We start from the raw sequence: 72,089 nt of genomic DNA, 5'->3' as shown, positions 1-72,089 counted from the left end.
ACTCTTTAAAATTCAAGAGTCTATCCTAAATTGAGGTAAATTATATGGCCTTCCAAATACCGTTTCGATCCTTAACATCACTGAAGAGGCATTAATTGTCGAAATCCGGATATAGTGTTCAAAGTTTTGCACCTCATGTTTGTGGTATACAATCTTTTCCACAAGTTTAATGTTTTCTGTTTGGTATTAAATTAATGTTAAGATCCATTTTGTTAGATCTGGTGATCAATTTTTTTGGCAATCGCCAATGGCATTCAGCAGGGTTTAAGAACATCAGTTGTTCGACCTATCAGCCAAATGCGATTTGTTAAATTAGACTTTTTTAGTTTTTTTTTGTCTCTTGGAAATTGTTTTTTTTGTGCTGTATTTAGAACCCTCTACCAAAAAATTTGTTTTACATGCACATGTATAACAATTGCAGTTTTGATCCAACGCAATCATAGGTTTGAACGTTGTTTTCAATTTAGACTTTTTTTATATTTTTTCGGGCTTGTATTATATGTTCCTTTCGGTTTATATGATCCGTTCATCCTATTTCGACTCTTTAAAATTCAAGAGTCTATCCTAAATTGAGGTAAATTATATGGCCTTCCAAATACCGTTTCGATCCCTAACATCACTGAAGAGGCATTAATTGTCGAAATCCGGATATGGTGTTCAAAGTTTTGCACCTCATGTTTGTGGTATACAATCTTTTCCACAAGTTTAATGTTTTCTGTTTGGTATTAAATTAATATTAAAATCCATTTTGTTAGATCTGGTGATCAATCTATTTTGCAATCGCCAATGGCAGTCAGCAGGGTTTAAGAACATCAGTTGTTCGACCTATTAGTCAAATGCGTTTTGTTAAAATAGACTCTTTTACTTTTTTTTTAGTTTTTTGGAAATTGTTATTTGTGCTATATTTAGACCCTCCTACCAAGAAATTTGTTTAACATGCACACGTATAAAAATTGCGGGTTTCATCCAACGCAATCATAGGTTTGAACGTTGTTTTCAATTTAGTCTTTTATATATATTTAAATAACAGCCCAACAACAATGAAGAATGTTAGATCTGTAAATATATAAATATAAATTTAGATTTTGCTAGAAGATTTGCTACAGACCTGCCAGAGAAAGAACATTTTAGCATTTGATTTTACAATGTTGATGATGCTATTGGAATAAACGAGGAACGTAGGACGGCTTGTCAGCAAGCACAGACAGTATTGGAGATTATTTCTACGTTTACTGACAAAAACACAATGTACTACATAGGAAGCTCAATTGAAGGCACGTTTGTATCAGGTGATACCTTAATCAAGTACAATTCCCCTTGTTTACAAACGCATTTAACTGATCTGTCATATAAAATAAAAAAGACATTGAATAGTTGCCAATGAGACAACTAATTACAAGAGACCAAGTAGCATATATATTAACAACTTTTGGTCACCGTACGACCCTCAACAACGAAGAAAGCCCACACCGCATAGTCATCTAAAAAGGCCCCGAAATTACAAATGTTAAACAATTTCAACGAGAAAACTAACGACCTAATGTATGTACAAAAATATGATCGGAAAACAAATATGTAACACAGCAACGAACGACAACAACCGAATTACAGGTAGGTTCCTAACTTGGGACAGGCACAAACAGAATTCGGCGGGCCCAAACTAGTGTGTTGGTGACAACCCTCCTCTAACCTGGGATCTCGCACTTACAAGTCGTGTTGCTTAGTCGTTCGTTTTCTATGTTCTTTCATCTGTACTATTATTTGTCTGTTTGTCTTTTTATTTTTATCCATGGCGTTGTCAGTTTGTTTTCGATCTATGAGTTTGACTGTCCCTCTGGTATTTTTCGTCCCTTTTTTCTCAATTGTAATAAACATTCACTATCTAAACTAGCTTAATGTTATGTTACTCTTCTATTCTTTTGTTTCTGCTTCATGAATTTTAAATGTTGGTGTATTGATATCTTGGACTTTAAATCCACATTTCAAAATTAAGTATACAATAGACCACTTTCGAGTTTGTCCTTCACCGGAAAAAACTCATCAATTATGCGCGCCTTTATGACGTCATTTACAAGATAGAAGGGATCGTCTGTATCCCTGCATTAACTATTAACATTCATCAAACGTCTTAGTGATCGTCGTTGTGCAGGATAAACTAGAAATAATGTTTGTTCTGTAGGTACTTAAATCACTATTCCCTAATGACAGCAGTGCTGATTGTCAATTATGAAAATTCAATTTGACGAATAATTCGTGCAATATAGCATCATAGTATTCCAACCACTCGCTCAACATGGGAACGGAAGTGACGATGCCCCGAAATACACGAATGATATTCACTAAAACCAAAGTTGTTGACAGAAATGCATCGAACTCGAAAGTTGTCTATTACCAACGTATATCATTTAACATAGTTATACCATATGATAATTGCATCTGAAACGGTTACATGTTTATTCGTATTTTGAGTACTCCATTTAAATGAATCCTTTTTAATCTTGACAATCTTTTTTCCATTTAGAAAATGTTTTCAATAAAGCATTTAGTTTTAGATTTTGTGTGTTTGTTTGTGTGTTTTTTACAACACATATATTGAAAAACCCAACCTAATCAGATCCGCATACGTGGAGGATTTTATAATTTGCTGTCAAAATGATTTTATCGTGTATGTCATAATTTATAATAATACTTTAAAACATCAAATTTTAGAAATTGGAGTGTAAATTGCGTGATTTTGTATTAAAAATATATTACTGACGGATGCACGTCATTAATTTCCCTCTGTGAGCCTCTGACATACCTTAGTGCTCTGTATAGCTTTTGACTACGTCACATGGCAACAGGTGTTATTATGACATTTGTTAGGTTCCAATTAGGGATAAAAACGTTGTATATTCCCCGGCAGTTTCCTGAATATATACTGACATCTCTGTGATCTTATCAAATCACAAAACTCGACACATTTCTAATCCGCAATATATTCCCATAGAGATTTAACTTAAATACTTTAGATTTTCTGTTTACAATACATATGGTGAATTAGTTATGAATTATGTTCATTTCAGTTATAATTCTATTGATTTAATTGCTGTATTGTGTCAGTAGTTTTGAGTCAAGCAAATTAAACATAGAACATGTTTAAATTGACAGGTGATGAACATGATGATGATGTAATAAAATGCCCTGAGGATTATCTTGTCTTCGAAAAAATAGAAGGATCTGTATTTGACAGAAACTCCTATTTAATTATAAGTGAAATAGATACCCCAGCTGGATACTTCAAACTGCAGCTCTTAGTATATGGTACGCCATGCACGTCGTTGTACAATTCCGAAATGTTAGCTGAACAGAAATTTATTAGTCAATGTTGTAAAATTGACAAATGTGGAAGAATAGTTCTTCATGAAATAGTTCACATACCAGATGGTCATCCCTTGTATATAAAAAGAAATAACCCCGCTATGAAAACGAAAGACTATGGTATATCCTCAGATAATAACAAAGGTTGCCGATGCAAACAATGGCCTACATTTGCAGAGGAATGGATTTTCCGTGACCGATTATTTGGATGGCCGACAAATAGTATGGTTCACAGCTGTCTTCACTCGGATTCTTCATTGTCAAAAAAGGTCATCCTTTGTCAACAGAAACAGATTTATTATGAACAGCATCGTTTTCTTTGCAAAAACAGAAACTCGTGTTTAGTCTCACAGATATACAACACAAATGTTATACTGTACTCAGAATATTCAATCGAGAAATTATCAATTCGAACGTAATAACTGCATACCATTGGAAGACATGTCTATTTTATTGTATTGAACAAAATAGCGGAACGTTTTGGAAAAGGGAACATCTATGGGGATGTATTAAGCTTTGTATTGTTCTTATGTTAAGATGGGTTGACAGTGAGTGTTGTCCTAATTATTTTATTCCTCAAGACAATTTATTTGCTGGAACGCTTATTAAAAGTAAGAAATTACTTTAAAAACGCAAGTTGGAAAATCTTTTCAAAGACGGATTTGACTGTTTGCTTAACGTTAAAGCAGGCCAGATTTGTGACTATTATAGAAAACGAGAATCATTAGAAGAATTTCAAATACTTCTGTCACATTGTAAATATAAGTTAAAAAAAAGGACCTATACTCAAACTGGATATATTGATTCAGTGCTGCATTGGATCGTTTCAATAAGAGAATACTTGACCGTTATTATTATGATGCAAATGAAAAGTTAACGTTTTTATTTTCATTCAGAATCTTTGGAATATTACAGCGTATTATTGATACTGAAACTATTACTAAACATACAACAGAAGAAACAATAAAAAGTGCTATCTTCCTTGATACCTCATATCTACACGTGTTTAGCTAGTAACATTGCTGCGATAGCTATTCAAAATGTAAATCTCCAAGTTCGATATTTTCTTTTATTTGGATCGTTTGCACTCTTTAGGAAATGTTCTTTGCCTAGAAAACTGAAATTTATATCCGTACTATACTCTATCGGGTGGTATGATGCAGTTGAAAAGAATTTAGACCATCTAGATGAGGACTATATAAAAAATGCTCCATCTTTATGTTGTTGTAGATTCGATGCAAATGATGAACCAATACTAACAGAGTATATTATGATAAATACACAGTTCAACATATCAACATGTGTTTCATTTTTGCCATCAGAACTCCCAATAACCCCGGACGCGTTGAAATATGAGATGTTTAGATATGTTGGCATTTCTGTCACGACAGAAGAAAGAGCTCACACATTATTATAATGGCATTATAGGGCTGTTGTTGATTGCAATGTTTATTTTTTCTTTCTTAAATTCTTAATTCAAATAGAACGCGGAAGGTTAGACATGGTACATACGCCTACAGACCTTGGAAACAGTATAAGTTACCTGTTAGACGGACAACATGTTAGACATCGCGATGTAGCTCATAACATGATAGCTTGGCCTTTTGTCACCTTCGATTTTTATCCACCGATAGCACTGTTGCATTTAAAGTATTCATGGGACATAATGAATTCCTCGGATTCATCTCTCTTTATGTTTAAAAAGACAATGAACCGAGAACAATACCAATTCAATGCAGCGAAGTTGCATGCTTTGGTTGCTGTGAACAACACATGGTTTGCAAGAAAATCACTAATTCCAAATTTCTGTTTTCATTGTTTTGAGCCAATCCTAAAAGACTGCAAGATGCATGTATGCAGCAAATGCCAAATATCGACATATTGTTCTAAACAATGCCAAACAAATGACTGGAAGATTCATACGTCTGCTTGTATGATTGTAGACAGGTATCACAATATATAATTGTTTGAATAGAAATTAACAAACGAATATAGAAGCATTTTATCGTGTTTTTTCTTTTTATATTTCCCTGGAACTATCGACTAGAGATTATGTTATGCAAAAAGTAAAAAAAAAAAGAACAACAACAAAAACAACACATTTTGACAAAGCATCTCAGCTTACTCAAATGCGTCCAGTTGAAGGATTGTTACTACAAATACACACACATTGTTCTAGACGTAATTATTAGATCTTTCCACTTTTCTGTGGAAAGACCTATTGTATTTGTTCTAATTTTTATTATTATTAAATTATTTTTTTCTCTATCAGTTAAACCCTTTTCTTGCGGTATAAAGTTGTTTCGCAAGATGTCGCTTAGATATTTTGGATATTATATCGAACAGTTATTGCGCTTTTAATACTTATCTTGTTAAGGCGATGACTTGTTATTGTAAGAGTAATCTCCCCAAACACTGTTTTTCTTGTTAGTGTATCTCCTCTGTAACCAAAAAAGATATTTGCAAAAATTCTTTTTCATATTTGTTCATTACATCCTAAGGAATTTTTGGCTGATTTGGATCGAAGCGATCCGGTGAAATTTTAAAGAAGTTATCTACCTTTATCAAATAAATTTGTCGTAAAGTTTTTGTAACTCATAAACCGTAAGCCATATAAACCTATAGTCTTTTTATTTGAGGTCCTTGGATCCTAACTTAGAAATTGAGGTCAAGGTCAAAGGTCAGGGTCATGTTCTGAATTTTGACTTTTGCTTGTTTTTGCATTTTCTCTTATATTTGTAACGTTACACATAAAAGAACTAGTGCAACATGTTTGTTATATTGTGATGAAGATATGATACATTTGGTCTGAAACAATCTAGTGACATCTTATAGGAGTTATTGCCCCTGAAATCATCTATTTTAAGTTAAGTTGATTATTTCTTCAGATTGGTATATGATAAAGCCATCAGATATTGTGCAAAATGTTGGGTGAAATATGACCATATGAACTATTTCAACTAGAAGTGACCTTGAGTGAACAAGAAGGAGTCATTTTTGCACTTATTTCATGTAAAAGTACATAGAAACCATATATTTTTTGAATAGTCATACATTAACCTATTATTTGAAACTGGAAGTGACATTTTATAAATCGGAAGTAGCATATTATCTCCCTTATTACAACCATAAGTATAAACAAACTATATATTTTTGGAATCAGTGTGAATAAAGCTATCATATGAGACCGGAAGTGACTTTTCTAAACCGGAGGTAGCCAATTATCTTCCTTTTTACAGGCAAAAGTATATATAAACCATAAATTTTAGGAATCAGTGATAATAAATCATATCAGACCGGAAGTGAGATTTTCTTAACATGAAGTTGGCAATTATCTCCCTTATTTCAGGCAAAAGTCTAAAGAAACCATATGTTTATTGAATCAGCATGAAGAAACCTATGATTGGACGCCAATAGTAGCTTTGAATAAACGAGAAGTAGCTTCTTATCAATTATTTAAAAAATTGATGTGGAAAAACTAATCCTTTTTTTTCTTCCGCCAAACTTTTTTCTTGCCATAAATGTTTGTTTCGCAATATGTTGCTCAGATATTTTTTATATTGTATCGTACAGTGTATGCGCATTTAAATTTCACCCTGCTAAGCCAAGCAATTTTCTTTGTAAGAGTTATCTCCCTATTCACTGTTTATCTTGTGTGTGCATCTCCTTCGTAATAAAAAAAAAGATATCGACAAAATTCTTTTTCTGAATTGTTCGTTACATCCTCAGGAATTTTTGGCCTGTTTGGATTGAAGCGATCCGGTGACATTTTATAGTTATTTACCCGTCACTATTTATTATATCGGTATGTCAGTGTAACTCATTAAGCGTTAGCCGTAAATACCTAAGGACTTCTGATTTGAGATCCTTGAGTCATAACTTGGAAAATCAGGTCAAGGCCAAAGGTCAAGCTCATATTCTAAATTTTGCCCTTTCATAGTGTGTACACCTCCTCTCATACTATGAAAGCTAGATACAAAAGAACTGATGCAAAATGTTTGGGTTGTTGCGAGAAAGAAATGGTATATTCGGTTCAAAGCTATCTGATGATATCTTATAGGATGTTAAAATTTAAGGTATATCGAATATAACTTCATTCTGGTACATGATAAAGCCATAGTTTCTTTTGCCAAGGGATGGGTGACACATGATCTTGAAAATTATCAACCGGAAGTGACCCCATGCAAACCGGAAGCAGCTATTTTTGCACTAATTCAATGAAAAAATACTTATAAACTATATATATTTAAAATCAGCATACAATACCCTTTAAATGACACCGGAAGTTGAATTCTATAAACCGGAAGTAGCTAATAATCTCCCCTATTTAAATGAAAAGTATATAGAAACCATATATTTTCGGAATCAGTAGAATGTAAGCTATCTTATGAAACCGGAAATGACATTTTCTTAACCGGAAGTAGCACATTATTTCCATATTTAAGACAAAGTATAGAAAACCATATATTTTTGGAATAAGAATACCGTAAGCACTCATTTGGCACTGGAAATGACATTTTTCAACCGGATTTTAGTATTTTCATATCAAAATATATCGTTTTGGGTGGAAAGACATTTAATTGTTCTCTGAACAATTGGTTTTTATTTTAGTTTTAATTTTGTTCTTAAAAAGATAATTCGATTTCTGATGTTTTGTTTAACAATTGATTACATGCAACCTAATTCTATATAAAGATAACGAAGTTTCAATATGAAAATGTTAAATAAAGATGTTGTATGATGGCCAATGAGACAACTCTCTACAAATGACCAACTGACAAAATTAAACTCCGAATATATAAATCAAGTTAAAACCAAATATGCGGGATTTCATGAATTCTCCGAGGAGAAAAATGTGGTACGTCGACGAGACACAAATCGCTGCTCTGAATGTAATATCTTAAATGCAAATTAATACTCGGTCACACCTCATTTAATAAATACATGTATGGGACAATATCGGTCAATTTTGATCTGATATTGGATGACAAGGATATATATAAAAAAAGGTAATAGAATAGAAACAAATGATAACAAGTTGCAAAATGGTCATAACGCCGCCGATTGGCATACCATTAATATACGGTTGGTTTTAAACAACATTTATCAAAAAAAAGGTTCGCAAAAATACTGTTCAACCGACCCACATTGTTAAGAAGTAATTAAAAAAAACAAAACTCAGAAATGATAATCTTTATCTAAATGTAATTGGAATAGATGCCGTCAACATTTTTGCAAAGTTTAAAATATGTTAGTGAAGTTCATTTTCTAAAATGAAGATGTTAGTTTTTCAAACAACGATCTTTTAGATATTCCATTCAAAATCATTCTAATAACAATTAAAAAGATACATACACTTATGTTTTAAAATACACTCACTTGAAATTTTGTTGATTTTCGAATGCAATTAGTTGGATGTTAAATTATTTGAATATATTACGAATAACAAATGCAAGCTATATTTAGAAAGCGAGCTATCGTAACATTGAACTTGAGATAAAGAATACAACAGATATAGTTTAGTCTTCGTCATGTCATGACTTACATCTTAAAATTTACAATGAGGGTTGGTTGAAAATAAAACTTTACGACAAAGGAGATGATTTTAGCTTTCCAATGAAATTTCCATTTCTATGTAGCAACATTCCAGCAGCGCTTGCATACGGAGTATATATCTCCCATTGACACTCTTACCACATCTTCTTATATCTTTTGGTACATGAACGTAGACGAAATTTAGCATGTACATGATATAATAGGTATATTGTTATAAAATGACAACGACATCAAATGCTGTCACAAAATTAACACTGTTCAAGGTTAATCCCTTCTATAAAAGATAATTTAATTATCTCGCCTTGACGGAGTCAAAAAACGAGACATAAGTATGCTGTTTCCGGCGACGGCGGCGGCAGCGGCGTCAACAATGTATTAGTTTGTGATTAGGTCTAGTTTATAGTGAACCACTAGTGGTAGGTCAATGATATTTGGTATGCAGTTGTATTAGCATTGGCACATTTCATTTCCATGGAGATTATTTGGCCCTGCCCCCTCAGTCAAGGTCTATTGACTCTGAAACTTTTGCTTAGTTTACATGTATTAGTTTGTGATTAGGTCAGTTTATGTAGAACCACTAGTGGTAGGTGAATGAAATTTGATGTGATGTTGTATAAGTATTGGCATATCTTATTTCCATGGAGATTAGTTGGCTCCGCCCCGTCAGTCGTGGTCTATTGACTTTATTTTACATGTATTAGTTTGTGATTAGGTCAGTTCAAGGGGAACCATTAGTGGAAGGCCAATGTTAATTGGTATGCAGTTGTATAATCATTGGCACATCTCATTTCCAAGGAGAATATTTGGCCCTGCCCCCTCAGTCATGGTCAATTGACTTTGAAACTTTTGCTTAGTTTACATGTATTAGTTTGTGATGAGGTCAGTTTAAGATGAACTGCTAATGTTAAGTCAATGATATTTGGTTTGCAAATTTTTTGGCATTTGCAAGTCTCATTTCCATAGAGATTAGATAGGCCCACCCCCTCATTATTGAAACTTTTACAAAGTTTACAAGTTTATGTTTGTGTTTAGGTCTTTTTAAAGGGAACGACTTATGATAAGTCAATGGTATTTGGTATGCAGTTGTATCATCATTTTCACATCTCATTTCCATGGAGATTGTTCCGCGATGTACCTTCATTCATGGTTCATTGACTTTGAATATTTGCATAACTTGCATGTTAAAGTATTGCTATTTTTATTTCAACATTTACATTATCAAAATTACAAAAAGTCGAAAAATATCTCTGTGTTAACAGTTTATTATCTTACAGACAATTACATTAGAAATAGTAATGGTAGTTGCTATATAACATGTAATGAATTATCCTTTTCAAATTTCCATATTCCTACCCTTTAACACTTTTTTAGTGTTGTTACATTAAATAAAAAGTGTATCTCTCAACCGTTTTATGGGCATGGAAGTGCAAGGAGTGGCGTCCTGTATTTATGTTACCAATGTATTTTCAGTATTTAAACATCCCTGGGAATATTAATTGGAACTTTTGTCATATAGTACTGATAAAGATTGTTCATTTACGTATCATTAAGGCAAACAAGTTGTATAAGTTATTCGAATAAATTTAGTTGATATGACTTAAAGATGCAGAATTATACTGCTAAAAGGAAATTTGAAAAAAAACAACAACCAAACGAAAGGATAGAAAACCGCTTAAAGCAATCGATACATTTTCAACGCATCAATAAATTTCCCTCATCTGTAGGCGGGCTTCAGCTGGCCCAATAACTACAATGTAAACAGTTCAGCAAAATAGATACCACACTTATTTCAAAAACAATCAAATGAACCCAATCACAAAGATAGCTTCGCTTGAATAATCTAAATCATGTTGTTTTAAGGATACATGTACTTCCATTTGAATGAACACTTCCCCCTCAACCCCTCCAAATATAGAAAATCAGTACTTCGTGAATAATAAGGAATAAATTGTATTTCACTAACTAATTTGAAAGATATACTATAGAAGTTACAACTCACTCAGGTAGTTCATTTTGTGATTTTACTTCTTGCATTATATAATTGTTGGCTTTTTATATACCCTTTTCAAATACAAGTAGCTTTTAACTTTTGGTAATATTTCCCTGTTTTTTTTCAGCCTTCTTCATGAAGTTAAATCAAGAAGCATGCTTCGGACGAACATATATTAACAGTGTTATTCTCATTGATAAATATTCTAGCATTTCAATCATTATTGGTTTTACCGGTAGGGGTGAATTAATTTGACCAGAATTGTTCGTGTTATCGTTTGCTATCGGGTTTGTGTCTATTCCACTGCAGCACGACATTAAGTGTAAATGCCTGCTTCAGCCACCTAAACTGCAAAATAGTGCTGATGGCTTCATTCTTGAAAATATTTTGTTCTCCATAATGTAATTACGTTCCCATGTTGAAATAATATTGTTCACAGAAACGGTCTCACATTTCAGTTGTCCTAATTTAAGCGTGTGTTTTTCTCTGAATAAAAGTTTTTAAATCTTAAAAAATTGAACCTTTTTAATTTGCTTGATATGAAATGTTTTAGAAGGAAAAAGAAATAATGCAGTAAATTACACAACTGTTATGCATCTGGCTAGGATGGTATGCTTTTTCGATTTCCTGTCATTAAAGACCGCGATATCTGAATAATATTTTTATACGACTGTCATACAAGTGGGAGGTTTAGCTAGCTATAAAACCAGGTTTAATCCACCATTTCCTACATAAGAAAATGTCTGTACCAAGTCAGGAATATGACAGTTGTTGTCCATTCGTTTGATGTGTTTGAACTTTTTATTTTGCCATTTGATTAAGGACTTTCAGTTTTGAATTTTCCTCGGAGTTCAGTATTTTTGTGATTTAATTTTTACATATTTCAATTCATCAGTGTACTAGTAATAGGAATTTATGTGAGCATATACAATACACATTCATGTTAGATTGAAGGATGGCAAGGTGTCATATCAGAAGATTGAATGCTTCAACTACTTTCAGTTACTGCATATATTCTTAACATTATTGTAAGTGTTGTACCTGTATGCTATGTATGATATTAATTTCAAAACTAAAATGAATATAGGTAAATGCCTCTTGTAACCTGTTTTGTCTTTTATTGATAATCATCATCATGACTTAATAAAGTGTTAAGCTCATTTAATATTCAATATATTTAAAACCATACTACATCATACCAGATCTTCTTTTTTTATAGATACTGAAAGTCCTACACGGAAAAATTACAATGTAAAGATTGACTAATTTCCTGTTTCCATCAAAATTATCAGATTACTCCTCATATGAATTGCTGCCGTTATCTTATGATTCTTGTCAAATTATCAAGTATTTGCTTATTACCTCAAAATTTACAATCGATAGTCGGAAACTGTCAAGGTGTCAGCAATTCAAATGCTGCAACAATGTCGATATGAATGAAACCATTGGACGATTGTTTGTGTAGGATTATATTTTTTAGATGACGTTTTACTAATTTTTGTTTCTTTTTGCATACTGTCCCGGAAACTACGATAGGTCGATACAAAGTGTTTACATAAAAAATGATCGGAAATTCAAGATAATTATTGACAGGTGAGCACTTTAAGGAGCTCTTGTTCACTTTATCCCTTTCAAAACGGGTTGGAATGTTTCACCTGTAGACATTGCCTTTTCTAAGTAAGTAGTGTTATCATTGTGTATTTGTTGTGACCTGAAAACATTTTAGTCTTTCTTTTTTTGCACATGTCATTTGTTTGAACAGATGATGATTTGTGTATGTTTAGAATACAGATTTTTCTATAATAATTACAATTTGTGTCTCTCTTTGCAAAAGTGTCAGTCATGTGTCTTCTTCAATCCATTCCCTTTTCACGAATGTGACCTACCGATTCAAAATATTTGCCGGGTTTGTAATAACACGAGCAACACGACGGGTGCCACATGTGGAGCAGGATCTGCTATCCCTTCCGGTGCACATGAGATCAACCCCATTTTTTGATGGTGTTCGTGTAGACGTTAGATACCATAACGTAAACAAAAATGGGACAAGAAAACAAAGAATAGTTCATCAAATATTACACTTTACATCAGAATGTTATTACACAAACAATGCTAATAACTAGATAACAGCTATGATACTTCTATTTGACACCAATGCTGAATCCGATGAGATATTTCTCATCAAATGGAGACAAAGAAGATATAACATTTGTCAAAATCGAAGAGTTATACTTGCATATATAAATAAAAACAATATGCAATGTATGGCGTGCGTATGACACGCTTTTCTGGATATATTGTATGTTTTGAACGCTCTAAAATAAACATTTAAAATCCGAAGGTGTTTAAACACCTAAAACGTAAGGAGACAAATTGAATATTACATACTATTACGGATTGTTAGTACAGGGAGTGCATTGTGTGAAAGCAAGACATCATACTTCAACAAATTGTTCATAAAAGTTGAGCTGTTCTGTACAGATCCTAGTTTCCTGTTTACAAAAGTACGAACTTTTCGAAATACTAAGGATTTTCTTATCCAAGGCGTATATTACCTTAGCCGTATTTGGCACAACTTTTTGGAATTTTGGGTCCTCAATGCTCTTCAACTTTGTACTTGCTTGACTTTATAACTATTTTGATCTGAGCGTCACTGATGAGTCTAATGTAGACGAAACGCGCGTCTGACGTATTAGATTATAAGCCTGGTACCTTTGATAACTATTTGGATCTTAGTCAACTTTGTGTCCGCCAAAGATCTTCTCTTCCAAACTATTGAATATATAACTAATACTCTTGACTTGGTTTATTATCACGGTTTCGAAATTTTATGTTGGTCCATCGGCAAATTTGGCAACATGAATAAAAAGATACATAAACAAAAAGCAAGTCATTGACTTATAAAGTCGGTTACTGGTAAACATCTATCTGCTTTCCTTTTATTCTAAATTATAAGAATATGTTTAGACGAGTAATTGCTCCTAAATGACAATTTTTTGATACATGTTTGGCGTATTTAAAAAACGATTATACCTACAAAAAATACTATAAAAAGCATATAAAACAATATATGAGTTATGATTGCAACCATCTCCTTATAGGAAATTTTACACGGCACTGATAATTTTTAGCAATGTAAGCAATTTGATCTATCATTAAAAAAGCTATTGAAGATATAAAACTGTTAATAAAACAGTCAGCAATACAAGATCTTTCAAAATACAAATATGAATTACAAGTATCAATTTCCTTCATTTATTTTCTTATGATCCGGATATTTCTACTTATTATGCGCATTCATGTTTAAAATATTTTACATCGGAAGTAGATGTGGGGTTTGAATGTTACATCAATTAAACAAATACAACACATAAATGTATAAGACATCCAATGGGCAACAAACAGTCAACATACAGACAATATGCCAAGCGATCATTTCGAGTCTCAAAAAAGTGACGGAATGTACCAAAGATAATAAAATCTCATTTATCAAAGAGAGATCTACAAGACCATAGTAAAAATTATAAACGATGAATAGACAAACAAAAGTACAAAACACTACATAAATAACTAAAAGCTTAGCAACTAAAAACCCAACCACTAAAGTATCCAATCATGGCGATACAACCACGGACGAGATTCTCACTTGGAAAGGTTATGTGATTATGTGATGGGGTTTACTACATTTGTTTAAAGATCTTAATCCTTCGTTTTTTTATCTATATCAATTAGTTAGCAACAGGTTCAGATGTAAGTACAATACACTAGCATTACTTAAAGCCGAGTACAAACACAAACACAGTTGACCCTATAGGTATTAAGCAAAAGTTTTGACCAATGTTTGAAGTCTATATCGTTGTTCACTTTTCTTTAGTAATTACAATATAAGGTTGATTTTAATTTGGGACGTCCCTGCAAAGACTCTCATATCGAAAACATAAATGCTAAAGTACACTGAACAAGGAAACATCGACATTAAGGACAGGGAAACAAATAGCAAAGGAAAAGTAGTCCCGTTTTTTCATACATTTTGTTATAAAGACTACAATAGGAAATGCTTATTCGCATAATAGTATAAAAAAAAACATCAGTCACTGTCAATGTAGAAGTAAGTAAGAATTGATTGAGAGAGATAGAACTCATGTTTATTTTTAAAAAAAGTGTAATTGCCAAAAGAGAATATCTCATCTAAATATATATATATATATGCGGTTATTGTTAAAAATATTAGATAGGTGTTTTGTAGGGTCTTTCCGAAGACGTATTATCATAAACTGTGATTCATTACTGTGAATGATTAACCCAACAATACAGGGAGAATAGACAGCCACATTCGGAATATCAACTATTTGGCGCCGTATTATTCTCAAATATAAACATAAACACGACTCTTCAGTATGTATTTGCATGTCTCGTTGGTGTGTTATTAGTTCCATAGTGTGCTAGTGACCTAATACGATAAATATGGGGCCAGTAAATTCCATGTGGAAGTTACTGACTCCTTATATATATATATATCGTATTAGGTCACTAGCACACTATGTAACGAATTCATCTTACCGACTATCTTAGCATGTGGCATTTAGCCTAGTGGCCTTTCAAAGCGATCAAGTCTTCAATATTAAGAACCTACCTACATTGGTCTATACTAAAACAAATGCCAACAATAACAACTTGTTAGCTTTTAATGTGTTTTATGCATTTATTTCAATCGATCATCATCAATTTCTTCGTCTGTTGAAAATTTTCAGATTTTTCTCAACACCGTGTTGTTTTTACAAAAGGATGTACCACCACTACTAACTGTGTAATGCAATAAACCACGCCTACTAACCCCATATGAAATATACACGGTCTCCACGCGGTTGCTTTTAACCGATGATATTCCTGGAAATGTAAAGGAGGTGAGATAATTGTACATACAAATATACTGCAGCAGATCAAATTATAGTAACATCCCGTTTCATCAAAAAAATATTGTGGTTAAATAGGAATATTTCTCTTAGATAAAATTGTGTATATATTCTACAGACTCGAGGAGTCATAACTGTTAACAAACTTCTAAAAAGTTTTTCACACTACAAAAAAAAGTTAATACCGCTTTAATCTTAAACTCCGTCACAATATTTCAACACACAAAAGGAGTCCACAACTATCCACAAAATACAAAATGAAAGGGATGCGAGCAATAACAGGTAAGCACACGGCCTTCAAAAACGAGCAAATCTAAGACACTGAAGTAAACTACTGTAAATTCAAAAATTATTGTCAGGTTTTTTATCAATGCGAATAATGCGACTACTTGAGTATTGCAATAATAAAAACTCGCATTCTTATATCTGATAAATATAACTATATGCAGACTTTTCTGAAATCACAATAATTAATCTCGCATTTTAGTATATTCTACAAAATTCGCAATAATAAGTGCACGCAATAATTTCTGAATTTAACGTATAAATCAAGGGGATGACCTACTGTGATCAAATTAAAATGAGAAAACCAACAGCCTAATTAATAGTAAATCAATAATTACAGACTATAATCAACTGCATTCACTGGAGAAAAGGTTCCTGGCTTGGGACAGACACATACAAATGTATCGGGATTGAATATGGCTGTGAACTCAACAGATAACATAATGTAGAAGAACAAAAATAATACCATCACTATTCATTAATGGATTTTTGTTTTTTAAATTATTGACGATTTAAATATGAACGGTTTGGAATATTATCTTAATAAAAGGAGAAGAGAAAAACTTTAAACATCGAAATCGTTGAAAAAGAAAACTTAGATCTTAAAATCAATTCTATGGTCGGTACTATTTTTTGATGACTGTTCGGGAAGGGATAAATTTTCTAAGGAAGGTTAGAATCGCATATAACTAATGGTTTTACTCGAATCGTATATATCAATACGACACATTTTGTCAGATGACTGATTCAAGGAAATAAGAATATCCAATAAACTCACCAGTCATTACAGTTTGCCGCCAGCGATTTTCAGATGCATCCTCTATTTTAACCAAGTAAGAACCTTTCCGTATGCAATCAGCCTTAAAAAAAAGCCCAATTCAAATATGTGTGGTATTTGCTTATTTCTATTGCAACAGTAACGTTAGCATGTGCGCTTTATTTTTTCGTGGTACACAGGTGATCTTCCTAAAACAGTAGTTGAAAACGCAAACGTAACTTAAGTTACCAGCATCATAAGATTGAAGACACTTAGATGAAAAATATATCAAAACGTTGTATATCTAGGTATAATTCTATTTGAAAACCCCTATATGTTAGACAAAGCTTGATCCCTATAACGAACAAATCTGGCCATAAAACAGCAAAAACACGTGTAGCTGAAATATTATGATAATGGGAAAAAATTTGTACTAATTGTACGGATGCCACTAACTGTTTGAATATGCTCGTAGCTTTATCAAGTGCCAAATATTTCATGAATATTCAAGATGAGAATAAGTGAACAATATATCAAATGCTGTTTGTCATTTCTATTGCCCCGGAGAAGCGTGTATTGCTATAGAAACATATAGGGAAAATTGATAAGTTGAAGGTATTTTGATATCATTCAATACAAATTAGAGACGTGATATGAATGTCAATGAGACAACGAGACAAAATTGATTGATTGTTGGTTGCTTAACGTCCAGTGGCAAACATTTCATGCATGTGCAGGATGGGAACAAATTAACAAAACATTAAATAGGTAGGTCATGTGATATAGGCCATCCGGGATGAAGGTCGGGGATATTTAAACTGCCACTGGAAAACGAGGGTATATTTGATAGGGATAGATATTTTGTCTCGTAGCAGGCCACCTACGGACCTCTCAAAGGTTTGTTACAAGGGTTCTTAACGTGCATATAGCGTGGCACTATCTCCACGAGGCATCGTATTTAAAGGTTCATAACTTAGGTTCCGCTTTCCGCTTTCCGCAGTGAACATAAGGGTTTCAATGAAATAACATTAGCTAACCTATTTTCGCATGATCGGAACCGAACTGAACCGAACTGTTTTATATTTTATTGTGATAACATACACAGCCCTGATCGAACGAGCTCACTTCATATGGATTAATAGTAAGTTTTGCGTTCGGTCATAATAAATGAATAGTTTAGTTGCAAATTTCGTAATTGACTCTGTAATTGGAAATTAATTTGTAAGAGTTTGTAGGAGGAACATACATTTTCATTAATGATGAAGATGGAGCAGAAAAAGATAATGTTTCAGTGCATAATGTGTGAACTCTATAAGTTTTTCAAATCTTTTCTTTCCATTAAATATTTTGTGAAGCTAAACAATATTTTTTGACATCATTAGATATTTGTCATTAAAAATGTTTAAAACTATAAATCAATGTCCCCTTATTATGCTTTGCATGTCTAGCAGTCCATTTGTACGGTCGAGAACAAGTCGGAGAAAGCCAAAGGAAAGCAATTTATGCTTAAGGTGTAAAATAACAGAATTAAATCGGTAATTGGTTATTAAAAATAATCTATTAAAAAAACTAATTTTCAATTCGCCGTGGGTTGAAAGAAATTCTGATAATTTATATAAAACTATTTAAACTGGTCAAGACAACATAAAAAGAGTAGTAACACCCCATAATTAAAAAAAATTAAAAAAATGCCAGTACTGCAAGTTTGAAATTTCTCCATTTGTACGTGCTGTTATCGACCTGTTGATAAGTCATCGATTTAAAACGTAGTATATATGTATGTAACAACATTACAATAATCAATCTGTTTGATTTCAAAGAAATCATTTCGTAAGATACTATAAAATTGTTTTATCTATTTATCAACGTTATATTGTATGATTGTAACCTCCTTAAACACTTACGGCTACCTACAATTAAATATTGTTACTCATTTTATTATAGCACTGCCTGCCGTATTCCACTTACCTTAGAATCGTCCCACGTTTTTTCATCAGGTCCGATGTAATAACAGTGGTCACCGAATTTTATCCATCCTTTCTCACATGACTTTTCTGAGAAAAAAACCCCATATTATACAACATATCAACCTTATGGACTTTCTAGTTACATAATTATAACAAGTTTATCATGTTTATTACAGATCAGATCATTCAAATTTTCCCCTCAGAATACATGAATCATATTCTACACATCATAGGTATTTACTTGTCAAATACAAAGTGTGTTGATAGTTTTGAATATACAAGACAGGAGCATATAAATTAATGCAATTATATATCCAGCTTTAAACGATCTGGAGATCGACATATTGGATCTACGATTTCCTATTACACGTGGTATCGTCCATGACCGGCACATATAAACCAATGCAAACATACAATTGGCTTGAAATGGTCTGGAGGTTGACCTATTGGATCCAAGATTTCCTATAGCATGTGGCATCGTAGTACTCTTTTGTTAAAGATGGGAACATATAAACAAATGCAATTATATATCCAGCTTGAAACGATCTGGCGATCGTCCTTTTGGATCAATGATAATACTTTTTTTAATGACCAAACAATATCATCTATATCATAGATGCTTGTGGATTTGACAATTTGTTTTACCATTTACGTTTTAATCAAAATCTGTTAATATTTTTTTGTCCTTTTAATTTAGAATATTCAGTGTTTTTCTGTGTCAGACATATGTATATACTACAAAAAACATTTGTTTACTATTTACTTTCATTTGCTAGTTAACATCCAAAGTGGTCTCTATGTTTATTTTCAGTCACCGCCGTGGATAAAAAACATATCTGTAAGTTGGATGAAATGTTTGGCCATAACGGTAAATATTTTTTAGGGTAATATGATTTAGATGTGATATGGTTGACCGAATCTGTAGATAATAAAATAAATGTGGTTAAATGATTAGTTTTATTATTAAGGCAGTCATACATATTGATACCTATTAACCCATATGATTGAATCGGGAACAGAAATATGGTAATACCTTGGTCTTCTTACGACCGTTAGTAAACCCTTACCATAGTGGGGTGATAGGATTTGGATGTGAGGGATGTAGACATTCGCAGTCAGTCACATCCAGTTAAATTGGGGACATTAACTCTAAAGACTTGTGTGGAGAGAGTGCCAGGCATTCTTCACGTTAAGATTCCATGCAACTATTCCTTAATGAGTCCGTAGGAGACGGGCGGTTGAAAACTGAATTTCTGTCCAATATGCTCTCATTTTCAAGTAGCATTATATATTTGTTGTCATTCATATCTGTTGACAAAATGGGATTTTTTTTTATTCATCTACCAGCCTCAATCTATTTTGTCCATTTTGTTCTGTAACGATTCTACTGTTTCTTGATATTTGGTATATAATGATATCATAGACAGATAATGATCATGTTTGAAATAGGGTTTGGTTTTGTAACTATTGTCAAAGTTTTGTCCATTGGAAATTGGAAATTGCTAGAAATCTGACTTTTTTTAAATCTTTTACTCTTCTATCTAATTGTAAAAATAATATCAAAATAAGTTACAGATACAGTTTAAGTTTCGTTCTGGTTTGAATATGTTGCTGGCTTAAAGAAATTTAAAATTGCTTGGAGATCTATCATAAAAGCACTCTTAATGTAATGCCTGGCGAAATTGATTCGATATTTGTTTTACCGTCATACCATAAGTTGTAACAGAGAAAAGGGGTCCTGTTAAGTGATTTGTGAAAAAAGGTGTGTCAACCTGTGAACAGCATACAGTTTTTGTATACAGGTTAATATGTAGTAAGTAGAAGAACTTGATGCTATACATGCTATATACAGATGTCTTACATAACATGTTCTTAAGTATTCGTGAGTCCAATGTCCTTGATCGGATTTCCAATTTTCAGTGACTGCTTAAAACAATTGTTTTTGTCTTATGAATATCTATCTCATAATTATTAGATAGACAAGTTATTTGGTATACGAGGTACTTGCATGATTCATATTTCTGTCGGAAGTTAATCATATGACTCAGGATCGAGGTTAACTTTGTGTACTCAATAAAGGACATACAGTGCTGATAATACTGCTCTCTATTTTTGTTGTTGTAAAAAAAATCAAATATTCATGTATTTGTTCATCTGTATATTGGTTAAAGTAATTATTTGTTCACACATTCACTTAGTACGATCAAACTATCCCGAAATATCTCATTTCATTCGCAAATTTGAATGATCTTGCTATCTATCAACTATTTAGTGTGTTATTATCATCTGGATAATATCTTGTAAATCATCATCACAAAATATTATCTTTAGTGACAATGTTATGATTGATAACCAAAATAAAAAAATGATATTAATATAACATAACCATTGCTATGAATGGAAAATTATTAAAGAGTTATTGATTATTATCACATTCACTCCCCCCTTCTCCCCCTCCCCCCCCCCCCCCCCCCCCCCCCCCCCATTTAAAAAAGTTCGCACAGAGGCTAACACAACTTATAAAATTTATGAAAAACCAAGTTCCATCAGCTACATGTAGAGAAGTAAGTGTGTTAAATACTTTCAGTTGATTAAGAAGAATAAATGTACACAGAATATGATATTATGAATTGATAGGACAGGAAAATGTCAGAAAATACCCTAGGGTAAAATTTAAGAAACACAGCGGTTTGATTGATTCTATTCGTCTTGTCAATAATTAGACAATCTTTGCAACGAACACTGAACTGACGCAATTGTCAAAAATCTCAATGCCTTACCACAAATAAACATAGATTTCCATATTCCTGTTTTGCGACAGACAGCAAAAGGTTTTCCACTCAATTTTAGCCCGTCTGCACACTTATACATCATGCCGTTTCCAAGGTCTCTTGAAAGTCCAAATGGTTCATTCAGTAAAGCATTGGCAACACTTGGTCTTCCAATACAATCTAAGAATATATAACAATGTTTCATTATACATTGTTTAATCATTTTATGTATTAAACAAAGGATGAGATGTGGATTTAAATTTCTGAAACTATTTTCTTTTGTATTAACGCTTCATTCAAAATTCAAAAATTATACGTTCGATTTAAAAGCAACAGATTAAAGAATTTTATATTTCTATCCCCCACAATATATTTTTAGTACCATGGCAATTTTAACTAGGTAGTGTAGCAACTACTTTAGAAATGTTTTCTAATATTTTGTCCATATCAAATGATTATGTGACATTTCTTTAAACAGTTATTACGATGTACGAGCTAATAAATCAAAATTAAAAGTAAAACCTTTTTAAAGAAGGTCCAAAAGCAACTATTGGTTCACAACGTAAAGTATCTCTGTTATTTGATACTTACACGCGAGTTCACATGTAATACCACTTCCTTGCAAAGCACATTTGTATCCTTCTATACAACTATGATTAGCACATTTGCCTACTAGTGCCTGCAAGACAAATTTAGAAATGATACGAAATTGAAAGACTGTGAAAAGCACAAGCCTTATCAGAAAATAATTCGAAAAGGTAGAAATCATGCAGGAAATTCCTTTGTGAGATACTCAAGGTAAAGCTGCTGTTTGTCTTGGTTTTTTTTTTACTTTAACTAGAATACATTGACTGTATACCTAAAAATGTGTACTAATTAATTTTAGATGCAGGTACCTTAATCCACATCTTTGTGAAAAATTCAACTTTTAGGATCGCTGGTCATTTTGGCGCCTTTTTATGGACATGCATCCACATATCTTTAAAACTACAGTGAATATTTTCAATATCGTGTTCTCACTCATTAATGTGTGTAATTAAGGATAGAACAGTAAAATTATTCCTTTAGAAATATAACACTACAAACCCTCAGCCAAGCTTTGTCTAACAGAAAAAGAATTAACCACGTGAGGTTAAATGAACTGATTTAGATATACACTAAAACAAGGGATAAAAAAAACTCAAGATATCATAGGTCTCGAGGCAATCGCATTAACCGCAACCAACGAAATAAACATTGTTCTACTTTCACACGTTTTCTTATCTATATATATATAAACAATGGTAGACATCAACTATTATGCACACTGGGTCAAGTCTCAATTAGTAAGTTACATGCTATTTGTAACGAGTTTGAAACAATATCGTATTATGCACAAGGATTATTATTTCATTTGCACAACTCATTCGCTCTGCTCGTGTCTGTTGTGACGTTTTGGATGTCAATAAACGTAATCTATATGCTAACAGTAAATTATTAAGTCAGGTATTCCGTTACCACACATTACTTAAAACCTTTACTAAATTCTTCCATAGATACGCAGATTTTGTTTGCAAGTTTGGCTGCACTTTAGTTCATGTCTGTCATATTTATTTTTCATAAATTGTTTTTTATATGAATTAGGCAGTTAGTTCTCTCTATTGAATTGTTTAAATTATTTTTTTATTTTTGGGCGTTCCATAGCCGACTACACGGTATAGGTTTTTTCTCTTTTTGAAGGAACTACGGTTGCCAATAGTTTCTAACATCCACTTCATTTGAACTCTGATGTATAGCTGTCTCATTGGCGATCATTCCACATCTTCTCAAATTTGTATCAATGGTACAAGTTGTACATTTGATTGGAAACTGGGTTTTACAGAACTAAGTTAAAAGAATCTCATTATATAGATATAAGAAGATATACCTTGAATAACAAAAGACAACATGTGATTACCAATGTTCGAAACTTTTGAAACCACAAAGAAGACACAAATCAAGGTAAACAATAAAAACTGAGAGAAACAATGAACTTCAAAAGCTTGGAGTCCGGATGTGTCGAAACGGTAAAGTGTCCTTATGTGCATGTATCAGTTGCAACGCGAAGCTACATCCAGTGAAAATGTCACAATCGGCAATAGAACACAATCGGCAATAGAACACAATCGGCAATAGAACACAATCGGCAATAGAACACAATAGATAAATATTCATAAAAGACAACTTTTGTAGTATCGATAGATCCAATACACCGAACACCTGCCGCTGGCAAGGTAAGACACAGATATGTAGTATAGGGCCGCCGATTCGTGATGGTATCTATACATCTTCTGTGGTGTCGATTTCGGGTTGTCAGAAGGACACATCTCTGTTCATGAATTACGTATAGTGTAAACTTGCTTAACAGAAACAAATAAATGCAGATATGTATATATCATATGGGGGTTTATCACTCCTGAGAAACATAGTGATTTGCAACGATACAAATAGTAGTTTTTTTAAGTACTGACAATTAGATCTTTTTTAATCTTGTCTTGGCAGCTAGATGATTTATATGTTATGTATTTCTTTGAGATATTTTAACGACTATTAATCTGTTCACATGTTAGCCTGGTAGTAGCTCCAATGGTCTTTATTCTTTTACAGAAAATATAAAAATGAGGAGATGTTGTATGATGGCCAATGAAACACCAATCCACCAAAGTTCAATTGTAGGAGATGTGAGCAATTATAGGCAACCGTACGGCCTTCAACAATGAGAAAAACCCATTAACGATAGTCGGCTATAAAAGGCTCCGACATGAAAAATATGACGTAATTCAATTGAGAAAACTAACAGCCTAATTTATAACAAAAACAAAACAAAACCAAACAGACATGAACCAACGACAACCACTTAACTACAGGCTCCTGACTTGGGCCTGGCACATAAAGAATGGGGCGGGGTTTAACATGTTTGTGAGGGCTCAACCCACCCCTAACCTGCCTGATGTTTCTGTCTATGCATGTAATGCTAATTACAAATAACGTTTTTTTGCTGGAAATGTAGGATCTATTCTCTCAGGGGATTTTATGTATTTCATCTGGTTGTGTTAAAATTGACAATACATCTGTTATTGACTTTATCATTTATTCGTGGATACTGTTTCTAAAAGAAATCACGGTGATTTATTGGAAATGTTATCTTCACATTTGAAAACTCAGAGTGAACTGACTGTTCTTCCCATAAGTCGAGACCCTGTAATTCAGTGGTTATCGTTTGTTGTTGTATATTATATTTGCATGTTTTTCGTTCATTGTGTTGTAAGTAAAACTGGCCGTTTGTTTTCTTGTATGAATTGTTCTATGTTTGTCTGTTAGGGCCTTTTTAAAGCTTATGCGGTATTGATTTTGATCATTGTTGAAGACCGTTCCTTGACCCATAAATTCTTACGTAATTTGGTATCTGGTGAAGAGTTGTTGCGTTAACAATTATACAACATCTCCTAATTTTTATATTGACCCTAACTAATGACTTAACCAGAAAAAAAATTCTGACTACAGATTATAAATTTATCAAGCTTATTCTTAGTTAAGTTATTCTTTTCAAACGTAAAGTTTAAAATCTTAATACATTCTTTGTAATGAATGTGAAACAAATATCAATAGAAAGATTACGAAATATGCCTCCATTTTTTTGCATTAGTGAGCTAAGCAATTTAAAACACACAATTTAAGTGATGAGACATTTACAACTAAGTATAGTTCTTATAAAACAATGTTGACTGCTGTACCCCTATTTTACATTTTCACCTATTATGTGTGTTTGTTTTGTTCTCACATTGTAACTAATATAATGGAATTGTATGCGATTTCATACAAAAGAGAGGTTTAGCTACATGTAGTTATAAAACCAGGTTTAATCTACCATTGTCTGCGTAAGGAAATGCCTGTACCAAGTCAAGAATATGACAGTTATTTTCCATTCGTTTGATGTGTTTGAGCTTTTCATTTTCCCATTTGATAATAGACTTTCCGTTTTGAATTTTCCTTTGAGTTTAATATTTTTGCTATTAATTTTTTTTAAAACAATATATGAGAGAAAACATTGAGTTGATAAAAATAAATTGAATGATAATATTTCGACAGCATCTATATTAAGCTATTATGCTTGTTATGTTTGCCTTTCTACATGTAATAATTGCTAGTATAACGAGCAAACATCAAATTATTGTTTCGTTCAAAGTGACAAGCAATATTTCACTGTTTCTACCAGAGAAACGACTAACTGTGCATTGATTACAAGAACATGCATATAAATGGCATGAAGCAGGTGAAGAATAGCAAACATCTCAGAGCAAATACAATTTAGAGATTCAAATGTTGAAGTGGGACTTCTTTCATACAGATTGAATATTTAAGACTTGAAGAAAAAATACAACAGAACAGCTAAAAAAATTTAATGTCAACTGAGAAAGTCTCGACCGTAGTTTTAGTAATATGTCGATCTCATTATATTTTTGAAATTTGCTGGTACAGATAAATTCGTATCCTGTGGGGCCAAAAAGTGGTTTGATTTTCGTGTAGACGAAACACGCGTCTGCCGTACCAAATCATAAGCTTGATGTCATTTTAGAGATAGTTTTTAAATAGAAACGAACAGAATGCCTTTATAATTAGAACAGTCTATAATGTTACAGAAACACCGACATAGCTAGATAATACAATTAATTATCTAATTACTACCACAATTTGATATTAATAAGTATTGTAATTTTCATTGTTATTAATAAATGTAATGGTAGTATTACAAATCTAATCTTGAATCAATCCTAATCCTATCTTATTTTTTGGAAATATTTTTACAAATTCAAATGTGACGTCACTTTGTGTGGTTTTTTTTAGAATTTCAAATGTGACGTCACTTTGTGCGTTGAGGCTTTGGCTAACTCGGCTGTGTATTTTTATATGTTGGATTAAGTTGTTTTATGTAAATTATTCTAATTAATAAGGATGTTCTTGTCCCAGGCAGAAAACCCTGGCCGTTTTAGGCGCAACTTTTTGGAAGTTTTGGTCCTCGGTGCTCTTCAGCTTTGTACTTGTTTTGGCTTTCAAACTTTTTTTCATCTGAGCGTCACTGGTTGGTCTTGTGTGGACGAGACGCACGTCTGGAGTGTTGAATTTTAAGCCTAATACCTTCTGCTAGCTATTATTCGTGTGTTTCTTTGTCCTATATGTTCTCCCATTTATTTGTATTGTGGTCCTGTCATGTGATGTTGTCGTTTTGGTGTTGTGTTTGACGTTGCCATAAAAGCGGGAGGTTTGGCATGTCACAAAATCAGGTTCATCCCACCATTTTTTTCATAACATGACCTGTACCAAGTCAGAAAAATGGCCATTGTTATATTATAGTTCGTTTCTGTGTGTGTGTTACATTTTAATGTTGTGTTTTTGTTGTGTCGTTGTTCTCCTCTTATATTTTATGCGTTTCCCTCAGTTTTAGTTTGTAACCCGGATTTGTTTTTATCTCTATCGATTTATGAGTTTCGAACAGCGGTATACTACTGTTGCCTTTATTTACAGGGCATGATTATTCATAGCTAATAAAAATTCAGTCACACCAAACAGTCAACTATTAAAAACAGCGATCAGCTTTAAGCACAGCCAATTTTTAAAGTTGATATTTGATTTCTATACATAGATTAAGGCAAATATAATGAGGTGTCAGTTTCAATTTTAAATGTCTTGAATGAGATATATTTAACTGTTTTGTTAAACATAAGGGTGTAGAATAATAAATATGTTTGTTTTCCGAAATACTCATATTTAGTTAGATACAGACAAAATACCTATACAACCTATCGGAAGTTGCCTTCCAAGCAAGCGGAAAGTGTATCTATTATTACAAATAAAAGGCTCATTCAAAATATATTTGGAACTGTGATGTGTATTGTAAAACTATAACTATATAAACTATATAGTGAATGAAAAGGCACGTTCTTCTGTTCAACCAAATCAAAATGTCTAGCAGACGTATAGCAATATGCCATACCAGAATCAACAATTTCAACAAACAGTTCTTCAACACCATCCCACTCCGTATAACATGATTCCGCAATACCCTACAGTTAATTATGCTAACGTGCCACAACAACCTCAACCACAGCACTTATTTGACCAGTATACAGTATCCATGAAGCCTTCGTATAATCCTATATATCCAAATACTTCGATGTCGCGTAATCCTTCTTTCAATTTCAATCAAATGCATCTCCAAGTTATACCACTACAGTCACCTTACATCTCTTACTCCACACCCGCAGACAATGTTTACAACAGTAGTACCGACGAGGACACACAAGAGGACAAGTCTAAGCCACCCAAGATATGGTCACCCGTTGGACTGTGACATTTTAAGTTATATACCCATTATAATGTGATTTTTATAAACTTACTTGTTAATATTGTCATAGTCACATGTTTTTCATTTTGTTAATGTGTTACTTTGCTGACCAGATCATGGCATATGAAAACTCAATATTGGTGAAAAGAATACGTTTGCCCGTTGTATACTTATATCTTTATGCCAAGGTCGATATATAAAATATTATATTTCAGTTTGTTGCATTATTATTCAAAGTCGTATATAACAATAAGGAGAAATGGTATTTGTCGGATGAAAATTATTTTACAACCACGCAAGACTTTTAATTTTCACAATGTTGCCCCCCCCCCCCCCTAAAGTAGTCGTCCCCCAACACACCTATTCAAAATAAAGCTGTTAACTGCAACTATAGGTAATCGTTAGACCTTCAACTTTACTAGCAATCCCGATACCGTTTTAGTCAGCTATAGAATGCCCCGACGTGACAAAATGTGAATCAATTCAAACGAAAAAATCAACGCGAAACAAACATGCCTTTTGAGTTACATGTGATCCATTAGCAAACTAGATTAGGCAACAAAGAGTAATCAAGTAATCGAAGAGCTTTAAACACTAAACAAACTAATTATTTGGTATTCGAAGCGTTACTAAATAGTTTTCTAAAGAATTTAATGGGATACAAAGGACAATAATAGACAATCAAGTAGTCGAGCAGACTACAAACAAGGCTAGTAGTGAGACTTGCCAAGGTTATTGTAAATTGGGTGTTATGTTACAAATCAGTTGTGGTTAAGTGTACTCAATTTCTCCTTAATACTCTATTATTTCAATGTTACATAGTTTTCAATTATCACTTGTGATCAATCTTTGTTTTTTTTTTGCTGTTGCCAAATCTGTATAATGGAACTGGGCACACATATTTTAGCACAACGTGATTGGTTAGAAAGCAGTAATTATACAAGTGTTTAATCAAGGAAAGACAGTTCTTCGTGAACATCAGAATCTTTTTAAAGGCTTTCTTGCATCATGAACAAGACATTTCCATGATATAACAGTAGGTGTACTTCTCATTCTTAAACAAAGATCCTAACATATAATTTTTACTGAGGAACGAGACCCTGGTGAAAACTATGTAACATTCAAAGAATGTAGTAATAAGGAGAAATTGACTTCACTTAACCACAACTGATTTGTAACATTAATGATTGAACCGAACAGTTGATGTAAAAAGTAAAGTCTGCAAGAATGGTACCGTAGTTGTGATTTTACATACTTTCTTTACAATTCTGCAAGAATGCATGCATTCTGGCGATACATGATGTCTTCTAATGGAATGCGATGTTAGCTTAAAGAGTTAACTCAAAGTCACAATTTAAAGAGTCCCTTGATTATATATCTTATGTACATGTTCTCGTTTTTTATATAGATTAGACCTTTGGTTTTCCCGTTTGAATGGTTTTACACTAGTAATTTTTTGGGGCCCTTTATAGCTTACTGTTCGGTGTGAGCCAATGCTCCGTGTTGAAGACCGTACTGTGACCTATAATGGTTTACTTTTATAAATTTTGACTTGGATGGAGAGTTGTCTCATTGGCACTCATACCACATCTTCTTATATCTATGTATATATAAGTTTGGTGATACATTCAGTGCAACGGAATTAATGTCAGATGAATGTGGTTAAGAGTTTGAACTACATAACCTCTGTACATAAACTCAATGTATACTCATGAAAGGTCAAACAGATAGTCTTAATTTGTAAGGGTAAACCATTATCATAATTATAGGTCAAAGCACCGTCTTCAACTCGGATCATTGGCTCACACCAATCACTTAAAAAAACATAGAACACATTTCTTGGATGTAAACCTTTGATATATTATATACTCTGTACATTTAATGTCTTTATATATCGTGCAACCTGCAAAAACTCAGAAGAAAACAGAGAGGATTTAAACCTTAGATGCATAATAAGTATTTAGAATAGGTCTTTCATGCAAACTTTCAAAACGCATAGAGGATTGAAAGGTCAAACAGATAGTCTTAATTTGTAAGGGTAAACCATTATCATAATTATAGGTCAAAGCACCGTCTTCAACTCGGATCATTGGCTCACACCAATCACTTAAAAAAACATAGAACACATTTCTTGGATGTAAACCTTTGATATATTATATACTCTGTACATTTAATGTTTTTATATATCGTGCAACCTGCAAAAACTCAGAAGAAAACAGAGAGGATTTAAACCTTAGATGCATAATAAGTATTTAGAATAGGTCTTTCATGCAAACTTTCAAAACGCATAGAGGATATAAACCTTGAACATGTTAGATGTACTGTATATGCAGTAAAACTTCATGCTCTTTCATGTCTTTGTGACAAGGCCACATACGAAAACTTCGAACACATATTTTGGGTGTTAACCTTTGATATATTTACATAAACAATTTATACAGTTAATGTCTTTATGAAATGTGCCACTTGCAAAAACTGAGTAGAAAACAGAGAGGATTTAATTAGTTATCAAAGGTACCAGGATTATAATTTAGCACTCCAGACGCGCGTTTCGTCTACATAAGACTCATCAGTGACGCTCAGATCAAAAGATATAAAGCCAAACAAGTACAAATTTAAACCTTAGATGCATAATAAGTATTTAGAATAAGTCTTTCAGGCAAACTTTCAGAACACATAGAGGATATAAACCTTGAACATGTTGGATGTACTGTGTATGCAGTAAAACTCTTCATGCTCTTTAAGACTTGGTCACATACAAAAACTAAGAACACATATCTTGGATGTAAACCTTTGATATACAATGTATGGAGTAAATGTCTTTATGAACTGTGTCACTTGCAAACACTCAGTAGAAAACAGAGAGGATTTACACCTTAGATGTATTATAAGTATGTAGTATAGGTCTTTCAGGCAGACTTTCAGAAAACACAGAGATGATTTATTAGAATTATACAACAGTTCTTTGTGATCTAGGCCACTCACGAGAGAACAAAGAGAATATGATACTTAGATATGTTATATATATATAATACAGTTAATAAGCTTATAGATAGAAGATGTGATTTGAGTGGAAATGAGACAACTCCCCATTCAAGTCTTAATTTGTAAGGGTAAACCATTATCATAATTATAGGTCAAAGCACCGTCTTCAACTCGGATCATTGTCTCACACCAATCAGCAAGCTATAAAAGGCCCAAAACATGATTATTGTAAAACCACTGAACGGGAAAAACTAACGGTCTTATCAACATAAAAAACGAGAATCGTAAACACGTATGAACCACATCAACATACGACAACCACTGAACATCTATCCAACAGAGACCACTTTAAAAGACATGGATTTTAGCTTTTAAAGTCGACGTAAACCAGGGTCAGATCCAGTTATTTATAAAAAAAGGAGGGTTCCAATCAGGTAAAGGGAGTCCCAACCATATGTCGTCACAAAAAGTGGGTCCGGACACCCCCTCCCCAAACCCATTCGGAATCTCCAATAACAACCTTCAATATTGAGCAATTTCTGGCACTTTTTAAAAAGTACTGTTATTTGATGAATTCCGAAATGTTGAAAAAATTAAGAAATAATTGATGCAAGCTATACTTTATTGTAGTTTTAACATGGGTAGGCATTATATTCGTGATTATTTTAGCCCGAGCGATAGTGAGGGCTAAAATAACACGAATATGATGCCTACCCATGTTAAAACTACAATAAAGTATAGCTTGCATCAATTATTTCGATTCTGATTAGGACAATTAAGGTAATTTCTATGTCCGATGCGTATAAATGTAGAGTGTTTGTGAAGGCTCTTCCATGAACCGCCAGCATGAACGGTTGTCGTATCTAAGTCAAATATGTCAATTTCCAAATGCAACACATTACAGTCATAATAAATGAATTAGTTACAACATGTGCATCATTTAAGAGTTTGGAAGTGTTTTAAGTTAATGAAACATATTAAATGCATGCCAATTTGATAAAATTCATTATTCTGCAGTTGTCATTATACACATGTGCAAACAAATTTTATTGGATTTAGAGCATGGATTTGTTCACAAAGCGAAAGAAGCACGTCATATTAGAATAAACAATACACTATAGACAGATGCTTTGAGGATAAATCTAAAGCAAATTATTTACTAGTATACAATTGATTTATCAATGCTGTACAATGAATTTATTCTTTTCTTCTACTTTGCTCGCGTTTTGTTTTATCAGTTCTTCAATGTTTGTTTTAATGGTGTTTTTCTTTTAAATTTGGCTTCGAGCATCACTGAATTATTGATGCAGCAAAACTTACTACCGTTAATATACTATTCTAACAGATTGGTTATACTAATTTCGTGGGAAGAACATTGCAAGAATACGAGCATAGTATAATAAAAGAAAAACAACACTAACACTAACGTGGTTGAACTGATAAAACGAAACGTGGGAAAAGTAAATCAAAACCAGACAACGAATCATAGCCGAGGTATATCATTTATATAGGAGAAATGAATAAATTCATTTTACAGCATCGACAAATCAATTGTCGAAATAATTTTCTCTAGCTTTAGACTTAAAGTATTTGTTTTTAGTATATTGTTTATTTTTTTCAACATATAGGATTCATTCCTGAATACATCAAATACTAGTATCAGTACTATTAAAAAGTGCCAGATATTGCTTATTGTTGAAGGTTGTCAGTGGCGGTTCCAAATAGGTTGGTGAGGGTGTCCGGAGTTGGAACCCCCTTTCATGACTATATATGGCTGGGACCCGCTGTATCCTCGATTGGATCCCTTCTTTTTATAAATAACTGAATCTGCCCCTAGTTGTTAAGTGACTTATAACTACTTACATCCACGTCTTTTAATTTGGATGTTCAGTGGTTGTCGTTTGTTGGTGTGGTTCATACGTGTTTCCGATTCTCGTTTTTTATACCGTTGGTTTTCACGTTTGAATGGTTTTACAATAGTAATTTTTAGGGCCCTTTATAGCTTGCTGCTCGGTGTGAGCCAAAACTCCGTGTTGAAGACGGTTATTTGATCTATTATCATGATAATGGTTTAATTACTTTAACAAATTGTGACTTTGATGAAGAGTTGTCTCGTTGGCACTCATATTACATCTTCTTTTATCTATAAGCTTGTTTACTGTATTGTATAATATATCTAAGTATCATATCCTCTTTGTTCTCTTGTGAGTGGCCTAGATCCCAATGACCTGTTCTTAACTTCTAATAAATTCTCTCTGTGTTTTTCTGAAAGACCTATTCTAAATACTAGTATCTATAATACATCTAAAGTGTAAATCCTATCTGTTTTCTACTGAGTGTTTGCGAGTGGCACAATTCATGAATACATTTACTGTTCATTGCATATTGTAATCTCCGAAAACTATAAAACTGGATCACAAAACCACAAATTTAAGGTTTATGAATTTATTGTATATTCGAATTCATATATTCACAATATTATACATATATCGAAAATAGTCACATTAATTTGCAACGCTGAATAGTTCAATATTTGTGGAAAAATGGTAAAACACAAAACATCATAAGTCATACATTCAATCAAATTTATCTTGGAATAAAGATTGCTTCTCAATCAAGTATATAATAAGAGAAAGTCTTCATAAAACCAACATTTGTTCCTCGATAATCAATCAGACATTTCAAAAATTAACTAAACATAATCATAATATCAATCATGGGCACATAATTACTACACGGGTAGTAGCCTCGTCATATCAAGAAGCGTTTAGTACAGTGGTTTTGTCATAGCTTGGTTAAGATAAATATGGTTGTGTTATGTGTTTTTAATGACAAACAGTGCCAAAATATAAACATTCAAATATTTTGTTAAATGAACTATTATAAATGGGAACTAATTCAAGCTGGTCAGTATCTTTGTGTATAGCTAATATGTTAGTAAATCAAAATTTGTATTATATAGTTATTAATTTGACATAAATAATGCATGCTTGCGTATGTCAAAATTTAAAAATTGGGATTCGTTTCTAATACACAAAGGAGAATTGTTTTCTTAATATCTGCTACATCTCATATATTGTTATCGTACAAAACTGCCGTCAACTTTCCCGAAAAACAGCCCCTACTGCACACAATTTGTGATTATAGAAAATTCGGTGTCATGGTTTGGTTCATTTGTGTCATGGTTTATTTCATGTTGAACATTGTTCAGTTATGTGATTCTAATCGTGAATGAAGGAAAAGTAACGATCAAAATAAACCTACATTTTACAACAATTGAAATACTCTTTTTTTAAACGTTTTATTTGGAATACAAAAGCACATATATTCCCACATTCAATGTAGTATTATATATATTAAGCACATGCTGTCTGATTGCCAGTGAGTATTCTGCAAAGACTGGTTCAAAATAAATCAATGAAAAACAAATTTACGTATTTTCTAGCTGATACGTTTTACAATTTTAAGAAGACGTTTTTACCTATTTTACAAGTGATACCGCTCATGAATTTGATTTCCCCGATAAAGTCCATCATAGACATACGGAAAATAATATATGTGAAACAGAAGCAGCGCTTTCTGTTTTTCTAATTATTATCTCAAAGGACAGTTTAAAAGAGCAGTGACTATTAAAATTATAAAAACAAAATTACAAAAATACGGGACTTCAAGGACAATTCTAAACGGAAAATCACTAATCAAAGACTATGTAAACATTGTAATGTACTAGATGACGAGCTTCTTTCTTTTCTAAATGTAAAATAAATATAATATATTGTAATAACTTCAAGAATATAGATAAATTAAAAACTATCATCAATCCTGAAACAAAACAAGACACCAACAAATTAGGCTCCTTTTTAAAAAAAAAATACACTAAGACTGAGGGCAGGTAGTCCTTGATTTTATTTGAATCTCTTAATATGTAAAGAGAGACAATGATTATAGTAGAAAGTGTCTGCATTGTTTATTTTCGCTGTTTATATGTAAACTGTATATCATGTATAATGTGTTCAGCCATTGTCCCATATGGGCTTAAAGTGCTTTTCCAATAAAGTATTACTTGTCAACAAAAGCCCGTGTGAAAATCATATCATTTTAATTATCTCCATTTCAAGAGATCATTGTCAATTGCGAGAAAAAACACTGATAAATGTCAAATAGGCTTTCCATACATTTTTCAATCTAACAAAGAACTAAGGTGCACTAGACTCGCCATTTTATATACAATTAATTATTATCCGCGGACGAGAGAACATAGACATTGTGATATCAAAATGTAATCCATATAAAAACTTACAATGTGGTAGAATAGTCAACGTAAAATGTCACGCGTCTAAAAACAAAATTCAAAGGGAGATAATAAAGATATACCTATGGAAAGCACTATTGCCAACATCGAAATACTGTAAACAGAACTGTTTTGATCCTTATAAAAAGCCCGGTTTAAAAGGTCAGAATCAAAACTCGTACATTTGAAGGGTGTAAATTTAGTTTCTTTACGTCCTCGTCAATATCTATATATATGTAGCCAGGTGTTAGGTAAGGCTGATAGAGGTGACATAGTTGATGATTGATCTTTATTTTACTAAATAACAAAAGGTGGCAGGTATTCCTGCAAATACAAAAAAGAAGGTTTGTAATACAATTGTCTACTTGTTGAATACAACTTCAGTTATAATGTACACTTTAATGTAAATGACATCAGCAAAATACCTAATTACAATAATTTGCTTGTCTTAGCTAATAATTACCCAGTATTATAACCAACAACACTTGTATACATTTAATATGACATAGTATGGTTTATATGCGAGTAAATATTGCTTAAATCATTCCATTACTTCTTGTTCGCATTTTACTTCAGTTTACTTAATCAAAACACTCATTTAAATTGAACTACAAAATATTGTTAAACCTGCGTTCCATAACATGACACATTAATAATAAACAGGCTTTCCATACTTTTTATAGCAATAAGCTCTCATGTTTGTGTACAAAATAAATGTTATGTTCTAATTCGCCAGACTTAAACGAACATAAATTATTTATGCAATAAAACTCAACACATGTATCAGAAATGAGCTCTCCTTGTGAGGGTAGCATACTTTTTATTAACCATTGTATAATATAAATCAAACAGTACGTTTCAAAGTTCATTTTAAGCACATTACGGCTTAATCTCAGTCGTTATTAATTAGGTATAAAAACAGTCATACAGGCTCGATCACAGTCAGCCAACCATTAATACATAAAAATATACACCAATCTACAAAACAAGAAATACAACTTAAATAAATCATTATAAGTAAAACATTACTTTCCACATAAAAACAATAGATGGTCTTTATGATGGTGGGGGGTGAGGGGGGGGGGGGGCTTAATACAGGCAAGGCAGTAGTACGGCGTATGCTACTCAGCGTAAGGCAGAACTTCGAATAATAACATTATAAATTACATTTAATTTATATCAAACAGCAAGCACGAGAAACACGAGCCAAAATCATACGATACATAGAATACCTGTTTTAAATTCGCAATGCGACGAATTTCATCCAATGGAATACATTGTAAACATTACAGGTATTCTAAAAACATGTGTTGATGTAAACAAACACACGTGTTTTACCAAAACATATACATGTGCTTCCGTACTATTATTAAATATATTTATGTTCTAATTCGCCAGACTTAAACGAACATAAATTATTTATGCAATAAAACTCAACACATGTATCAACTAATTGCATAGTAAGCTCCTTCAACTATAGATGCGGATTTGTGTTTTTTACATAAATGAATCAGGTATAACGAAACATCATAGTCTGATGCTGGTAAAGAATTAAGATTAAATGAATTACACCATCTACAAAAATTGTTAAAGGCGTACCTGTACTTCTTCCGAGTGCTTTCAGCTCTAGAGTGAAGACAAAATTCTGGAAGACACTTTGCTAAATTTTGTAATGGCTGGTGTGGTGAAAGAATTTCTGATGACCACCTACCAACGCTGAAAATATCTGTAAAATGTAAAAATTCAAACAGATAGTAAATTAAAAAAAAAAGTATATAATACATGACAAATGCGTTTAATATATAATCATTACTGACCTTGCTCCGTACTATAGCCTTGTCAGATTTCTAAAAAAAAACCTCGCTATCATTTCTATAGCCTTGTAAACATGTGTCATGTCTATGTCACAGTAATACAAAAACAGTTATCTACATTGTTCTTAGCCTAACAGCTAAAATATCAGAATTAAAATTCTTAGAGCCAAAAATGGAATTCTTGTTGTTCCCTTGAAGAAATATGCGTTGTTCACTGGAAAATTCAATTACTTCCAATACATAATGACGAAATTCCATGTTTCTTCTAAATAATAAAGTCCAAAACGATGAAGACGGCCATTTTGGTACTATCAGGGTACCTTCGGCTTTACAGAGTACTAAATGATTTATACTTTTAGTAACTAAATCAATTGGAGGGACTATCCAATTATTTTCATTTTTCCAATTTTGTGTAAAAGCATCAATAGCTTCACTCCCGGGATTCCAAAATTTTGAATTAAATCGCTTCAATTTTGTATTAGCAAAATTGGCAAATCTATCAACAGTATAAGGACCCCATAAATTATCCATGAATTCAAAAAACTCCGGAGATGTTTGCCAGTCATCTATATCTATCATTTTAGACAAAAAATCAGCTCTACAATTTTCTGATCTAGGTACCCATATTGGATGTACAATGACTCCTTCCTTCAAACAAAATTTAAAAATGTCATATGCAAAACACTGTAAATGCATCTTGGTGCTACCTCTATTGATTATTTTTACACAGTTTTGATTATCGGTGTGCCATTTGACAGTACTGTTTTTTAAAACAGTTTTAAATGAATACAAAGCTAATTGAATAGCCCTTAATTCTCGCCAGGTCGAACTCATGTTTTTCTCATATTCGCTCCATGTGGAATGAAAAACTTTTTCATTCAACTCTACAGTAAAAGCACCTGCGGCTACATTACTAGCATCTGAATACACCACTATGTTTGGTAAGGATTCATTCACAAAATTCTTCTGATTAAGATTTGTCAAACTGTCTGACCAAAATCTCAACTCTGCTAATACACACTCAGTGTAAGCAATATTTAAATTACCATCCCATGATTTTCTGTTCTCAATTGCAAAATATAAATGCCTTGTCATTAGGCTTGTGACATTGCCCATAACTGGAGACATAGAAATAATTCTACCTGTGAATTGTGCTAACTGACGAGCACTTATAATGGGAAATTTATTCAAAATATTGTCAAGCGATTCTTTTGCATCATTTAATCTACGTTCAGACACTGCTAAAATAAAGCTTTTCGAATCCCATATTAATCCTAGCCATTCCAAGCGTTGAACTGGATCAAAAACAGATTTTTGTTCATTTATCAAAAATCCAGCTAATTCCAATGAGGACTTTACGAATTCAGATATATTTTGACATTCTAAATACCCTTCTGACATACCTAAACCATCATCTAGATAAAGCACTATATCTACACCGTTTTCACGCCAGTATCTAACCATAGGTCGTAAACATTTTGTAAAAATGTAAGGCGCTGAACTCAAACCAAAAGCTAAAACTGAAAAGCAATAAAACTTTCCGTTCCAAGAGAACCCTAAATATGTATGTTGCTCTTTGCAGATGTCTAAATGAAAATATCCAGATTTTAAATCAAATTTAATTAGGTATAGATCTTTCTTAAAAAATTGTTGAGCAACTTTCCAATCTTCGAATTTTATTTTATTTTTCAAAACGTATAAATTCAATTCAGATAGATCTAATATCAATCTCTTTTTCCCGGACTTTTGAATGGCAACACTTAATGGATTTACTACAAAAGGCTGAAATGGTACTTCGTGTACGCATCCGTTTTTCGAAAGTTCGAGAACAGCTTCGTTTACAAAATCAGTATTATCAACTGCAGATTTATTATTGCGGAATTTCATAGGAGGTGGTAAACTCACAAAAGGAATCATATAACCTGATTTTATAGTATTAATTATAAATTTGCTTGCTCCAATGTGCTCCCAAAAAGCTACATTTTTAGATAAACTACTTTTGACGCCTTTGGCGAATTTGGAAAAATCAACTTTATCAAAATACTTAACATGTTCGAAAAGTATATTCATGTGCCCATGCAACAAATATTCATCTACTAAATTAAGAAACTTATCTTTTATCTTATGTTGCTGGGTTGTTCCTTGGTGTAAATTGCTTGCTGCTTCTATTGGGACAGTTTGTCCTCCAGTGTCCAAATTGGTGGCATTCATAACACATGTCATATGAAGTCGCCTCTCGGCGACTGTTCCTCCGAAAGGGCGGCTGGTTGTACTGTTGAAGAGGCATATCTGCAGTATTAGTAGGAGGTCTGGAAACAGTAGCTGAAGGCTTAGCGTAAGGTTTAGTACGACTTTTCTTCTCCTTGATGGTTTTGAGAGCTCTGCTTTCAGCTTGTCGGAGTCTTTTCTCGTCATCTGAATCTGATGCTATTTCGTCACTCTCGTACTCGCGAACTGTGGTCCAACCAGCAGGAGATTTATCGGCTATTCTGATGAGCTTATTTCTTTTGTTCAACTTTAAGATAAGTCCAGAAATTAAATTTATAGAAACAAAATCTTCCTTCGAAAAACGTTTTTGCAGCTTATGTAGGTCAGCAAGGACTTCGGAATTGAAAGAAAATTGGATTTGATTACCTTCACTCTTTAGTTTCACGGACGCTTCCTTTTTCAACTTAGTGGCTAAGGAGTCGTTGCCCGACACTAACTCGTTCTTCAATGCAGATATTTTAGAATCGAAGTACGACGTAAACAGTTGAAAAGTGCTGTCACTTATTTGTTGCTGTGGCGCTGTTTGCTGGGTTGCTGTCGACGGTACTGGTATAGGCAAACTAGGAAATGCAGCTTCTCTGTTAAGAACGACAGGAGTTGTAGACTCGTGTAGTAGTAATTCGTCTTCGTCTTCGGAACGGTGGTCTGTCATGGTTAATACAGGCAAGGCAGTAGTACGGCGTATGCTACTCAGCGTAAGGCAGAACTTCGAATAATAACATTATAAATTACATTTAATTTTTTATCAAACAGCAAGCACGAGAAACACGAGCCAAAATCATACGATACATAGAATACCTGTTTTAAATTCGCAATGCGACGAATTTCATCCAATGGAATACATTGTAAACATTACATGTATTCTAAAAACATGTGTTGATGTAAACAAACACACGTGTTTTACCAAAACATATACATGTGCTTCCGTACTATTATTAAATATATTTAATTGAACTTTACAGAAGTGAACAGGGATGGTTATCGTTCCATCACTATAGATGCATGTGATTAATATACCAAAACAGTTATTTAACAATAAAAAATACAATGCTTATGCAACAAAAACATCTAGCCTAAATTATAATATTCTACGTGATGTGTCACATAATTACAGAAGATATAAAATACGATGTGTTTGTCATTGTTATTAATTCATAGTGCTTCTGTGCACTCAGATAATGATACAAAAATAGGAACATACAACGGCATTGGTTCATCGTGTGAATATTGTTGTTTTGATGTGTTTTATATATGTGTTGAAGACTTTACAGAAACAATAAATGCAATTGGCAATAATGTGAAGGCCAGGGAATAATTATTACAATGATAGTTTACCTGTAGATGATATAAAAAGGGCTTAGGTACAACAATTTATATGGGGACGAAGTCCCCAATAACAGTAGAAAAATCAATAAAAAAAAAAGTCGGGAAAATTTCCCGAAATTTTTCATTGTACTAATGAACTCAAAATCGTTAACTTTTTTTTTGTCGCTTTTTTTAATTTCCGGATCTGCGCAGATATCATTTCCGGTAGTGTAGCATTTGCCCCTGGCGGACGCTGCAATGCAAGTCATACGATTTCCCGCAAATTCATATGTATGACTACCAAAGAGAATAAGGACGACAACACCATTACAATAAAATGTGTATCCTTTTCATGTCAAAAATTACGATTTTAATATGATAAAAAACCTTTATATATTAATACCTGATGAAAGCGTTTGTTTACATTGCAAATAACGAAATGACGTCACAACTTAATTTCTAAACAGTTGAACCAACATCGGAAACGTTGCATTATTTCCGTTTCTCTTTCAAAAGATTATGTATAGTTAAATAATTTATTCCTTGAGTTCTCTTGGGAAACTCGCCGCTCGTCGGTTTTGTTTAAACTAGTGCATGATCTCACTTTGTTTGGTTTTAAAGACTAATTGTGAATAACGGGCGAGATGTGCAGAATAGATGACACAAACATTAGAATTGATAAAAAATATGACAAATGAAAAAGTAAAATAAATGATGATAACAGCTAGGGCACTGAAAGATACAATGAAAATGGGGCATTCAAATACAAAAAAATGGGGCTCTCAAATATAAAGAATGGAAAATAACGCAGACTCAAACATAACGAATAGAGACCTTTTTATTCTCATATATATATATATATATATTAATTAACTCACAGAACAACTTTCAATGAGAATAAGAAATCAGTGTTGTATGACATAAAAAACAATTGCAGAAAATAAGCAAAAAAATAAATAAATAAAAATTCCATTGTTATAAACAATCATTGTTTTAAATCATACCTCAAAAATAAAATTAAAAAAAACGAACTCACACGCACATACCAACTTTTCTTTATCATATATTTCAATAATTTTATTAGTTACAAAACTTACTGGCTAAAGAAAAAGAAGTGAATCTTTCCTATCATGTTTCCTTGATAGAGTTTTGCTGCTCACAAGTTAGCTATTAAACCAAGAGTTCCAAATGGTAAAGTTGAAGTCACCAAGCTATCACAAGTTGCTTGACCGATATTGAATAACTGTTTCACAGAAGTAAATGATATGTTCCTTATGTCGTAAATACAATCCCCTTCCCAATCACAGATGTGACCTACTAAATGAGACTATTTACTGGGTTTGTAATGAAATGAGCAACAAGATTGGTGCCACATGTGAAGCAGAATCCGCTTACCCTTCTGGAGCAACTAAGATCACCCCCAGTTTTTGGTGGGGTGCGTGTTGCTTAGTCTTTATTTAGCTTTCTATGTTGTGTCTTGTGTGCTATTATTTATCTGCTTGTCTTTTAATTTTTTTGCCATGGCGTCGTCAGTTTATTTTCTGCGATTTACGAGTTTGACTGTCCCTCTGGAATCTGTTGCCCCTCTTTTAAACTAAGTCGGAATTTTAATAATAACGTACTACTGAGATATATTTTTCTTATTCAAAATTATAAAAATCTTTCTACATGTACATGCATGTTATTTACATCTACATATCTTCATATATAATGAACATACAAGCTACAGGTATTAAGCAAATGTATCACAACTTTTGTTTTCTACAATAACATGTAAGGCTGTAGCCTAGGTATCACAAAAGATTAAAAAAAAAAAAAATGATGCAATGAGATGTTAAAAGGGAATTCAACTATACGTCATCAATTCTTATAGTAAGAAGTGAAAAAGTGTGTTGTACCGTGATGCAGTGAACATGGTGAAGAAACAATGAATATCATGTATATATATATATCGATAAGTTTAAGTAAGCCCTTTTCAATAAAGTGACTTTAAATGGGGGTTTTCGTACCACATTATGCATGTTCTTGTTTTAAATTGAAGCCCTTAATTTTTCGGTTATTGTTTTTTGCTGTAGTGTATATCATAATTGTTTTTTTTTCAAATTGATTTGTACTGAAATTATGCTGATACTTTTTCTTGTTTGAATTGTTCTTGTTAATACATTGTATTCATTAAAGACCAAAAATATTTACTGCAGGAGCAGAGTGTGTTACATGCAGACTACATGTATAATAAGCACATGTCTGTTCAAGTTTTAACTAATTGCACTCCGCTAGCTTCAATTGTGTTATTGTCTATTGTATTGGTATGTCAGTCATGTCTGGCATCAAGGTTTAAAAGTACCGCATATCACCTTCCACATTACACAACTTTAGTCTACTATATCAGTGGTTCTAGAAATATCAGTTGTAACCATGCAGTTTGGGAATTTACCCTTTAGGTTGACTTTGCAAGTGTTAGTGCGAATAACATAACTCATAACTGTACACGTATGTCATAAGGTAACTGATGCCCAGTAATCTGCACAAAAGTTACATACATGTCGTAAGGCAGGTATCATTTTATTGCCTTGTGTTACATTCAGTTCTTCTCCAGGCAGTGCTTATCATTGTGTGCAGGTACATGATTTAGTCAGTAATTCTGACACAACAAGGTCTTTGTGTAACCCTTTCCGTTTTGTGTTTTTTAACCATTTAAATCTATTGGTCAAAATATAATACCTCTATAAATGAGAATGTGTTATATGATCTTATATCTTCTAAAAGTTAAGCTAAATCAAGGACATATAACTAACATCTAATATGCGCCCTTGTTAATTCATGAAAATGCAGACACATATATTTTGTACATGTGCATAAAATGTCTTACTTTTACTGAGACATCCTAAGTCATTTGAAAGATATTAACAAATGTATAATGACTAATACAGTTTTACTTCTACACGAATAATCATGATAAAAAAGCATATGGGTTCTCTAATTTAATTTTAACATGTCACCAATTAACTATTTTACCTTACTATAGGGGACCACTCCAGCAATGCTACAGTGATTCCATATAATGATCAACCCAATTTTTCAAACAAAAGTACCCTCCCCCCCCCCCCCCCCCCCCCTGGATCCGCCTATGCCAGCTATGGTATGAACAAATTCTATATTTTTTTTTTAATTTATACTCCCATACCATGATACCACGGGATAAAGTAAAGTATTCTTAAGGATTTCTAACTTCGTCCCCATTCACAGGAAACACCTGCCTCATATTAGTTTTTCTTTCATTTTAGCGTTATCATAATACGTCATCAATTTTTGTACCTAAGCCCTTTTTATATCATCTACAGGTAAACTATCAACAATATTCACACGATGAACCAATGCCGTTGTATGTTCCTATTTTTGTATCATTATCTGTGTGCACAGAAGCACTATAAAAAGGGCTTAGGTACAACAATTTATAGTTTTTCTTTCATTTCAGCGTTATCATAATACGTCATCAAAACGGTGTTTCCGGTCACAATAAAAATAGAAAATTGCCGGTTATACATGAATAAACTCCGGAATCATAAGTGACTTGCTCACATATATTTGCTCAAATAATACTTAACTGTTTTTCTTGGGTTATTGGCGAATTCACTAACTTGAGTTCATTGCTCATGTTGCTATGCATGATGAACTACTCTACTTGTTTACAATTCTAGGAGTAGTGCACGTATTGTTTACTTACATACACACCGTGTATCATCAGTACAGCGGATATAGGTACTAACCAAGCGGGCTTGATCGATTTTGAACTGACAAGGTAACGAAAATCTTTGTTTTGTTTTATCTACATTCAGTGTACATTTCTCAACATCTGAAATTCCTGCTCCCAAATAATTTTCGCATCGATTTCTTCCAATTTATAAGACAACTTTGATATTCTGATAAGAACAATTAACTTGTAAATGCGCAAATAGTTGTGAATGTCAACACCAACTTTCAATTTCGATACAGTTGTCGAAACATTTACATGTTTTATCTGAAAGAAAACTAATACAGGGCAAAAGTAATAGTTACCAATCATAAACCTACCTGTGATTACTCATTCCTTGAAATTTTTTGGGTAATAAACGAGTATGAAAATAGAGTTTTTGTGTACGGTGTACAGCAACTTAACTATGCACCGTACAGAAAGATTTATGTAGTCAGCTAAACACCGTTCACAACGCTTCTTTTCGGAATAAAATATCGAAAAATAACATATGTATGGAAGATTTCAATGCCAATTATTGAAACAGCTATACTTATTACACACACACAGTACCCTTGTATCAGAAAAAGAGTTGCAATGAATATAGAATTATATCGAATGAGACGAGCGCAAACTTCTTTGACAAGTATTTGCACATGTTTTTAGTAATCGTCCTTGTTTTGGGAAAATAATGAGACATCTCTAATCATCAACCTCCGACCAAATCATTTCTTAAAACAAAAATTATGTTTAGATTGAAGTACACATTGATATTATGTGAACAAAACAAAGATTGTCGTTACCGTGTAAGGTCAAAATCGCTCACGCCCGCTTGGTTAGTACCTATATCCACTGTACTGATGATACACGGTGATACAACGCATTTTCTTCACAGATTGGCAGACAGGTAAACATTTCGTTATGGATTAACTTAATAAAATTTCAGAAATTTTCTCACGAGATAAAAATGTAACTAAACGGTACAAAAATAAGAAAAAAATAAATGTTTTGACCATGTTGACAAGGTATTCATATTTCCAAAACTAGAGGTTCCTGCATCTTTTTTTGTTATTTTGTAAGGAATGGAAAGCGAATATTTCATGTTTCTCATATATGCACGAAACTTGATTAGGATTTGACCAAAATTTGAAAAGGTACGTAAAAACAAATCGCCATTATACATGTTATATCTAGGGTCTACCAACGATTTTGACAAAATCGAATTTATTTTTGAAGATCTCGTTTTGCTGCATATTTTTTTGTTATTTACAATGTCTAGCTATCTTTAAATATTTTCCAATAAACATTAGCACATACTTACAACTTCTCGTCCAATCATATTGCTTGAATTTACCTTCTAATTTTCATAGTACATACTTTTTTTATGTACTAAGTAACTACGCATGAATGACCACAAGGGTACGATTTCATTGTATCGTAATCAAGAAATTAGAACAAAAATTGGCTATTTTGAAGTAAAATTTTGTCTTCCAAATTAAATTAAATAATTGGTAATTAGTTTTCACATTGATTCTTAAATATCCTGCTTTAAAATCTTTGGATCTGAAAAATGTTTTTGACAATTAACAGTTTTTTTCATTTAAAAAGAGTAACAAATATGGTTCTTTATACCTTGATTAGAGTACAGCGCCATCTTAAAATTGTTATAGTTTATCATTCATGCAATTACTTTGTACACATAAAAAGTGAGTGCTATGAATTATTGTGAAGGGAAATTAAGGCAACTTGGTGATTTTATTAACTTCCTGGGGAAATTGATCTTTGTCGTCATGAATTGATTGATTGATAAGTGGTTGCTTGATGTCCAGTGACAAATATTTGAGGAATGTCTTGAATTGAAAAACCGTGATAATGTCTGAAGAGAATGTGCCACCTATACATATTTATATACATATTCTGATAAATCTTTTAGTTTTTAATGTAAAAAAAAAAACCATTTAACTCTGATCTATTGGACATTTGTTAATGTTATCCGCTAGACTATGTATGGGGACAAAGTATCTATCTGTTTCAAATAATTTTAATTCATTATAGCTTTTATTAAATTAGTTTTACTGTAAAATTGAAAATTGTTTCCAATACATGTAATGCTTCTACTGCAAATAATTATTGTCTGCTTTGGAACAATTCGTTTTGTCATCTTACCATGTAAAGACGTACATGTATAGTAAATCACCGCTATATATCAATATACATACTTACACCAGCAGCTATCATCTTTTCATTTTGGAGTCACAAGGGCCTTTTGAAATTACATATGTTACAATGATACTAGTGGGTAGATTTACAAAACGTAAAATTCGTCAATGAGCTCTGTTTTCAAACACCTGTGATACAAGAATTCAGCCAAAATAAACTATCAATAGAGCAATTAAAGATTACTCGAGTTGTAAATATGTGCTAAATTGGATATTCTATGGAAAGGCAAGCCTCTCGCTCTAAATTCCATAGTATATACCTTTCAATAAAATAACCGACACATAAACGAATAAGCCAAACAAATTGGATGAAAATTGTCAATAAAAAGTGAGAACTTTTCAACTGACCATTTCTGTCATGTTGATTTAATTATTTATCATACGAATACGAATACGAAAGTTTTATTTTGATTCGGTTTACATATAGCAATACAAACATAAGCTCTTTAGAGCTTTTTACCGAATATAAAATAACATAAACAAAAACATTAAAACACACAAACATGCAGACAAGATATATAACAGCACAGGCACATTGAAATACATGCAAAGCACTACTAAAATACATATTTAAACAAACCAAAGCTGAAGCACAACTTATATTTAAGCACAACTAAAATTAAGCACAAATAAAAATATAGCACACATGCAAACATTTAAGGCATACTAGCATGTTAGAGCAACTTCTAAAATATGAAAATGCTTATCTACATGCAGAACAACAACATTTTGAACCATTCCAAGACTGTATAAGGCTCTTAAATTGAGAAAAACTGTTTTCAGTCCTGAGTAGGCTGTTCCACCGAGTAGCAGCTGCAAATTTAAAACTTTTCTTACCAACCTGTCTAGTTTTTACATGTGGTATATCCAGTGTATTTCTATATCTCAAAGAATATTTACAATCTTTTACATTTAATAAATCATGTAAACAGACAGGTGCTAATTTTTTGACTATATTAAAAGTTTCAATAGCCATTGATCTTTGTCTTTTTATATGCAGTGTTGGCATCTTAGCCTTTTCAAGTAACTGTTGATATGAGCTTGAATGGTCTTCGTACACAAACCTTAGTGCTTAGTACAAAAATGCCATGCCAAAGGGCAGAAATTAAAATTTGACAGAATAAATGTATGGACATTAACAAATGCCTGAGTGAACATCATAGGATTTGAATTATCTCTATTCCAAGAGATCATTTTAAATTGCGTTTAAAGTAAAACGCAAAGAAAAAAAGCACAGACAACTGTCAATTAGGCTTTCCGTACATTTTTCAATCTAACAAAGAACTTTTAAAATTAAATAGATATAAAACGAGATTTTTTAAACCATTTTACGTTTTTTTTATACAGAAATTTATTATTATCCGCGGGCGAGAGAACATAGATATCGCGATGTCAAAATGTAATAATGTAATCAATGTATAAACTTACAAACTTTTTACATTGAATAATCCGCGAAGCGGATTATGTAACATGTGAAGAGTCAAAAACTAATTTTATGGTTCAATAAATTCAAAAAAAAATGTATTGCCATTCATTATAAATAAATTTCTATCAAAAATAAGGCTAAAGAAGTTTTTATATTATTTATATTTACAATAATAACGTACACACATGTTGGCGTATGAATTCACGTCAGAGTGGGCGTGTCGCCATTATAACAAGAGTGCACACGCTGAAATGTCTCGCCTTCTTTACTAATCATTGATATTATGTTGATAGTCCTAAATATAAAGCTTTATTACAACTGTCACATAAACTTAACATTAACCAAGTAAACTAAACATTGACCAATGAACCATGAAAATGAGGTCAAGGTCAGATGAACCATGCTAGGCAGGCATGTACAGCTAACAATTCTTCCATACAACAAATAGAATTGACCTATTGCTTATAGTTTAAGAAAAACAGACCAAAACACAAAAACTTAACACTGAGCAATGAACCTTGAAAATGAGGTCAAGGTCAAATAAAACCTGCGTGACTGCCAAATAGATCATAAAATATTTCCATACACCAAATATAGTTGAACTATTGCATATAGTATAAGAAAAACAGACCAAAACACAAAAACTTAACTATAACCACTGAACCATGAAAATGAGGTCAAGGTCAGATGACACCTGCCAGTTGGACATGTACACCTTACAGTCCTTCCATACACCGAATATACTAGACCTATTGCTTATAGTATCTGAGATATGGACTTGACCACCAAAACTTAACCTTGTTCATTGATCCATGAAATGAGGTCGAGGTCAAGTGAAAACTGTCTGACGGGCATGAGGACCTTGCAAGGTACGCACATACCAAATATAGTTGAACTATTGCACATAGTATTAGAAAAAAAAGACCAAAACTCAAAAACTTAACTTTGACCACTGAACCATGAAAATGAGGTCAAGGTCAAATGACACCTGCCCGCTAGACATGTACACCTTACAATCATTCTATACACCAAATATAGTAGACCTATGGCATACAGTATAAGAAAAACAGACCAAAACACAAAAACTTAACTATAACCACTGAACCATGAAAATGAGGTCAAGGTCAGATGACACCTGCCAGTTGGACATGTACACCTTACAGTCCTTCCATACACCGAATATACTAGACCTATTGCTTAAAGTATCTGAGATATGGACTTGACCACCAAAACTTAACCTTGTTCACTGATCCATGAAATGAGGTCGAGGTCAAGTGAAAACTGTCTGACGGGCATGAGGACCTTGCAAGGTACACACATACCAAATATAGTTATCCTATTACTTATAATAAGAGAGAATCTAACATTACAAAAAATCTGAACTTTTTTTTCAAGTAGTCACTGAACCATGAAAATGAGGTCAAGGACATTGGACATGTGACTGACGGAAACTTCGTAACATGAGGCATCCATATACAAAGTATGAAGCATCCAGACCTTCCACCTTCTAAAATATAAAGCTTTTAAGAAGTTAGCTAACGCCGCCGCCGCCGCCGCCGCCGCCGCCGGATCACTATCCCTATGTCGAGCTTTCTGCGACAAAAGTCGCAGGCTCGACAAAAATTGACAACATTGAAAATAAAACTAATACATTTAACCAATCAGAAGACAGTAAATACACCAAATTTATTTATAAGGAAATAACGTTCGAAATACTTCGACCATAGCAACTTGATTAATAATATATCATGGATTAAATTAATAAGATTTCAGAGAAAAAAAAATTCAGGCGATAACAATTTTACTAAACGGTTCAAAAACTAAAAACATAATTATTTATTTTGACTTTAATATGCATTAGATTTTTTTATTACTTGTATATGTTATAAATTCTACAAATGAGTCAATCACAGTCCACAAATAAGGCTTAAAAACAGACAAATGACGACCAGAAACAACTATCCGCCGAACCTACAATTGACAGCCAGAGACAACTTTCCGCCAAACCTACAAACAAATGACAGCCAGAGACAATTATCCGCCAAACCTTCAAACATATAACGGCCAGAGACAACTATCCGCCAAACCTACAGACAAATGACAGCCAGAGACAATTATCCACCAAACCTACAGACAAATAACAGCCAGAGACAACTGTCCACCAAACCTACAAACAAATGACAGCCAGAGACAATTATCCGCCAAACCTTCAAACATATGACGGCCAGAGACAACTATCCGCCAAACCTATAGACAAATGACAGCCAGAGACAACTGTCCACCAAACCTACAAACAAAAGACAGACAGAGACAATTATCCGCCAATTCTACAGACAAATGACGGCCAGAGACAACTATCCGCCAAACTTATACAGACAAATGACAGCCAGAGACAACTATCCGCCAAACCTACAGACAAATGACGGCCAAATACAACTATCCGTAAAACTTATAAAGACAAATGACAGCCAGAGACAACTATCCGCCAAACCTACAGACATGCATATGACGATCAGAGACTACTATCCGCCAAACCTACAGACAAATGACAGCCAGAGACAATTATCCGCCAAACCTACAAACAAATGACAGCCAGAGACAACTATCTGCCAAACCTACAGACAAATGACAGCCAGAGACAACTATCCGCCAAACCTACAGACAAATGACAGCCAGAGACAATTAACCGCCAAACCTACAAACAAATGACAGCCAGAGACAACTATCTGCCAAACCTACAGACAAATAACAGCCAGAGACAACTGTCCACCAAACCTACTAACAAATGACAGCCAGAGACAACTATCTGCCAAACCTACAGACAAATAACAGCCAGAGACAACTGTCCACCAAACCTACTAACAAATGACAGCCAGAGACAACTATCCGCCAAACCTACAGACAAATAACGGCCAGAGATAGCTATCCGCCAAACCTATACAGACAAATGACAGCCAGTTACAACTATCCGTCAAAGTTAAAATGAAGTGGATGAAGCCAATTTTAAGCCATCGAACATCTCTTAAGAACCTAAGTTTATACATGTCCGGCCCTTTTAGTTTTAAAGCCAACTATATATACGATATTGATTTTTTCACTGCTGAAGGCCGCACGAAAACATGTTAATTAATTATTGCTTATATAAACTCGTGTGGATACTAATAGTTGTCTCATTGACAACCGATTCATAACATAGCCGTTTATATCTATACTGTTTATTCCTGCGGTATTACTTTTGTTGATTGTTCGTAAAAATAAAACAGGGGAAAAAGATAACCTACATGACATAGGGACATTTAAACTTATATCTAACAATAAACTGACAACGTTATGGTTAAAAAAGAAAAAGACAAAAAGACAAACAGTAGAACACAAGACACACTGAACATAGAAATCTAAAGACTTTAGCAACACAAACCTCACCAAGAACTGGGGGTGATCTCAGGTGCTACGGAAGGGTAGGCATCCTGCTCCACATGTTGCACCCGTCGTCGGTTGCTCATGTTATAACAAACTCGGTAAATAGTCTAATTCGATAGGTCACATTCGTGGGAAGGGAACGGGATTGTAGTTACAACATTAGGAAATAATTTAACGGATTATTTGTAAATGATAACGTATTTTCATGCAGGATTCTTTTAATGCATCTTATAAAACACAAAATAACAAACAAAACTTTGTACATGTGTGACATGTGTAATTATAGAAACTGACAAGTAACTATGGTAACATTAAATAGCAAATACGAGTAAAGATGGAACAGGGGGCCAAAGTATTTCCCCCATTACTTCAATGCAATTGTATCCAAATTTAAGGACAGATTTTGTGGTCTCTTTATTAGACTTCAACATTTCATTTTTTTCTCATACTGGTAACCCCGCCCCGTTCATTGTTTCTGTGATAATTATTTCAAGGTCACGACCGGCATTTAAGCCAGCAATAGTTTATTTTTTATTAATAAGGTCATTTTGTTAAAAATAAATTTTGGACCATTTCTCAAATAATCATCCCCCTATACATTTCAAAATCAATTAAAATTAAATAGAAGTCTAATGTATATTGTAGCATCTTTACATATAAAATAAAAGATGTGGTATGATTGCCAATGAGACAACTTTCCACAATAAACCAAAATAACACAGAAATTAACAACTATAGGTCACCGTACGGCCTTCAACAATAATACATAATTTTCATTTCTGTACAATATCCCATTTAACATGTTTAAAAGATGGTAAGAGTGACTTCACTCGTCGGTACTGCTCTAAAAAAGGGGGAGGTCGGAGGGGGTTGATCCCGTAATCCCGAGCTTAAAAAACATGAAATCCCGACATCTCGAAATTCGAAAAAAGAATTCCCTGGATCCCGACATGGTTAATCCCGAAATCCCGGGCTTAAAAACACCCGATCCCGACGTCATGAAAAAGGTCCTTCCTACCCCCCCCCCCCCCCCCTTTTTTTTTTGCTCTGGTATCCTGTAACTGGGATCCTATTCCATAATATATAAATATAAAAAAAAAGTTAACATTAGAAACAATAATAATAATAATAATAAAAACATAGAAATGATAACAAAGCTAGTGTTTTGGTTTTGTATTTGTACATTTTCTTTTTGTTTTTTAGTTACATTAATATATTCTTTCAATTCGTACGTAACTGTCATGCAATTAGTTATTCGCAAATTAATATAACCAAGGTAACTACATGTATATGGCCATACTTGTTTATTATTCAACGGAAATGCTACATGTATGCAGACTTATATATTGAAATTCTTTAAAAAATTCCGTTGAAAAACCATTATACAGAATAAAATGTACCTAAGTAGAAATATATATACTTTGGTCCAAAGGTGTGGATTTAGTCAATTTTTAAAAGGGGGTTGAAACAGTATGTGGCAATTTAAAAGATTTGTACGTCAAAAATAGGCGGTTCTAACCTCTGGAATCCTTCCTCCTCCCCACCCCCTGGATCCGCCTCTGATCCATGGGGCACACGTTGGAGCATAGGAACACAAATGTGATGAACACAGGCGCCAATATATTTCTTATATGCCTATAGCTAAATACATTGCTGTGTACACATGGTGTATGACTGAAGTTACATGGAATTCTAAAAATTCCAACTGCTATACTCATGGCTATTAAAGAACCACTTTATCAAAAAGCAAAAGGTTATCACGAATACGTGTTATGATATCGTGTCTCTAAAAGCATTTCTCCTTAAGTAATTAACTACACATATCAAACTATACAGTAGTTTATTGTCAGTGCGCATATCTGTAGAGTCGAATTCTGATCCTATTCTACATGTTATCGCATCACAATTATATTGTTCAATGATCATAAGTGTGTTATTTATGTGTGTCTGTAAATTTGTATTCTGTCGCAAACATTTATAACATGTACATGTAAATTATTAATCAGATTTAAAAGGTTTATCGCAAGTATGTATTTTCATGTGTGTTTGTAAGTGACCTTTTTGACTAAATCCCTTATCACATACATCACAATTATACGGTTTATCACCAGTATGTATTCTCATGTGTCTTTGTAAGTCACAATTATGAATGAAACCTTTACCACAAATATCGCATTTGAAAGGTCTTTCACCAGTGTGTGTTGTTTTGTGTCTCTTCAGGTACGAACTGGTATTAAACCCTCTCCCACATACATCACATTTATACGGTTTATCACCAGTATGTGTACTCATGTGTCTCTGTAGGTCAATATTCTGAATGAAACCTTTACCACATATATCACATTTGAAAGGTCTTTCACCAGTGTGTGTTGCTGTGTGGTTCTTCAAGTACCATTTGTTATTAAACCCTCTCCCGCAAACATCACATTTATACAGTTTATCGTCGTGACCAGTATGTATTATCATGTGTTTCTGTAAGTCACAATTCTGAATGAAACCTTTACCACATATATCGCATTTGAAAGGTTTTTCACCCGTGTGTGTTTTTGTGTGTCTCCTCAGGCAACATTTGTTAGTAAACACTTTACCACATACATCACATTTAAAAGATGTATCACCTGTATGTGTTCTCATGTGGCTCTGTATACTACCAAGCGTGCTACAACTTTTCCCACACACATAAGTTTTTTCACAGGTATGTGTTCTCATATGATTTTGCCTGTAATTACTACAGGAAAATCTTCTTCCACATACATCACATACATAAGGTTTTTCTCGAGTATGTGTTCTCATGTGGGTCTGTAGATACCTATATTGACTAAACCCTCTATCACATACATCACATGTAAAAACATTAGGTTTATCTTCAGAGTGAGCTTTCAAGTGTGTCTTTATGTCATCATCCTTACGAAAACCTTTACCGCATTTATCACAGATACAACACCTAGCGTGTGTCTTTAAATGCATCTGTAGCACACTATATGCACGAAACTCTTTTTTACACTTTTTACATTTGAAAGCTTGGTTTCCAGCAGTATGAGTTATTATATGTTCCTCTAGATCTGCATTGCTACTCCACTCCTTACCACACACTTTACATATATAACTAATTCCTTTGTCATGACATCTAACTAAACGATCCTCCATTAATGGACCGGAAGTCCGATCAAGGGAGACAATCACAGAAGTAGCTGATGTTCCGTTGCACGCATGACCGGAAGTCCGATCAAGGGAGACAATCACAGAAGTAGCTGATGATCCGTTGCACGATGTTTCATTTGTTTCTGTACAGACGTCTTCCATTTTCATTTTTGTCAGTTGCTTTGAGTCTAACCAAAAGAAAATAATGATGAGAACAAGTTCAAAAACTGCAAAATCAGCTATTCAAAGATGAATTATTACAATTTGCATTTTTATGTCCAATTAAAAATGTATCTTTTGGCAATGATATCTTTTTTCTAAATTTTTTTTTGCCGCTTCCCAGGAAACCGGAAAATACCTCCAAAACACGAAGAAAATAAGTCCCATTGCACAAATCTAAGGAAAACAATGGTTCCAATAACAAAAGATCAGTCTCGTTTATTGTCTTGCAAAAATGCTTATTAATGCAACTCTAAATGAAAGACTTAATACAATTGTGGATGACCAATTAGGTCAAAGACTTGCAAAAATTAGTAGTTTTATAGGATTGTTAATGCGTTGACTGTGCGCTTCATACAAAATGTACTTTGGTAAACGCTTTTACACCCAACTAAATTTACTTTAAGAAGCATTCAATTCTTAATTTATATTGCCCATAATGCATTACGTTCGGTCTATTCGTTATCTATTTTGCCCGTTATTCTATATTCTATAATTGTTTACTATTTGTGCCTATATTTCTCTACAATCATGTCTATTCATTGTTTGTCCTTTATCCTGTTTATTCTGCACATTTTGCTCATTATTTTCAATTCCTTAAACCCAATCCATCCTCTCATTCGAATAATTATGTGGTCCCTATCTAGTGTGAAACGAAAAAATAACAACAGGACGAACGAAACTAAAGGAAAAGAAATAAAACGAAATATGACGAAACAAAACGAAAAATGAAGCACAAAACGAAAGGATTTTTATAATATAAAACAAGAGGCTCGGTTGCTTGATCTACAGCAGGGAACTAAAGGGGAAATAAGTTTCTTTGAATAGGGAAATTAATTTTGTTAGTCCTGATTGTGACACATGTTGAGTATATAAATAAATCTGGTACGGATACAGGATTCTGAAAAGGGCCCCCAGGTAAATCAACCTTTATGTGATATTTTCCAAAAAAGTCAATGTATTGATCATATATGTTCACAGCTCCATAAGGGAGCCCGGGCCCCTTGTCCCTCGCCCTAAATCCGCCTCTATCAATATGTACTACTATCTAAAAAAAATGTACCATGCATAAATTATATACTTATCGACTTTTTGTTTACTGCTCTTACTGTTGTCATCGATAGTATATATATGTATGTATATTTGACTTATAGATGAATCTACGACACGTCTTTCTGATAACTGCTCGAATTGTTGTCATCGATAGTAATTAGTATATACGTGTATATTTGACTTATAGATAAATCTTCGACACGATATAAGAGTATAATAGCAAATAAAAGGGTAGGGGCACTGACCACTCGCTTTTTGTATTAAGGGATCATATATAGTTCAGTATTTCACTGTTATTTGAACTTTTGTGACTAATCGTACGTTATATATATGTTCCGGACCATATGAGTATTTTGACCATACGCGTATGGTCATGACCATATTGGTATATACTCATATGGTCCGACCATATGCAATATGGTCCGACCGTACGCGTATGGTCGGGGGAATTAACACGTTTACTTTAAATACTTTAAAACTCTTCATAAGGAATAGCCCATCTGGTTGTCACTTCATTAAAAATGTCATTTTATTATATTTCAATAATAAAAAAGATTAACTAAATAAAAATGAGCAGTTTCACACAGTTAATTTTACTCACTATTTGTAAGTACAATATAAGAAGATGACAAAACCAAATGCACATATTGTAAAAGGAAATTTTGTTACTTTACGTATATCGGTGATTGACATGGCGTCTGGTGATTTACCACGTTTATTGTGTAAAGCAAATGACATCACCGGCAAGGACCATAGCTATTCAAGTTGTCTTGTGAATATGGTTTACTGCAGTCATGTTACGATATTGGAGAAATAGAGCTTCTTAAAAACACCGTATAGACACATCAGAATGGCCTAAGACCTCGGTATCACTGTACACAGCTGTAAAGAATGCTAGCTTTTCCCTCGCAAGCAAAAGGTGTAACTGAGACGTGCAAATGCAGAAAAGCTATTGTTCCGTGTGGAATTTTATGTCACCCTAAGCATACATGCAAGAATACAATTAGCGACGAAAACTTAAGATCAACTGACTGTGGCATCTATATTTAATGTTTCTGTAGCCTTTGAATTATAAAATAATACATTTCTATGTAACCATCACTGTTTTTTTTATGATAAAGTTTATTGTATTATGAAACGTTTCTAATGCATATTTGAAAAAAATACCTATATGGTCCAAATATTCATATGGCCCGGCTCGTGAATAACTAAACGAGTATATACTCATATGGTCCGACCATACGCGTACGGTCTTACCATACGCGTTTGGTCGGATCATATGAGTATACGCATATGGTCATGACCATACGCGTATGGTAAAAATATTCATATGGTCCGGAACATATACATGCAACTCTGATCAAAACTGTGAATACATGAGCTAGTAACACAACACGATACAATAGAAACGAAAGGCCTTATTTATACTGAACTGAACAATAAATATGAGACTACTATTGTTATAGTAGTCTCAGTATAAATGGAAAAAATAAATAACTATGACAAAAAGGAAATTAAACGTTGGGACGAAAGTGTAAGAAACAAATGAACACAATACATGACAATAATGAAATGGGTGTAAACCGTCGTCTTGAATTTTCTTTGAACATTTGCCATGTTTGCCAACAAATTCGAAATTTGCTGTAACTTATTTACCAATTATAAAAATAATCCACGATGCTCTTAATGAATAGTCTGAAACAATAAGCTTTTAACTTTAAAAAAACAATTGTTGTTTTATATAAATATCTTTAATGCAGCTTTAATTAGGGTTATAAGTCATTTGAAAGTTGTGTTTATTTTACAATAAATGCAAAATTTCAGGATTCTTAACTTGATGTGATGATCGATTTGTGAAAGAAAATTAAACCAATGAAAATCTTTAAGTGAATATAAATTATAAATAAGAATAAAACAAGAACGTGTCCACAGTACACGGATGCCCCATCCGCACTATCATTTTCTATGTTCAGTAGACCGTGAAAATGGGGGAAAAATTCTAATTTGGCATTAAAATTAGAAAGATCATATCATAGTGAACATGTGTACTAAGTTTTAAGTTGATTAGACTTAATTTAACTTCATCAAAAACTACCTCGACCAAAAACTTTAACCTGAAGCGGGACAGACGGACGAACGAACGGACGGACGGATGAACAAACGGACGAACGGACGCACAGACCAGAAAACATAATGCCCATTAATGGGGCATAAAAAAAAAATTCAAAAATCAACAATCATCCTCTCGTGTTTTTTGCAAATAATTCTTACTGAAAAAAACCCGGTATTTTTGCTGTATATTTATTCATTTCAAACAAAATAATGATTTTATTGAAATAGTACAAATCACATGCAGGCACTTAATAATTGACATAGTCCCAGTGGGCACTCGACGTTGTAACAACGTTGAAATTTGGTTGAAATTTGGTCGTGACGTTGATCGACCTAAATTCAACGTTGATCTAACGTCATGGTATTCAACGTTGACTTTACAACGTTGTTTCAACGTTGAATTTACGTCGTTAAAATCAACGTTTAAACAACAACGTTGATTCAACGTTGGGTTAACGTCAGTCAATCGCGACAGAAAAATCTCATTGTCAAAATTGAAGGGTATAGATATATTTGATGAGCAGATCGGACAAGAAGCAGTGCTGCAGTATTATAAACGATTGGATAATAAGTGGCTAATCCAGAACTTTTTATAATACTTATAAGGGGTCCACTGACTGCCATAAGCGTGAGGGGGCTTCCTCCTGTCATGCTTCCATGATCCCTATATAATCAATCATTTTTTTCCACGAAAAAGGGGGTAGACCGGATTGCATTGTTTATGCATGGAAAGGAGTTTTGGGCAAGAACAAGTGGTCAGGAGACATCACCAATAACAAATCGGCTTTTTCAAATTAAATTTTTTTTGTGTTTATTTTTTAAGTATCTTTAAAAAAAAACCAATTCTAACCAATTATTAAGTAATTTGGGTTTGATGATTAGATCTCAAAACCTGTTCATGCTATCTTAATTATATGTATATCTGTATAAATATGATATATTCTTAGTTTATATTTTAAAATCAAATCGATTTGTTTAGTTGCTTTCTTTCATTTAAATAAATAGGAGAAATTTTTGGTATATTTATTTTAATTATTTTTACCGATTGATATTTAATATATAAACTTAAAATATCATTGATGTACAATGTAATCATAATAATTGAGAAGTTTTTAAATTTTCGCGGTTTTTCAAGTTGAGTTCCGAATATTTTCTTTTGGAGGCGCAAGCACGCGCACCTCTTTTCAACATCCGTTTAGAACATTTTGAAAATCATCCTCGAGAAATTATCGCACCAGACTGATGAACAAATAGTGAACAACTGCGTCTAAGGAATATAAAGACGAGAGAAGACTTTTCTGTATAAACCTCTTGATATTAGCGTAAGTATATTTTACAGTTAAATTAACGAAGAATCATGATATATACAAACACATATAAATCATCAAATTAGTTATCTGCATGTTTACGTTCACAGAAATTATGACAAGGTCTTATCTTACTTAATCTGATTCAGTTTCGTGTCAGAACAGTTAAATGATTTGATTGTATATAACCTCTAATTAGCGAACTAAAATAAAACATATCTAGCCACGTACAGAATCAGTAATATCAGAAAAGGGGGGGGGGCATCGAATACTAGCCAATTCGTTCCAATACAACTCGATAGGGTGTGTCTGATACACATAGAAATGGTCTGCTCTTAAACACTGTTTAGATTTTTTCGTAAAATATCACTCATCTTTCATAATTTCATCTGTATATGAACATTATGCTTATTGCAAAACACAGATCTGGTTAGAATTCATGCTTTGTCTTGTTATTGATTCAAGCTGGAACAATTGTTTCAAATGAACATGTTGTGTTCTATGATTTAAAGTAATTGTTTTATAATTGGTAGAATTTGATAACATTTCCGGCTTTTAAAAGTACACAACTTTTATTATGTAATTCAAATTTATGTTATTTCTCTTCCATGCTTTCAGATGCTGCCACAAAGAGACACCAGAATCCAAAATACCTGAGCAGTGTGCAAGACATGTAAAGTGTGTCCCACAGAGAGCAGAAGGAGTTGCTAGGCCAACAAAATAAATCTTTAAAACGAAATAAATTTTTCATTTTAAAAACCTCTTTTTTGTTAATTTCTATAGTTAATTTAGTGCCAGTAAAAAAAGGGCAGTGAAATTTAGAAATACATTATTTGGTGTTACCGGTATGCAACTTTTTGTTTTCGGTTTACTCAATTGTATCGGGTGTATACATGTAGATAGTGATTGAATGCGTAAACAGCTTGGTGATGGTATGGTTTGTTCCAAATGCCTTCAAGATAAATGTAAAAAAACACATACATTACGGTATACCCTCAAAAAGTCAAATTTCAGTTCAACAAGATATCAATAAAAAAGACAAAAAAAGACAAAAAAAAAAAGAACTAAATATCGGTTAACAAAAACTTAAAATGAAATCAGGTTTTTTTTAAATGGTTCTGCTATGTATTCACATAAAACAAAGGAGGCATTTTGTTTAAATGTGTCAAATTTGCTGCATTTACATGATTTTGTATAAGTTGGAAAACTTGATCAACCAGAATCAAACCAGTGTGCTGTAGTGAGTTTTTACATATGTTCCTTTGCTTTGAGAAATTGATGTGCTAGAAGAGAAAGCTTTGTTAATATTGAGATATTTGGTTTCAAATAAAATCTTGATATTGTAACCGTCTCTCCTCTTTGGTTTTGATTGTTATTGTCTACTATTCTCTTTTGGAGTTGTCTCTTGTTGATAAAAGAACTGTTGATGGATATTCTAACTTGAAATAAAACTTGAAAGAGGCTTTTTTATTTCATAATTCAGGTATCTTGTTATTGTATTTGAACAAGTGCCAATAAGGATCAATTTACATCCAAGAACCATCACTTCAACTAACCTACAATTGACCCGACTTCAACCTAACTCGACCTGATTTCAACCTAAACCCGACCTGATTTCAACCTAACTAAGACCTGATTTCAACCTCACAGGACCAGATTTCAACATGTTATCAACGTCAATACAACGTTGAAACTGCAACGTTGATTCAACGTCAGAATTTCAACGTCATTACAACTATCAAAACTAACCCAAGTTTCAACGTTATAACAACGTTGAAGACTGACATTGGATCAACGTTGATACAACGTTTTGTGCCTGCTGGGAGTTGTTTCTGCTTGTGGTACAGATGTAACGTGGCAATCTTCCAACTACGAATTCAGAGAGGGTTCGTCAGTGTTCGTAAAGGCCTCGCTTTGATAGGAAAATATATCTTTTTGGCAAGAAATTGTCCACATTTTTTTTATTATAACATAATTTACTTTGAGTGAAATCCGCCACTGCAAAGAATTAACTGTTACCTGATTTATTTCTCAGACGTTCCATAGGTATTAATTTGTGGTTATCGGCCTTTGATACCATTAGTTGCAAAAGTTGTGGACTCGTTCGAAAAATTGCTTATTTTGAGGGTTGATTAATCTCTACATCAAGTAACTCGTAAGTCAATAATGTTATTTAAAGGTATTATTTAAATCGATGTCAATATAGACATCTAGGCTAATTATAGCAATAATCATGATAATACTAAATAAATATGCGTGTTACCTGGGATGTATCGTGTCTATTTATATATATGTATGGAACGCAAGGGCGGCAAAATAATAGTAAACATAAAATTCATGCAATACTGGGTCCATCCTGACCTATCCGGTCAATCAGTTCTTAATCATTGAATATATATATGCAAGTATTTCAGTCAATTTTAGCAGTTATTATGATTTTCATGTTCTCTTTTTTACTTGACCATATTTACAAGAGTCACAAGTGGAAGTTTGACCATTTGTAGATCGTCTGGAATTAAACGACAGAAAGCTCCAATACTTGACATAAAATAATTTGCCATCATGTGTAGTTGCCAATGTAGACACTATATACTATTATACCGTCATTTGGAGCTGACGATCAAACAAATACAATGCTATTATTTTTTTATCCGTAGTAAAATTTGCTTAAAAAAAAGTTTTTTTTGGTTGAAAAAATGAAAACAATTAACTTGTTTAGTAAAACCACTTTTACGTGTATGAAACGTTGTGATAGTGTTTGGTTGTATGAATGAAGTCGCGTGAAATGTCATTGAAAAATTGAAGCGGGTGGATACGAACACGTGACAATATGACGTACATTACTGCAGTGTTTAGTGACATCACAATCTAATTAAAATATAGATCTCTGATTTCGTTATACACTCATATATATGTAGTATAACGAAATCATGCAGAGATCTATATTTTAATTAGATTGGTGACATCATTGACTAATATTTTCAAGTATCAGTTCCTGCCCATGATATAGATGAAACATATTACATGTATTAGGCAGTATGATTAAAGTAAAAATGTACAAATTGCCGATAAAACAGATTAACGATATCGGCAACACCAGTCTTTTCTATTATTTAATATGTGTGCATATATTTGTAAACACGTGATTCCTGTTTATTTGTTTATTTGTCTGCAATTAAAATGATATTTTTTTCATGTTTTCAGATATCTACATGTATGTTATACATGACCAGACTGTAAGACACGTCAATTTGAAAACAAATGCAAAATACAGACCTTCTAATGCAGGCAACAATTAAATGCCTGTCTCGACGAAGACCATGTTATGCAGGCAACAATCAAATGCCAGGCTTGAAGCAAACCAGCTAACATGTCTAACAACAATTAGATGACAGTAGAACTTAAAACTCAATTATAAGATAATAAATCTAAGTAATGTCCCATATGTGTCATCAGGTTTTGTCAATTTCCAGTGGACCCTAAGGAGAAGAATGAGAAACATGTCATACTGATAAAATAGACCGTTAAATGAGACTTCGGCTGACAACAATGCTTTGGTATTCATAGCTTTATCTTAAAAACTCACAGGAGAAAACATAATATCGGTTAGAACCTGTTAAAGTTATATGTGATTCACTCTTCAGAATGGATTCGGGTAAAAAAACATACATATGTGATGTATGTGGTAAAAGGTTTAGTGACTTCAGATCGCATACGATACACACAAGAACTCATACTGCTGACAAACCTTACATATGTGATGTATGTGTTAAGGGATTTAGTGACAAAAGAGGCTTCCTTAAACACATGAGTATTCATAATGTTTATAAACAGGATAAACCTTACAAATGTGATGTGTGTGATAAAAGTTTTAGGTTCTCTGGAACCTTAACGAAACACACACGAACTCATACTGGTAAAAAGCGTTAAACATGTGATGTATGTGGTCAAGGGTTTACTAACTCCAGAAGCTGTACGAAACATAAAAGAAATCATACTGATGACAAACGTTACACAACATGTGATTTATGTGGTCAAGGGTTTAGTCACAAAAGTAACTTGCTCAGACACATGAGAATTCACACAGGTGATACGCGTGAAAAACCCTACACATGTGATTTATGTGGTAAAGGGTTTGGTTACTATAAATCATATAAGAAACATACAAGAACTCATACTGGTGGAAAGCCTTACACATGTAATGTATGTGGTAAAGGGTTTAATGACTGCAGTTCCTTAACGGCACACACAAGAATGCATACCGGTGAAAAACCTTACACATGTGATGTCTGTGGTAAAAAGGTCGGCAGAAAAAGTGACTGCAATAAACACATGAGAATTCATACTGGTTATAAATATCATAAACGTTACACGTGTGATGTATGTGGTAAAGAGTTTGACTACAACAGTTATTTTCACAAACACATGAGAACTCATACTGGTGACGAATTTTACAAATGTGACGTATGTGGTAAAGGGTTTAGTGACATCAGTTCCTATAATAGACACATGAAAACTCATACTGGTGAAATAAAATTGAGAATGGAAATGGGGAATGTGTCAAAGAGACAACAACCCGACCACAGAACAGACAACAGCAGAAGGCCACCAACAGGTCTTCAATGCAGCGAGAAATTCCCGCACCCGGAGGCGTCCTTCAGCTGGCCCCTAAACAAATATATATACTAGTTCAGTGATAATGAACGCCATACTAAACTCCAAATTGTACACAAGAAACTAAAATTAAAAATAATACAAGACTAACAAAGGCTAGAGGCTCCTGACTTGGGACAGGCGCAAAAATGCGGCGGGGTTAAACATGTTTATGAGATCTCAACCCTCCCCCTATACCTCTAGCCAATGTAGAAAAGTAAACGCATAACAATACGCACATTAAAATTCAGTTCAAGAGAAGTCCGAGTCTGATGTCAGAAGATGTAACCAAAGAAAATAAACAAAATGACAATAATACATAAATAACAACAGACTACTAGCAGTTAACTGACATGCCAGCTCCATATAACAGACAAGCATGTGATAAAGGATTAAACTACAAAGGTAACTTTGATAGACACACGAACATTCATACTTGTAATACACTTTACAAATGCGATGTGTGTGGTAGAGCGTTTGGCAACAACAGTTCTTGTCTTAGACACATGAGAACTCATACTGGAGATAAACTTTACAAATGCAATGTGTGTGGTAAGGAGTTTGGCAACAACAGTTCTTGTTTTGAACACATGAGAACTCATACTGGAGAGCAATACAAACCTTACATTTGTGATGTATGTGGTAAAGGGTTTAAGTCAAATCAGGAATTAATCACACACATTAGATTACATACAGGTGAAAAACCTTACACATGTGCTGTATGTGGTAAAGTTTTTAGGAGCAACAGATCCCTTCATATACACATGAGAACTCATATTGATGAAAAACCTTACACATGTGATGTCTATGGTAAAGGGTTTAGGGACAAGAGCAGCGTCCATAGACACATGAGAACTCAAAGCTGTACTCGTAATACTGTAACACATGATGGACTTTACAAATGTAATGTTTGTGGGAAAGAGTTTAGCCTCAATAGTACCTGTCTTTTACACATGAAACTGACTCATGCTGGTGAATATATTACCAATGCTATGTATGCGGTAAACAGTTAAGTGACACAAGACACTATGATAGACACATGAGAACTCATACTGGTGAAAACCTCGCACATGTGATGTATGTGGTTAACAGTTAAGTGACACCAGACACTATGATAGACACACGAGAACTCATACTGGTGAAAACCTCGCACATGTGATGTATGTGGTGAATAGATTAGTGACACCAGACACTATGATAGACACACCAGAACTCATACTGGTGAAAACCTCGCACATGTGATGTATGTGGTGAATAGATTAGTGACACCAGACACTATGATAGACACATGAGAACTCATACTGGTGAAAACCTCGCACATGTGATGTATGTGGTAAACAGTTTAGTGACACCAGACACAATAATAGACACATGAGAACTTATACTAGTGAAAAGCTCGCACATGTGTTGTATGTGGTAAACAGTTTAGTGACACCAGACACTATGATAGACACATGAGAACTTATACTAGTGAAAACCTGGCACATGTGTTCACTGTTGTATGTGGTGAATAGTTTGGTGACATGTGAAGTATATATCTTGTCAAGGATTAATTGACAAACATAACTTTTATAAACACAATAGTAATATTTGTGATTAATATGATTAATATGGTTTAACAGTCTTCATATGCGCGCCACAGAGAGTCATATAGTTAACAAACATATCATAACCACATCACACTCACAGCTTAAGGCTTCTTCTGAACATTTGAAGGTTCCTACTATGTATTGGTTACCTTAACTACACAAAAAACCAGTATGATATCGTTTCATCTCGGCCTCTAGTAAGTGTTCTACAACTTATCTTTCAGTGCATTTATTTTAACAAGTTCCTTAACTACTATCAAAGAGCTTATCATAAACTATTGTAATAAAATATATGAAAATAGTGGAATAACTATTTTTGGAGTGTAAAAAAATCTTTGGATGTTTTAGATAAATTACGTGCTTTTGATGGTCCTTTGATTCTGTTGACAGTTTTGACTTTTCTACTCTTATCACTACACTTCCACACAATCTTATTAAACAAAAATTTGACTATTTAATTAAATGGTTTGGTAAATCTGAATGCAAATATATTTGCTGCAACTCATTTAAAGCCTTCTTCTCTAATGAGAAAGGTAAATATGCTAGATATACTTACTGGAGGTGTGATGAGTTGATTGAAGCTGTTAATTTTCTCCTTGATAATATTTATGTACGTTTCAGCAGCAAAGTTTATCGACAGGTTGTAGGTATTCCTATGGGCACTAATTGCGCCCCTTTAATAGCAGACTTGTTTTTGTACTGTTATGAATCACAGTTTATGACCAAACTTAGTAAAGACCCGTCTAAATTGCATTTAATTGATAAATTCAACAACACTTACCGTTATCTTGATGATATTTTTTCGTTAAATAATCAAGAATTTTCTCAATATACTGCCGAAATTTACCCAAAGGAACTTACTTTAAATAAATCAAATCTAAACAATAACAACTGTCCTTTCCTAGATTTAGATATTTCGGTTTACACGGGAAACTCCACACTAAAATTCACGACAAAAGGTACGATATTTCGTTCCCTTTTGTTAATTTTCCCTTTTTGGATGGTGATGTTCCTTTGGCACCATCTTACGGTGTTTATATTTCACAACTCGTTCGCTATGCCAATGTCTGTTTTGACGTATTTGATTTTAACGAACGTAATCTATGTATTACTGGTAAATTATTAAGCCAGGGATTTCGTTACCACAAATTACCTAAAACCTTTACTAAATTCTGCCACAGATATAAAGATTTGGTCTTGAAGTTTGGTTGTTCCTGTAGAAAACATATTTCAAACGGGATTGCACATCCTCATTTTTACGGCAATATTGTTTACCGTGCCCGGAAATTTAAAAACGATCCTGCTAAACTTATCGATCCTTTAAATAAATTTATTCTAAAAGGTTAACAATTCAACACTGTAATTAGATCAATAAATATTGTTTTTCTTGGTACTGATATTGATTTTGTTATCAGTAAATTAAAAGCAAACTAGATATTATTGTTATATACATATACACATTCATGGATCTACAATCTGTCGATACCTGTATCTTGGCATTGCACAAAGTCACGTTTTTCTCTGACTGTTCATGACGTCTTTACGCTAAATCCATTGGATGTTGGATGTGTACGGATTGATAATTTAGTCTTAGATGCATGATTTTTTTTATTAGTTGTTAGTGGCTTTGAACTAGCTGTCAGTAACTGCGAGTACTCTCAGATCTGTACTTAGTGTCTTTTTGTGTTTGGATGTACAAGTACCCGGCCACGTCCACTTGTATTTGTAGTATTTGTATTTTTATCCATCTGATGAGTTAAGCCTCTTTCAACTGGTTTTTATAGTTCGTTCTTATGTTGTACTGTTACACCACTGTCCCAGGTTAAGGGGAGGGTTGGGATCCCGCTAACATGTTTAACCCCGCCACATTCTGTATGTATATGCCTGTCCCAAGTCAGGAGCCTGTAATTCAGTGGTTGTCGTTTGTTTATGTGTTACATGTTTGTTTTCCGTTCATTTTTTGTACATAAATTAGGCCATTAGTTTTCTCGTTTGAATTGTTTTACATTGTCATTTCGGGGCCTTTTATAGCTGACTGTGTGGTATGGGCTTTGATCATTGTTGAAGGCCGTACGGTGACCTATAGTTGTTAATTTCTGTGTCATTTGGTCTCTTGTGGGGAGTTGTCTCATTGGCAATCATGCCACATCTTCTTTTTTATATTCAGTCATAAATGGACATTTATACATGTTTTATGAATAAGGCTAAATAAATATATATGTGATTCCAGTTACCCTTCCAGTAACCTGCCGTACATTTTAGTCTATTTGTCGAGCCTGCGACTTTTGTCGCAAAAGCGAGATATAGCAATCCTACATTCCGTCGTCGTCGTCGTCGGCGTCGTCCACAAATATTCACTCTGTGGTTTAATTTTTTGAAATTTAAATAACTTTCTTAAACTATGCTGGATTTGTACCAAACTTGGACAGAAGCTTGTTAATGATCAAAAGCTAGTATCTAGAAGGAAATTTTGTAAAATTTATTTCATGTTTTTCTGTATATTAGTTTAACTTTTAAATGTACTTAGTTTTTCTTCCAGTGAACATTACATATATGATCATGATAGACATGATAGAAGATTAATGTCTTTTTTCGGCTCTTTCGGTTCTTGGTCTCTTTCTCTGCATTGGTTTCCTGGCTATTGACTTTGCCTTGTTAACAACTTAATACAGTTCATCAGAGGAAGTTGTGACATTGTCATGTTTTCGTTTCTTACTTTTTTCCTCGTCTGATTTAATTAGTTTTCCAGATAGCATCAGCAAAGATCATTCATTGTTTGTAGGAATTGACTGGAATGTAATCTCCTGAATGATGCAGTGCTGATCTAAGATAGAAGAACTGAAAGTCCACCATGTCAAACAGTTTTTCGACCAAATCTGGGGCATGTTTGGGCTTCCAGTTGACTGCCACTTTCATTACATGGTTCATAGATTCTGCGTTATTGTTTATCCACAATTTGTTGGTGCACAAACGTCTATTTGCTGCATTTAAAAACTCGCGAACTCTTGGTTTAAAACTCGGTTCGTAATATTTTAGGAACTGAGGGTAATTTGAACATAAATCCTTTAGTTGTGCATATGCACTTGTAAATTACAAAGTATTGTCTTGCACTTGCTATGCCGTCGTCCCCAAAGATTGCGTTAATAATGTGTTTTCTTTCTTGAGAGCTGACACCAACACGATCTTGTAAGTAATGCTACACATTGTCTTTCAAATGTTTTGTACATAAACGTCGTTTTGCTGTTGGAAAAGCCTTTTCTATGAGCTTGGTCAGCGCCTTTTCGTCGTCACTGCCGAACTCTATATTCTCATGGAGTCGAAGTTCGACATCATCTATCGCAAGTTTCAGTGTGGCAGAACTGTGGGAAAAGAAAGTTCTATAAGTTGTATATGATGCATCCTTGTGTAGCACAATGGTCCTGCGAAGATTGGATAGTCTTTATTTCTTTTCAGTGTACCCGCAGGTTCTTATAAACTACATAGACGTAACGTAAAAGCTACCCAGATTGAAGGTTCTGACTTTTGTGACAGAAAATGTTTCGAATCTGATATTTGGTCTTCTGTATAACCAACTATTGCCGGTACCTGGTTCTTGTTATGAATCATCTGTTGTACAAACGGATGTATACAAGGACTTATAGTATGCCACTAAGGACTAGATGCGGTGCTGTTACATGTAGATATTGATATTTAATGCATAAATTTAAAATGTTATAAAAAAATCATCAAAAATAAGGAGTTGAACATTGTTTAGGCACGTGACGGATTTTCTTTGATATTGCCGAAAATCATTGAACCGTTGTAACAGCACCGCATCCTTAGTGGCATACTATAAGTTCTTGGTGCGCTAAGGACTCCTTAGCCATGTTTAGACGCACCTCAGTACTTAAAGATAACAATTATTTTTAAAAAACACGTCTCATGGTTTAGTTCGTCCTCTGCAAATGATCTTTCATCCGGTGCAGTTTACGGATATAGGTTCGATGGGCCGGGGAAAAAATACATTTCAGAAGTTATTTCGGTATTTCATGAGGCTGTAGTTGTCATTTATTCTGGACAATAACACCGCAGTATCGAAATAACAGTCTTACCGTAATATACTTTTTTGAGGTTCGATGGACCGGGGAAAAATACATTTCAGAAGTTATTTCGATATTACACAATTTTGTATCTGTCATTCATTCTGGACAAAAACACCGTAATATCGAATTACTGAATCAGATATATATCTACAGCACTAGAAAACAGACTATGTAAATTTTGTTTCTTAAATAGTGTTGAATCTGAAAAAAACATTTCTTTTAAATTGCTCCTTATATATGATTAAATATGCAAGTTAATTTTATGATAAAGTTACATAAAAATTAAAATATATATTTTATTTTTATATTTTTATACTTTCTTAAACCCCATTCATTTCAGAATACTGTGATATGTAAATAATTTGTCAATCAATATGTGCCACTATAATTAAAACAATATTTATTTATTATTCTGAATTATGTTACATACAACGAATACTAGCCTTTCATATTTCGAATTTCAACGAAACCAAGGATTTGTATAGTAAAAATCCTTGACGAAACAGATTAAAATTACTATTTAAATATTTTTTCCTTAACTATTGTTAATTAAATTTCACGTTTCTATTTTGAAAGATGGATATCTTAATTATAACATATTAATTGAATAGTTACATATAACATATTTGTTTATTACATTTTGACATTTGAATGAATACTTTATTGCAAAAAGCATATATATGCTATAGCAACGAAAACATATTTACAATGATAAACAGCAGAGATCAATACATAAAAATCATTAAAAGAAAATAATAACATTAAGTAACAATATGTGATCTGATTGACCACGCAGATTTTATGTAATTACACAATTTTTATGGCCCCGCAACAAAGTTGTCGGGGCCATATAGTTTTACCCTTGTCCGTCATTCCGTCATTCTGTCATTCCGTCATTCCGTCATTCTGTCATTCCGTCATTCCGCAACAAACCATTATATGGACTTTTTTTCTAAACGCCTTCAGATATTGGGCTGATTTTTAAGTTAACCATGATGAGTTACAGATCAAGTTTAAGTTTCGTTCCGCTCTGCTAATTTTTGCCGAAATTACGGGCTTTGGACTTTGATAAATTGTTGAAAATCACAGTTATACGGACTTTTTTTTCTTAACGCCTTCAGGTATTGGGCTAATTTTTGGTATGTGAGCTAACCATGATGAGTTACAGATCAAGTTTAAGTTTCGTACCGCTCTGCTAATGTTTATCGAAATTAAGGGGTTTGGACTTTGATAAATTGTTAAAAATCACAGTTATACGGACTTTTTTTTCTAAACGCCTTCAGATATTGGGCTGATTTTTGGTATGTGAGTTAACCATGATGAGTTACAGATCAAGTTTGAGTTTCGTTCCCTTCTGCTAATTTCTATCGAAATTACGGGCTTTGGACTTTGATATATGGTTGAAAATCACAGTTATACAGACTTTGTTTCTATACGCCTACAAATTTTGCGCTGATTTTTGATATGTGAATCTACAATGATAGGTTACAGATCAAGTTTATGTTTCGTTACGATATGCTGATCTTCATGTTGTTTCGACACATCTTCAGTACACCCACTTCCTGTTTGCTGATAGTTTGAAATTTAACTACTCATTGATCAAGGACATTTTTCATCAAACTAGTATTGGTCTTGAGAGCTGGATACTATCCATGCATGTTTGTGTCCACATGTGTTGTTGAAATTGCAGATTTTTCAACTTTTTGAGACGGGGCCATTCGTGTCGTTCCGACACATCTTGTTTAATATGTAAAACAGACATTAACTTAAATAACTACTGTAATTTAGTAATGTTTGGCCAAGAACAGTAGAATTTTAGCAAATATTTAGGCATAATTGATCTATAGGCAGGGCATACTAACAAAAAGTGGTACTCGTTTTTTAAACGCACTGCATATTACAACATTTACATACACGTAATTCTCGAGCCATGTCAGTATATCTTCCTGTTTCAATGTTCAGCTTTAGTGTACCACTACGCAATTTAGTTAAAAAGTGTGAATTATAACAGTCATTTTAATAATGTTCAAACCTATATTCTAACTTTATATTCTTATAACAGCAATTTAAATAATGTTCAAACCTATATTCTAACTTTATATTCTTATAACAGCAATTTAAATAATGTTCAAACCTATATTCTAACTTTATATTCTTATAAATACTAAAAGTGGGACGAAAGATACCAGAGGGACAGTCAAACTCATAGATCGAAACCAAACTGACAACGCCATGGCCAAAAATAAAAAGACAAACAGACAAATAATAGTACAGATGACACAACATAGAAAACCAAAGGCTAAGCAACACGAACCCCACCAAAAACTGGGGGTGATCTAAGTTTTTCGCTCTTTTCTACAGATGCTAACCAGCTTTGTATATACTGATCTTTAATTCTATACTTAATTACATCCAATAATATGTATTTCTGATTGTTGATACCGATTACATCCAATAATATGTATTTCTGATTGTTGATACCGATTACATTCAATAATATGTATTTCTGATTGTT

General features: G+C 33.2%; 2 protein-coding genes across 2 annotated transcripts; both read right to left on the bottom strand.

Moving 5' to 3' along the window:
• Positions 1-38,857: 38,857 nt before the first annotated feature.
• On the bottom strand, positions 38,858-40,051 carry LOC127736872 (uncharacterized). The gene has a single exon (XM_052247447.1). It carries the CDS (start codon positions 39,968-39,970, stop codon positions 39,173-39,175), a length of 798 nt encoding a protein of 265 aa, XP_052103407.1. The 5' UTR covers positions 39,971-40,051; the 3' UTR covers positions 38,858-39,172.
• A 13,365-nt stretch (positions 40,052-53,416) lies between these two features.
• LOC127736859 (zinc finger protein 233-like) lies at positions 53,417-54,565 on the bottom strand. The gene is made up of 3 exons (XM_052247434.1): positions 54,505-54,565; positions 54,182-54,282; positions 53,417-53,890 (listed from the first exon to the last, which is right to left on the bottom strand). Exons 1-3 carry the CDS (start codon positions 54,563-54,565, stop codon positions 53,417-53,419), a joined length of 636 nt encoding a protein of 211 aa, XP_052103394.1.
• Between the last annotated feature and the right edge of the window lie 17,524 nt (positions 54,566-72,089).

This window comes from Mytilus californianus, unplaced genomic scaffold, assembly GCF_021869535.1.
Source record: "Mytilus californianus isolate M0D057914Y unplaced genomic scaffold, xbMytCali1.0.p SCAF_39, whole genome shotgun sequence".
Lineage (NCBI taxonomy): Eukaryota > Metazoa > Mollusca > Bivalvia > Mytilida > Mytilidae > Mytilus > Mytilus californianus.
Note: the sequence above shows the minus strand (reverse complement) of the source record. Positions and strands in the feature narration are given on the sequence as shown.

Bases quoted from the DNA above. Each gene is read 5' to 3' on its own strand.
- LOC127736872 (XM_052247447.1), bottom strand. From the start codon at position 39,970: ATGACAGACCACCGTTCCGAAGACGAAGACGAATTACTACTACACGAG.
- LOC127736859 (XM_052247434.1), bottom strand. From the start codon at position 54,565: ATGGAGGATCGTTTAGTTAGATGTCATGACAAAGGAATTAGTTATATA. The intron at 54,283-54,504 runs GTAAGGAGTGGA...CTCACTCTGAAG, and splicing joins TTATATATGTAAAGTGTGTG to ATAAACCTAATGTTTTTACA. The intron at 53,891-54,181 runs GTATGTGATGTA...TGTGACTTACAG, and splicing joins ATACTCGAGAAAAACCTTAT to AAACACATGATAATACATAC.